This window comes from Papaver somniferum, unplaced genomic scaffold (assembly GCF_003573695.1).
Source record: "Papaver somniferum cultivar HN1 unplaced genomic scaffold, ASM357369v1 unplaced-scaffold_131, whole genome shotgun sequence".
Taxonomy (NCBI): domain Eukaryota; kingdom Viridiplantae; phylum Streptophyta; class Magnoliopsida; order Ranunculales; family Papaveraceae; genus Papaver; species Papaver somniferum.
In genome coordinates, this window is record NW_020622270.1 from 36,139 (window position 1) to 108,227 (window position 72,089).

The window sequence follows — 72,089 nt, forward strand, 5'->3', positions numbered from 1 at the left end:
TCACGAGTAAGTTCTCCGTGACCTGAAGCATACGGAAAGGTGGGTTATCGTCAACAAATTCAGTGTTGGAGAAATCATTTCCCCTCACGGATTCTCTCCCCAAAGGAACCTCAGCATCACTCAAGTTAATGCAAAGACTAGGAGGACCACCTGACGAAATGTCCTCATAATTCTCAGCTTCCATTCCAAAAACCACATCACTGGAGCCAGAATTCGAACTTTCTCTGTTTCCGCCAGAACCAGGGGCAAATCCACCGCCTGAACCATACAAGCTCTCTTCTCGATAAGTATAGTCCTTGTTTAGCAAACGCTTCCTGCGGCGAACAACTTGACATATCTTTCCTGACATAGCATCAGGAACATTCGTAGAATTTAAAGCCTTGTTCACCAGAAAACTTTTCTTACGACGAGTGGTACATGCGAAAGGAAGGGGCTGATCTCTTTTTCGAAGCCTCTTGAGCTTTGTTCTATCGTGTCTTGTTCCAAAGTTATGGGCGTCCAAGGAATTATCTATGGCCGTTTTTGTGCTATAATGTCTTCGGCGAATTCTTAACAAACTGGAAGGAGACGATGATCCTTGACGGTAATTGGTCTCCATTGAATTCATTTCTACAGCGTTAGGAGAACTACATTCGTATGACTCGAATTCAGATAAATGACGGCAACTCCTGGCCTTTGATTAAGAGGAACATCGTTAGTTGGGCCCGAGATTTCATTTGCATTTTAGATCTCTTTCATAACTCCATTGAACATACTCATGGGAAAGTGACACATCAAACAAGCTACTCGGTAGGTCAAAGAATTTCTCTACACGGTCGTTACTGCTGTCATCAACTATGGGACCATCTGTAAGTACACGTTATCTGCCAAGCAACGAAGATTAATTGGATGAAGCCATGAAGATCTCAGATGAATTACAGATTTTCCCCAGCCGACAATTTTCTTTTAGTGGTCATACGGAGATGGACAAAACAAGACTGTTTCATCCGAGGAAACATATCTGCTAGGATAAAAAGGAAATATGATATAGGAAAAGACAGGCTTATCCTTGGAGATAATTTTTAAATGAAGAAAAAGGGACAGTAGAAAATAGGCAGGACCATTAAGTTCGAGGATACAAGCTAAACGCCATGTTCGGTAGTCACAGCACCAAAAGCTCAAAACCTCTGTCGAGCTAATGATCAGAAAAACGATGTGATATACACTAATTTACTTCATGCGCTAAATGCTAGTGGGGACGAAAATTAGGTGCATACCGTAGAACCTGTTTCCAAGTTTCTCGAAGAGCGCTGCATAATATTTAGGAAGTCGTGGAGTAAGTTTGTGGGCGATTCGCAAGACGTTTCAACAAATATAGCTCACGAAGAATCCACATATCTTAATCCCACAATAAATTATGGGTTAAGAGGGGGCGATGATGTTTGTACCATAATATTGGGCGCCAATATCAAGATCAATTTTGGCCCATGCCCAACAGCCCATTTCACCGGTTCGTTTCCGCCAACCCATATCCACAATCCAAGTAGAAGGTTCTAGAACATCCGAATGTAAAGAGGCACAATTGTATAAAGATGGGGAATCCTAACCCTAAGAGGGGGAGGAAAAACCCTAGAAGATAAACCATTGGAATAGAATCAATAAAAAAGAAAGCTCTCCTTATGGATATTCCTCCGTGGATGTAGGCTCATTGTCGAACCACGTTAAATCCTTTGTCTCTTTTGATTTCCTTCAATTTTTTTCTAACCCTAATTCTCAATAATCCTCATCAAATCATCGCGTTTGCGTCTAAAAGTAATTTTGGGTACAAACACAGGGCAAACCGATAGAGAGAAGAACCATTGCAAGATCGGTGCAAGAGAAATTATTAGATATATGGGGTTTATGTGTAGTAGTCTTGTAATATAGAATAAGAGAAGAAGAAGACACAAAATTCAGGGGAAGAGAGAGAAGTTCTTATTCATATGTGTACAATAGACTAACATTAGAGCCTCTATTTATAGGAATAGACACAAGGGCATCCCAGTAATAAACGGGATTTACCCTAGATATTCTTAACATAATTACACATTTATAACACTCCCTCTGATGACATTGTGTCTAAGCTAATTGCCTTGTTAAAACCTTGTCAGGAAATCCCAAATGGACAAAACCTGATCGAAGGGAAAAGAGTACAATTATGAGTAAGCTTAGAACAAAATCGGACATGTAAATGTTGCCTTGTTAAAACCTTGACAAGGAAAAACTCAGTGGGAGAAAATCTTGACAAAGGAAAAAGAGTACAACGTGATAGTCCAGTAAAATACCTATGCTCCTCCCCCTTATAAGTACTTCAGTTAAATCTTGGATTGCAAATCTTCGAGTCGACACTTCCCATTTTCAATAAATGAATTTCTTGAGTGGTGGAGATAGCAATGCATTAGTGCGAAATTTGCCAGTTGATGAAGTCTTCTTTTGTGTTAGTCTTCTAATGGTAGTGTTACCGAGTCTTCACGCTTCTTTAAATACATTGAGGACTTGCTAGCTTCTCAAAGATGATTTGCAGAAGTAGTTGAAGTAGTTACAGTTGCATAGGTGAACAAAAACTGTGATCATACCTTATATGGATTAGAATAATATTCAAATTCATAGGAGACTGTTATGTTGACGTCGTCTAGCAGAATGACCTAGTTAATGGTGGGTATCCACCAAATAACCGAAATTGATACAACTCCCCCTTGGATGACCACCATGTTGAATTTAATTTCCTCACTAAAACCTTTCCAGTAAAAACCCAATGGGAAAAAAATTATGGATGAAGGAAAAAGAGCACAAATATCAACATTTTGAAAGAAAATTAAACGTCAACAAGATGTTGTCTCGTTAAAACCTTGTCAGGAAAACCACACGGGAGAAAACCTGAAACGAAGGAAAATAGTATAACTTTTGACGTAAATATGGATGCGAAACCAATTATATGAGTTTTTCAAAATACAAGCATCAAAATAATAACTCTAGTCTATCTCAAAGACGAGTTTAAGCTAGCATTATTCTAACTGCAGATTCAAGAAAGAAGGAAAAAAAAATAGAATTCATGCTGCTAAAGCGTGGATATTTGTGTTTTTATGGACTCCTCAAGAGACCTATGAAGTTGACATAATCAACTAATTTATCTGGATTTTTTTTGGTCTTGTACCAAATTTCTAAAAACACATAAAGGATTGTTAATTTGACATAATCAAGTCAAGTGGATGCCAGAATATAATTTGAATCCTACAAGGATTACAAGTTTGAATATGTTCTCCGACCACATACGAGTCCTTCAAGGACTACCACGCTAAATGTGTCTTATAACAAGAACAATTGTTGAAGCAATCCTTCAAGGACTACCATTAATTATAGGATGGTATAGTCACAACGAACATATTTCTCGTACAACGCAATATGACTATACCATCCTATAATTAATGGGCTTTGCAATTTTAAGGTGTTAAGTCTTGGATCCAAAATTGCGTTCATCAAGAAATTAATCCAATCTAAATTGGAATGTATGTAAACCAAACACGTATGTTGATATTTCTCTGCAGAGGGGTTTAAAACCATCATAATTTATTATTTCTGTAGCTGCTATAATGAATATTCGACAATTTATAAATTACTACGATCCCACATAATTCTCAAAGATATGCATATATTGAAAAAAATCAGTCAATTACTGGTACTAGCGCCTGCGAGGTTATAATCTCCTCCTCTTCAAATGAGGAGATATTAGTTTTGAGAATGGAATCATATTATGATATACTCTATCAGAGCACTATCCGTAGACTACACTAAAATGCTACATGCTTGCTAGAAGTGATTGGATTTGCCTTAGCAAACGACAAAGCTTGGAAAAGCTAAATGAGACACTTTCACGCCTATTATTTAATGGCAACATTTATCGATTTAATGGGAGAGAAATTGATATAACTTTTAAAGTTAACTAACACAAGTTTTTTTATAGTGTATATAGTCTCCCCCTGATTATAGAGGAAATGTTTGCATCTCATACACGAAATCATGTTTCGTAAAGTATTATCCGATTAATTCGAGAACAAATACTTATAATATTTTCTGGATTATTGACCGGTTGTCAGCCGTGCAAATATAATTCACTTTCTCACTCAACTAGATATAAATATAGTACGTGATAAAAAAGAGTTCGTTCCCACAGAGAGGCTTTTGTTGTTATAAAATTTCAGTTTTTATCTAAGCAATAAAAGTAATTGAAAGCAAAGTTAATAATTGGAATAATCAATAAGGAGAAGATATTGGTCACAGGATAGTATCATTCACAAACATGTATTTTCATCAATGATTAGAATTGAAATTTAATCTCTCATCTATTAGAAGTCCTAGGATATCTTGATCGCAAGAGTATCCTGTTTATTTCCCGATTTTATCACAAATAACATTAAAAGATGCTAATGTGAAATCTACCTAGAAAGCAACCTAAAGTGTAAAAGCACAATTAAGTTTAACTCCCTAAGAGCAATAAGTTCTATGAAATAAGACTAATCAATGCAAACAAAATGTGTAAAAGCACTAATTCGTTTTAAAAAAGGTTATGATTCATATGTGACTAGTAGGATGTATCACTACAAGCACTACCCACAATTATGCTACTTGAAATCAGGGACAAACAACTTTTTCGTATTGAAAACCCTAATCTAGCAATAGAGATGAAGACTAATCTAATTGATTCCGGACTCAAACAAACTAGCATTCAAATCATATGACAATATTAATAATGAAACATAAACAATAAAGTATTGAGACAAAACTAATTCATTGAATCAAATAACATGTTGGAAATCAACTTTTATCCCATAACCAATAATTGAGTTTAGTTACTCATAATAATGGAGTTCATCATAATCATAATCAATAAAATAAAAAAAATAAAGAAGATGAAAGCAAAGCAAACCCTAGAAGTAGTTTCCTCCAAAGCTCCAAGAAGAATACGTGGTTTTCGAAGTACAAACTTTTTCCAAAACTAGGTCAATCCTCCAAAAGTCCATATCCAAAGCGGTCCACCAAGCCCATGTGTGTGAAGAACCCACGTAGAAAATATGTCCAAAAAATTATCGCCGAAAATTGGCAGGAAGTCGGTCGGAAACTCGACGGAAAACATCTCAGGTGACCGGCAAAGTCCACCCGATTACCGGTCAAACAGGTCAAATCGGTCAACTTAGTTAACTCGGGTCAAGCACCGAGTCAAACCGGGTCAGCTCATTGAGTCAGACCTGAGTCAGGGTCTGAGTAGCCTGACTGAGCTGAACCAACTGAGTAAGCTTTGGCCTGAGTCATTGCTTTGGCTTGAGCTTGGTCCACCATCAAGGTGCATCACCAGTGCTGTGAACTAACTTCAAGTCATGTGCAATCACTCAATTCAGCACAATTCAAGCCATTCAAGGCCATTAACTACTACCACTACCACCACTTGAATCGCAGCTGCAAAATCATCCAGCTCTAGCCTTCTCAGCATCACTACATCCTTGGATTTGTTCTCAACTGCACAATCTACTCCATTTATTCACTGCAGCTTCAGCCATAGCATCGCAACCTTCTGTAGCTTCTTTCCAACAGCCGCAACTAACATTTCAGCTCCATACTGCAACACAACTCATGCTAGTTCCTTGCAGTTCAACATTCAAGCATTCTAATTCTTGTCAAACTTCAGTTCACTTACTCCGTATCCAGCAAAACACCAACACTTGCACCTGCAATTTTATTTCAATCCTAACATTCATCTATTCTGCAACTCAACTTCACAACTCAACAGAACAAACTCCATTTGAAGCTTCAGTCATCACAGGCATCTTAATTCATTCTCTACAGCAGCAACACCAACTTCATTTCACAGTTGCCTCAGTTCAACTGCATTATGCTCAACATCCATCCACCTGCAATCACCACTGCAACATTCTCAGAACCACTATCATTAGCAGCTCAGCCTTCAGCTACTACATAACACAGCAGCACCAACACAATCCCAACAGCCATCTCCACACAAGAACACTTGTATCTTCACCATTTAGCTGCCAACATAGATTCAACTGCAAACCAAACCTTACCACCATACTATTCTTCATCTGACTTGCAACCCCATTCTCAGATCACTACACAGGTCGCATCTTACTTTCTCCCACTGCACCACCAGATTCACTTGTAAAATCGTAGTCATACATCTAAGCAGCAACAACAACTCAGAGACATTCTCAGATCAATTCCACCTGCAGTTCAATGAAACCACAGACAGAACCCCTTCCTCGTTTCCTCGGCATCAGAACTTCAGCTGCAACTTGAGCTTACTAGCAGCATCAATTGCAGTTCATAACTCAAGTCATACTACCATTTCCATTGCATCTCAGTATAGCCAACAACACTGCACTATCTGACCCATTGAATCATTATCTCAGCCTACACTGCTTCATATCAACACCATTTCATTCTCATGAGCGGCACCAACCCATGCCAACATAGAAATTCAGTTCCATTGCTTCAATCTGACCTGTACCAACAATTCATACCCATTCTATAGCTTTCACAGCTCCACAACCAATCAATCTCTTCATTTTCTTGACCTAATTACCAACAACAAATAGCCATAAGAATCATCATGTCTCGGCAGTAAAAGCACCTCAAACTCCCCTGCAGTTCAATCCTAGCGTGCACCTAATGTTGTTCCAGTTCAAGCCACAAACTGCAATACCGCTTCCATTTCTCTTGCTTCTCCATTACAGCTCTCACATCAGCTCGGTCTAGGTCCACCAATGCTTCATCTCAGCTGCACTTGAACTGCATCATCTGCAGCTTCAACAGTTCATTGCTCATCTCAGGTCCCCTGCAAAACACCAACAGCATCACCATTCTCTGATGAAATCTCCCTAAATTTCTCACAAATTCACCAGTTCAACCACCAATCTGAACTCCACCATGTTCACTAGCTCTGGCAGAAACACTGCAACCAATGAATTTCATCCTCAACAGCAGATCAATCTCAACTGAACCCATTATTCTCTCCATACTCAGCTTCAGTCGACAACAGCAACACTTTTACCTTGATGTAAACTTGAATCTGAGACATACCCATGTTTCTAATTCATCTCAAAACCCCTTTCTCTTCGGATTCATTCTCGATTTCTCTCATATCTCAACTTCAGGTTCAGAATCACAAAACCCTAATTTCATCTTCTCAAACTCAGAATTTCTTTATGTTCTTCATCCTCCCAGCATAGCTTAAATTCACATCCTCATCTCCTTGAATTCGATCCAGATGCTTACCACTTGCCACCAATTTCTCAGACAGCATCCGCACCATTTTATCTCTCTGAATTTCAGGTGGAGTAAAAGAAAGCTAATGATAAAAAGAAATGAATCTTCTCTTAAATTTAGGTTGTGTGTAGGAGAAGGGATTCATATTGACACCCCACTTTAGTGGTTAAGGGGTAACCAACTCACACATGGCCTGTCGGTCCCAGAAAACCGACACCCTAGTTATCTGTTCGACTATCAGTTATGGGAAACTGACAGTTCATTCTCCACCTCTTCCTTGCGGAACCTAGCCTGCTCCGAGTATGACTCGCCCGTGAATCAACCTTTTTGGCCTTTACGCTCCACATGGACGTTTTCTCCTTCTTTTGCTCCAGATGACTCCACAGTACCTAAATACTCAAAAGTAAACATAAGAGATGCAATTCACAAGGATAATAACAAAGAAAGCATAAATACTATACATAAAATTAGGTGTTTTACAACACCTATCAATTTTAAGAAAAATACCAGTGGACTGTAGATAATGACTTCAAAAGTCATTAAAAAATTGTTCTTAAAATTGTAGTCTACTTGACATACAAATATAACATCAACCATGGATTTTAATGGTTACAACCAAAAGCATAAAAAAATGCTAATAAATCTCCAAAAAAATAAAAAAAAATAGTGACCTTTACGGACAACAGGATAATGATTCAGAATGAGATTTTGAACACTTCTTTTTCAAAAGAAATTAACTTCAAGATCAATTTTGTCGTTACAAGGATTAATAATATGGGCTAACAAGTCGGGTGCGCAATTGATCTTTAAGGTCAAAGTGTAATCCAGCTATAAGTGGAACGGTCCAAATACTTGAGATTATTATGGCGAGGAAAATTAAAAATTGCTAAATATTCTTCGAGAATGCAGCAATTCTGTGTTTCGTCGGCGTTTGCAATTCCATAACGACATTTTATCCCTTTAGGAACGATAGGGAAAAACCAAATCTAGTTGGCTTATATGTTTCTTCTTAAGAAAGATAAAGAAATCATCTTCGTTACTGAATTTAGAAAAATTCATGGTTTCCGGAAAGGAACAGAAACCAACGGTGTTGGTAGAAAGAACCTAGCTATGTTGGCATCTCATATAAGCGATAGAGAAAACCAACACCAGTTCGTTTGTACGATCTATGAAAATCATATTGACGAAGAAAGGAAAAAAAAATCTGTTAGTAATCGCACATGGATAATCCACTTTGTGGTTGGACAAATGGTTTCTTGTAAAGAAAAAAAATATCGAAACCATTTGGATAAATCACATGATCCTTGTATAGAAAACAAGGATACCAAATTTAATAGGTCGTAGGTTTTTCAACCATGCACGTAATTATTACCGTAAAGGTAATCAAATTGCGACAACACCAATTTTTGGTGATTACAGTTTCATTAGGGGATAGAAACTGTAAACCGTGTTTCGTCGAATTTTCTTTTTCTGTAAAAAATAGAGAAGAAAGGAAATTAACTTATTCGGAATAGTTAACCACCGATGTATATATATAAATATGTATACATATATACCTAGCAAACATAGATAGTAATAAAATAATGGTCCGCGAGTTATAACCCAAAGGTGTCACTATCTATACACAAAAACTCCAACAAAAAAAATTGTTCACAAAAATCCCATTTAATATAATTGGTCTATATTACCCTCTTAGTTTAAATCACCCCAACAAAAACAAAAATCAACCCCACTTTAATTCTTATTATATTGTCACCACCCACAAGCAACGCCACGGACCACCACCGCCACCGACCACCGCCGTCGCCGCCGCCACGGACCACCACCGCCACCGACCACCGCCATCGCCGCCAACCACCACCGCCACCACCTCCGACCGCCGCCGCCACCTTCGACCACCACTATCGCCGCCACCACCGCCTCCGACCGCCGCCGCCGCCACCGACCACCACCGCCTCCGACCACCAACGCCGCCACCTCTGACCACCACCGCCACCGCCGCCACCGACCACCACCACTACTGACCAAAATTTAGATGAAACCGATTTTGGTTTCATCATAAAATAAGATGAAACCCTAATTGGTTTCATCATAATTCAACTACAAGAAAAATTCAACAAGGATCTCATGTTGCAGTTGTCTTGGATACAACAACATCACAACAACACAGATCCATGCTCTATGCTACAACACATATTATCAACTGGCAGCACCACCATTGTCGACCACCGCCGACCACCACCGACTAAAACTAGCAACATCGCCAACACCCGCCGACGACCTCCACCACCACTGACCAAAAATTAGATGAAACCAATTTTGGTTCATCATAAATACGATGAAACTTATTATGGTTTCATCATAAATAAGATGAAACCATAATTGGTTTCATCAGAATTCATCAGTAGCTGCACTTCATTTAAGCTTCATTTCTTCTCTAGTTTACAGCATCATCTCCTATAACTCAGCTCTACATAAAAACAACTCTACTTTCATCCTCCGTCTATCCACAACAGCACCATCTGCTTCATTGACCATCCTCTTCTCATCCTTGTAGCCCTAGCCAAGACAGCAACACAGATCCATGCTTTATGCTACATCACAAATCAATATGTTACATACTTAGCTCCTAAATCATCATAACTAAATCTTAAACCTGAACATGACTTTGTTCCTTAGACTGGTGCAACATATTCATTCACCAACAAGAACAACCAACCTTCCACCATGTCTTTCAAAAATAAAAATGTTCCTTATTTATGACCAAAGTCTAGCAATTAACGAGCTAATTGTAACTAAAGGAGACATAAACACAACTCATTCTCCGTGGAACCACCCTCTCCTAGGTTAACATAATAATATTATCTTTCTATATTTTTCTTTATTTCGGGATTACTCTAAGTACCATCACTCCATCGTGAGTGTAAATTGTGTACCCATGCCCATGGTGCTTAGCCTATTTTCTTTACTTCATACCAATTCATATGTTACTGACTATACACAAATTATTAAAACAAAAAAAAACAAGCTATACGGATAAAATAGACACTGTACTTGCACTCCAAGCAGTCCTTCAATGAAATTTTAACTGGTTCTGTGTCCAATTGTTTGACAGAAGGTGCAATCACCACTTGGTTCTGTAAAAAAAAAAACAAGAATTAGTAAAAAAAAATCATTTGATATAACAACTAGAAATCAATAAAATTCTTATTGAAACTAAAGTCACCACCACCCGGGCTGTCTCCTGCTTCTTAGCGGTCATAGTCCCATTTAGAGAGACTATGCAAGCTTGTGATGGTGCAATATAATCATTGAGATCACTGATTTATAAAGTTTGTGAGAATTTTGCCGACATATCTGCAGAAATTGAAGAAATAAACACCAAGTTTCCATGAGAATAGCTGTAAATTGACGATTACTGAATAAGAACCACCTCACAATTATATGACAGGATATACCTTATTTATGTAAACCCCCACCGCCTTACCGTTTGAAAGGATGTGAAGGAGAAAACCAACGAGTGAACCAAAACTCCAGTCTTGTCGTTGCAAACGACTATGGAACTAATTATCTCCATCCGTAACGATTATGGAACTAGCAGAATTCAAATCTAACTCATTCTTCTGAATCCCTATCTCAACTGCATACAGTAAACTTCCTTGCTCTACCATGATCACAACATCCATTTTTTTAATTTTCATACTTATACTCATTTCTATCAACAACTTAAATGTCTATCTCATCTCCATTAACATAACTCATCATCAGTTCACTCCATAACATCTCAAGCCATCACCTTCATCACATTTTTAGCTTCATAATCCCTGTAAATCATCATGACCTAAACTAATAATCAAAACTATCAACTGCAGTTTCAAGAACATCTATAATTCTATCAATTGATATACTACATCTCAGTAAAATATCTTTCTAGGTCGAAAACCCATTTACCAAACAACAACAGCAACTCAATCTTCTAATTTGTTAAGAAACATAACAATCTCTCCCACTATTTCAACTTAAAATCAGATCCCTCTTTTTAACTCATCAGAGATTCAAATTCATCAACATCCTTTTCTCAATCAGATCCTTCTTATTCAAAACCCTCTCCCTAAATTTTGCAGATAGATCAATATCAAAAAGAAGAACCCTAGTTTCTTAATTTAGGGAAGAACATAAACAGTAATTCTCTACGAAATTAAAATTAAACTTCATACTACCATCTCTACTTCAAAATCAGAAAAAACCCACTTTAATTCGAACAAACCGTTGAGATTAATAAAAAAGAATCAATCAAAACAGAAACCGTAAATTTGACCTTCGATATACATTTTCTGTGAAGTCTAATTTCGATAATCGATTCAACAACATCACTCTCAATCAAAACAAGATTAAAATACAGAGATACGAATTAAAATGAAGAATTAAAGAGATTTTGATGCACTAACCCCTTTTTAAAAAACACGATCTGGATTTAACCCTCTTTCTCAACTATTACGGAGAAACCCAAGTTTTGAAGACGAAAATTGATGCTGGTGGTGACGTAGATGTTGTTGCTTGTGGTGACGGAGGTGTTGCTGATGGTGTTCGTGGAGATCTATCGGTGCTGCTAGCGGTGATGATTATGGTGGTGGGGAGAAGGAGATGGGAGAAAGAAGAAGAAGAAAAGCTAAAAGGGTATGCTTGGTTTTTTTAAAGTAACAAAATCTAAATTTGCTTATTATAATTTGACCTGGGGTTTTTGTGTCACTTTTTAATGAAATTGTTTTAATTTGTTAAAAATAATATGGCTGGATTTTTTGTACCACAAAGTTGGTCACCTAGGTGTTTTATCACTAATTTTGATAAAATAATCATCAAATAATTAAAAGTAAAAAAAAAATTAAAATTCACGGAAAAGTGAGACAAACACTTCCTTAAGCCTCCACTATCTATCAACATATGAGTAAAACTTTTGCTCCTTTAGTCTTCTCGGTGATTGAGTTACAGAACAACTTGGTGGAGATACGGATGAGTCACTTCATCCATAAGAAACCAATAATAGTTGGTGATCGTATGGATTTAATCTTCCGAAAACATCCATAAGAAACAAATGTCAATATTAGTTTCCACCCATGATAATGGTTAAATAAAATAACAAGAAAATATCAAATAACATAACAAAATTAGTGACAAAATACCTAGGTGACCAAATTTGTGGTACAAGAAATCCAGCCATATTTTTTTAATGAATTAAAACAATTTCATTAAAAAGTGACACAAAAACCCCGGGTCAAATAATAATGAGTAAATTTAGTTTTTATTACTTAAAAAAAGCCAAACATACCCTTTTTATCTTCTTCTTCTTTTTCTTCTTCTTCCTTTCTTTTTTCTTCTTTCTTCTGTCTCCTTCTCCCCACCACCATCACCACAAGCAGCAACAAATATTTCCACGAACACCAGCAGCAACACCTCTGTTTCCTCCACGAACGCCTCCGTCTCCTCTACGAACACCTCGTTCTCTATTTCTTCTATTTTTATGTTTAGATCTATTACCAACAGTAGCTTCGACACCATCAAACCAGTCGTTATGTCCAAATCCTCCACCAACAGCATCTCCGCCTCCTCCATTGACACGATCATCACCTTCTTCTCTTTCTACGTCCTGATTTTCCATCAACAACACCGCCTCCTCTTACTTTTGTTTTTTCCCACCACTACATATCAGATCCGCCACCAACACTACTTCTTCCTCCTCCTTCTATCATCTAAAACCACCACCAATACATTCAAATCGGCCACCAACAACACCGCCTCCTCATTTTATCATCTACAATCAACACCAGTACTTGCAGATCCTCTCCCAACAGCACCTCCGCCTCCTCATTCAATCCTCTACAATCACCACCACCTTCTAATGTTTCATCACCAGCAAATGATGATACATCTTCATCGTCGAAATCAACATTAATTGTGTTGGGGAAATGACAGATTTATGATTAAACCAAAATTGGTTTCATCAAATTCTGACAGTTGGTGAAAACAGTAAACTTACGATGAAACCAAATTTGGTTTCATCATAAACTTGCCATTTTTCTATCATGAAACCAAAGATTTTAATGATGAAAATTAATTTTATGATGAAACCAAATTTTGGTTTCACCTGATTTTTTTCCTAGTTTATTCGCCTGACTTGGAAGTTAGCGTGTTTGGTTTCATCATTAAAGTTGTGTTGGTGAAATGATAATATGTGGAAAAATGACGAAACCTAATTAGGTTTCATCGTATTTTTTTCATTTTGTTGAATATTGATCTCTATGAAACCAATTTTTGATGGTGAGATACAGGTGGAATGTTTTTTGTTGAAACTAGTTTTAGTTGAGGAGGTAATGGCAGTGGTGGTTGTGGTGCTGGTGGTTGTGGCAGCGATGGGGGTGGTGCAGTTGACGGTGGTGGTAGGTTTCATCATATTGTGTTTCAGTTTTTCTTTCTTCCTTCTCTTTTCTTTTATGATGAAACCAAATTTTGGTTTCATCTAATTTTGGTTTCATCATTTTTTCTGTTTGGTTTCATCATTTATTTTCATATTTTGTTGAATACTGATCAATGAAACTAATTTTTTGTGGAGGTGGCGGCTGGTTGGTGGTGGTGGTGATGGCCAGCGATAATGGTGGTGTTGCTCAGCGACGATGGTTTGTGGTGGTGGTCGGCGGTGGTGGAGCGGTGGTGGTTGTCATCGGCGGTGGTCTGTGGTGGTGGTCGGCGGTGGTGGTGGTGGCGCGGTGGTGGTGGTGAATGGCGGCGGTGGTGGTTGGCGGCGGTGGTGGGTGGCGGATGGTGGTTGGTGATGGTGGTGGTCGGCAGCGACCGGTGGTGGTGGGAGATGGTGTTGCTAGTTGCTGGTGGTGGGTTGTTGTTGTTGGCGATAATATAGTAAAAACTAAAAGCGGGGTTGATATTTGTTTTTGTTGGGTGATTTAAACTAGAAGGGTAATATAGATAGATTATGTTAAATGGGGCTTTTGTGAACATTTTGTTCTGTTGGAGTTTTTGTCCATGAATAGTGACACCTTTGGGGTTGTATCTCGCGGCCCGATAACACAAAGCATGAGACTGAAAACAATTTGTTTCACGCTGCCATGTTACGACCGCTTTAAGAAAAAAAATCTAAAAACATATTTCTTGCTTTATGGAGTTCAAAAGGCGACTTTCTTCTTCTTAAAGCCCAAAAACTGTTAATGGTTGGATCGCTCAGTGTAGAGCGTGTTGATGACGTCTTGTAATATAGAATAAGAGAAGAAGAAGACACAAAATTGAGGGAAAGAGAGAGAAATTCTTATTCATATGTGTACAATAGACTAACATTAGAACCTTTATTTATAGGGCTAGACACAAGGGCATCCAGTAATAAACGGGATTTAGCCAAGATATTCTTAACATAATTACACGTTTATAACAAGTAGTTTATATTTTATTTTATTTTTATTTTTGAAGCAAGTAGTTATATTGAATGGTGATGATTTCCCTTAACTGAAACAATTTGATAATCAGGGCTTGGAAATACAAGAAGAAATCAACAACGGCGAAAATAAATAATCCAGAATTAAAGAGAACTAAATTTATTATTAATAAATATCGTACTCGCTGCCTAGCTCTGTATCCAATAACAAGGGATCAAGCACAGTGTAGGTATAACTTTCACATTCAATAAACTTTGCCGAAGGGAAAACATATTGTTTAGTTTTTATTTTTCGGTCCGCGAGTTATAACCCCAAAGGTGTCACTATACATTCACAAAAAACCCGCCAAAACAAAAGTAACACAAAAACCCCAAAAAACAAAATTTTGATAAAATTTGATGAAACCTTGTAGAATTTTACGAAACCAATTTTTGGTTTCATCATAAAATTTGATGAAACCAATTTTGAAATTTGGGGTTTTTTTATCGATTTTTTAAAATTTGGGATTTTTGTATCACAAGTTTGGTCACCTTGAGTTTTTATGACTAGTTTTGTTTATTTTTATTTATTTTTTATTTATTTATTTTTTTCTAAAGAGGGAAGCTCATATCACTACAAAAAACTTAATATATTACAGCACCCTATAATTATGGCATAAACCCCTACTAATGTCGCGATAACCTGTGTAGCAAGAAGTCTGTTTTGCAGCACCAACCTTATTGCTACAGCAAGAGATTATACTTTTTTACCGTATGGCGTTGCAGGGGCTAAACTCGTTTTCAAACTGATTACAAAAATTGCAAGATCAGCACGTCAAACTACAGATCCATAATTGAAGAGAAAATTTAACCTTCTTATTCACATTTTGTAATGGACATAGGAACGGTTACAAGCACCACGTATTCTAAGATCACTGCAAAAAGGAATAATAATAAATAAATATGTATTGTCTAACATTCTTCCATTGCAAGAATAATTACCAGTAAGATTAGATATTGAGTGACAGAATGAGTGCATGGAAACGAAAGGAGAAAACAAAACCGCAAACGAATATATATGTAACAGATACAGAGTTCAAGAAAAATTATTCTCAAGTTTGTACTTCACCGAAAAGAGGAAGATAGATAATTGTTTATCCAAAACAAGAGATCAAGCAGAACGTATTTCTAAGTTCCACGTACAATAATTGTTTAATGTTCAATAGCGTTGCCATATTGCGGAAGGGGGAAACAACATATTACCTAGCATTCGTTCACTTCTTCTTCGTTTTTGCTTTCTTCCATTGTTTTCAGACCTTGTCTTTTGCAAATAGGGCAAACGTTCTTCCTTACCAACCATTATGTTATGCAGTCTTCATGGTATTCATGTTGGCAATCAAGAGTGGCAATCTTATCCTTGTTCTCATATCCATCCTGACATATGGTGCAAATTTCATTCTTTTCTTCCGTAGAGTCTGCAGATGTTGTGTGAACTCTTGTTTTCAGATGACTTGAGATAGTTTCTTTTGGTAATCCTCTTTGTACCATGCCAATCCTTTCTCCCAGTTCCATTAGTTCCTCATGGCTCATTCCATCTACATCTAATGGACCAACGTTAGGGTTCAGCAAGAGAAGCATGTTAGTACCATATTGACGACGTCTCACTCCATCTTCATTAGGGAAGAAAACTGCAACTGTGTAAGTCCCTTGTTGATTTTGATCGTCCTGGCTATTGGAATTTGATCCTTCAGCGGAAACTAAACTCTCTTCTTCCACAGTCTCATCATCATCACTAACATTATCGTGTAACGCATCCTCCTCTATCTGTCTATCAATCTGCTGGAGAAATAATTGTTCGATTAACCTCTCAAGATTCTCCTGACTAGAACTTGACCCGGAACTGTTGCTGTTGTTGTCGTCTGCTGCAGATGTATCATCTATCCCTTGACGATGATTTGACTGGTTTGAATCCGGCCCTTCCCTTTGCCGACGATATTGTTGATCCAAATCTTGTGATGTAGGACTAGAAGGTTGACTAGGCTGCGCGCCTTCATGACCAACTTTGTTCTCCATGACTAACATATAGTATTAATCTTCTTGTTCTTCAACTGGTTTTCAATCTTCTTGCTATTTCTAGCTGACAATCAAATTTGTCTCTGGTTTTCAATCTTCTCTTGTTTTCTTGTTTTCACGGGTAAAAAAGTGTGTTTTAAGATCACAACCTATGTTGCTCCTTGTATACCTTGGCTAAACCGGCTATGTACTTGGAAAAGAATACCGAAAATATTGAACTTATTTTGATAAACCGACTTAATTAGGGCCTTCCTAATATGGAAACTTGTCCAATAATAATTACTACTACTGATGATACAATCCTGACCCAGATGGAAAAACCTTGAGCTTACCAATACCGCGTTTGGCGATCAGTTCCTTATCTCTGAGTGATGGTAGTTCTGTCTCTGTGAACAATACCATGGCAGGTTTATCCTTTGGCATGTGTGGAAGGCTAGATGCTCTAAATTTTTTGATAATGTACGGGCAAGTGTGATGCAACTAGCGTCACTCAGCATAGTCATGGTTTCAATCAACTAGCCAACTGGAATAGTGGAAAGAAAACCTTCACAGACTTGTTGTGTGGCGGCGGGCAACAGCTTGAGTTAGGAGTTCTTACTGCACATGATTGTTCAATTTCAAATAGAATTGGTGTTGTTTGTAATAGACAATATATTATATTTAGAGATGATATATTTAGAGATATTTAGTTACCATAATATTCTGGGAGAATACCAGATTTTCTGTAATACTCAAACTCTATTTATATGAGTTTATGGAATAATAATAATTAAGGATTGATTAACATCCGACATGGTATCACGAGGCCAACCTCGATCCATCTTCTTCTTTCTCTAAGTTACCAATAATCATCCATGGCAAGTGACAAAAAATCCTTACATCCGGCTTTCGCCGTTTCTAACATCAAAGTTTTGATCCCTATTACTCTAGATATTAAACAAGATGAATATTCTTCATGGGTTTTCCTTTTCCAACTTCATCTACAAGCACACAAACTCCTTTTTCTTATTGACGATTCCGCTCCACCACCAGATCTTGATGCTGCCACCATATTACAACTTGATGCCCTCTGCCGTCAATGGATGTTCTCCACCATGGCCAAAGATTTGATGCTTACAGTTCTCAAAACTGGTAAAACTGCGAAAGAGTTATGGAATCATCTTAAAAATCTTTTCCAAGACAACAAAGGAAGTCGTGCCGCTAACCTAGAAAGTAAGTTCGTGAATCTAAGATTTGTTGATTGTAACAATGTTGATGATTATTGTGATAAGCTACATGCACTTTCGAATCGACTAAGTGATCTTGATTTTCCAATGAATGAGAAACGTTTGGTTATACAACTTGTCAATGGACTTCCGGAGGAATACAATATTGTTGCCTCCTTCATCCAACAATCGATGCCATCTTTTGACACTGCTCGCTCTCAATTACGCACTGAGGAGATTCGTCGTGAACATCAATCAAACTACAACTCCCATACTGCCCTTGCGGCTGCCAACAACCAACGTTCACCTGCTACTTCTTCTTCCGTCACCAGCAGTTTTCACTCAGCGTCTGCCCACCAGTGTTCCGAGCCCAGTTCCCTGATGGGCCACCAAGCTGCTCTTCTGCCAACTCCACCAGGCCCAAGACGTCACCCTACTGCACCCAACTGGGCTCCCCAATGGACGTCTCCCCCAAGCCCATACCCTGTTGTACCTTACTGGAGTCAGCAGCATCATCTCTCTGGTCGTGGCCGAGGTCGTCAGTTCCGTGGGCGTGGCCGTGGTCGCGGACGCACCTTCTCAGCAGCCCGTTCACCACAAGCTTACGTCACTCCTACAACGGAATACCTTCAACCATCGGATATTGCCGAAGCATACAGCTCCATGAGCATTCGAGCGCCTGATGATGACTTCTACATGGACACTGGCGCAACATCACACATCACCTCGGATCCAGGTACTTTACATAATGTTTTTCCTTCGAGCAATGTGCGGTCTATCTTAGTGGGTAATGGCAGCAGCATTCCGGTAACTGCTAGTGGCTCTAGGTTCATAGATCTTCCATCTCACACCCTTCATCTCAAAAATACTCTTGTCGTTCCTTCCATCATCAAAAACTTAATCTCTGTTCGTAAATTTACCACTGATAATCATGTGTCTGTTGAATTTGATCCTTATGGTTTTTCTGTGAAGGATTTGAATTCGAGGAAGACTATTCTCCGATGTGATAGTTCTGGGGAGCTTTATCCCATCACCACTTCTGCCGTGCATTCCTCCCTTTCGCCACTACCTCACCAATTCTCTCTTGCCGTCTGCTCACCTGACGTTTGGCATAATCGCCTCGGCCACCCTGGCGGGGCTATCTTAGATGCTTTACGCACAAAGTCTTTTATTAAATGTAATAAGAATCTTTCCCCCAATCTTTGTCATTCTTGTCAACTTAGCAAACATGTTCCTATTCCCTTTTATGACTCTCATTCTACTAGTGCTGCTCCTTTTGATATTATTCATAGTGATTTATGGACATCTCCGTTGAATTTAGACACGGGTTTTCGTTATTATCTTCTCTTATTGGATGATTTCACTAATTATCTATGGGTTTTTCCACTAAAACTCAAATCCCAAGTCTTCACCAAATTTTTGGAATTCCGTTCTTTTGTTCAAACTCAATTTGAACGCCAAATTAAGTCATTCCAATGCGACATGGGTCGCGAATTTGACAATTCCTCTTTTCATAATTTTGCTAGTCAAAACGGCTTAGTATTTCGCTTCTCTTGTCCTCATACATCCTCTCAAAATGGTAAGGCGGAACGCATGATTCGCCGAATCAATGATATCACCCGTACCCTAATGACCCATGCCTCCGTTCCTCATAAATATTGGGTCTATTCTCTTCTTATGGCCGTCTACTTACACAACATTCTTCCCACTAAAATTCTCCGCTTCCAATCTCCGGTGTCCGTCTTATATAGACGCCAACCCACATATGATCATCTTCGCATCTTTGGTTGTCTTTGCTACCCTAATCTTTCTTCCACAACACCACACAAACTTGCTCCTCGTTCCACTAGGTGTGTCTTTCTTGGTTTTCCATCTAATCATCGTGGTTATCGTTGTCTTGACATTTCCACAAACAAATTCATCATTTCAAGACATGTCACATTTGATGAAACCATCTTCCCTTTTTCAAGTCCCTCTCATCTAGACTCTTCCCTTTCTCAAGACCCACAAATCCATCCTCTTTACTCCTTCCTAGACTCCTCCACATATCCCCCTCCTGTAGCCTCTCCTAATACTCATCCATCTCCATCCTTCTCCGTCCCTGTTGACGGCCCAGTCGTCTCAAACCTACAGCCAAAGCTGTACTCTCCCCCTCATCGACGCCAATCTCGTCCTTCCCAGCCCACTCCCACTGAGCCCACTCTTTCTTCCGAGCCCACTCATCCTTCCAAGCCAACTCGTCCTTCCCAGCCCACTTTTGCTGAGCCCACTACCCATGACTCTCCACCGTCCTCCCTTACCCAGCCCATTACCGTGCATCCCAACACGGTCTCCTCTCCACAGCCCATCAATGCCCCGTCCAACCCCTCCAGCCCACTCCCTCCGACCTCCCCTTCCAGCCCACTTCTTCCAACAGCTACTCGCCCAACTACTAGGGCTTCCCGTGGCATTTTCCGCCCCATTCAGCGACTGAACCTTCATGTCCAGTCCAACTCTCCAATTTCCCCTCTTCCACGTTCTTATCTTTATGCTCTTCGAGACCCTAACTGGAATGCTGCCATGTGGAACGAATACCTTGCTATGATTAAGACCGGCACTTGGGTACTAGTTCCTCGCCCCAGGAACGCCCATATCATTCGGTCGATGTGGCTCTTCCGTCACAAGTTTCACGCTGATGGCACCTTGCAGCGGTACAAGGCTCGTCTAGTAGCCAATGACAAGTCTCAACAGGTTGGAGTTGATTGTTTTGAAACGTTTAGTCTGGTTGTTAAACCAGCGACTATACGTACTGTGCTCAGTATAGCAACATCACGTTCTTGGGGTATTCGTCAGCTGGACGTTAAAAATGCTTTTCTTCATGGTGACCTAGCTGAAACGGTTTATATGCATCAACCACCGGGTTTTGTTGATTCCGCTCATCCCGATTATGTTTGCCGCCTTCGTCGATCTCTTTATGGACTTAAACAAGCACCTCGGGCATGGTTTCAACGTTTTGCACAATTTATTATTGGTTGCGGTTTTCGTGGAAGTGTTTGTGATTCCTCACTATTTGTTTATCACTCTGGTTCGGAAACTGCATACTTATTACTATATGTGGATGATATTGTTTTAACCGCTTCTACTGATGCCCTTCTAGGTCGTTTCATTGAGTTAATGAAACGTGAATTTGCTATGACTGATCTTGGTGCGTTACACCAATTTCTGGGTATCACTGTGACCCGCTCAGATTCAGGATTGTTTCTGTCACAGTCTTCATATGCACAGGATATTATTGCTCGTGCATCGATGACGAACTGCAACCCAGTCGCTACTCCAGTTGATACACAACCGAAGCTCAGTACTACATTTGGCCCTGCACTCAAGGATCCAACATTATACAGAAGTCTGGCCGGAGCTCTTCAATACCTGACTTTCACCCGCCCCGACATTTCTTATGCCGTGCAGCAGGTTTGCTTATTTATGCATGACCCTAGGGAATCACATATGCAGGCTATTAAACGCATTCTCAGGTATCTTCAGGGCACTCTTGATCACGGTTTATTTCTGTACGCTTCCACTGTTACTGGCTTGACTGCGTACTCTGATGCTGACTGGGCGGGTTTTCCGGATTCTCGTCAGTCGACCTCTGGCTACTGCATTTTTCTTGGATACAACCTGATATCTTGGTCATCCAAACGACAAGCTACTGTATCTCGTTCTAGTGCGGAGGCCGAATACAGAGGAGTTGCCAATGCTGTTGCTGAGACTACTTGGTTACGCAATTTACTTCTCGAGCTTCACATCCCGTTACGACGTGCCACTATTGTCTACTGTGATAACATTAGTGCCATTTACATGACTGGGATCCTGTCCAGCACCAACGCACTAAACATGTGGAGATTGATATTCATTTTGTACGTGAGCGTGTACGTATCGGTGACATTCATGTCTTGCACATCCCTTCTGACAGTCAATATGCAGATATCTTCACCAAGGGTCTTCCTCGAGTATTGTTTATTCGTTTCCGTTCTAGTCTTAACGTGTGCTCCTCTCCCGTTACGACTAAGGGGGTGTAATAGACAATATATTATATTTAGAGATATTTAGTTACCATAATATTCTGGGAGAATACCAGATTTTCTGTAATACTCAAACTCTATTTATATGAGTTTATGGAATAATAATAATTAAGGATTGATTAACATCCGACAGTTTGGTACTTAGTTTTTTGATGGTTTCATTGTTTGTCAAAAATCGTGTAGTCATGAGTCAAGAGTCATGTTTCTCTTTGTATGGTGTTAACTGTCAAGTGCATCCGTTCAAAATAAAACAGACTAAACAGTATGTTTCTTTCTTATAAGCTAAGACCCCTATTGTCAGTAAACTAACTTCACCAGACTTCTTTTCTTTCATGAGAAGTGAAAGTTCCATTATTACTATATATGCTGTTAAAATTTTGAATCCGGTTCTTTCCCTTGCCGACGATGTTGATATAAATCTTGGGTTGATGTAGGACTAGAAGGGTGACTAGGCTGTGCACCTTTATGACCAACTTCGTTCCACATAACTCAAAATTTCTTCTTGTTCTTTTAACTGGTTTTCAATCTTCGTAATTCTTCACTAGCTATATGTAAGACTCACGATCAAATTTCTTCTTTCTTTCTCTCACTCTCGACTTTGTTTTCTTGGGTAAAAAAGTGTGTTATTAAAAGTGTGTTATAAAAAAGTATACCTTGGCTAAACCGGCTTTTACAGTTTCTAACTAGACAAGGAAAGGGGAATGATAAACCGGCTTAAGTAGCCTTGCATATATATGTCAATAATCAATCGGGACCTAAATAGGAATATATCAAAAACCCATGATAGAAGAGCTTACTGCTTGAGTTTGGTTTTCTTATTGCTCCTGATTTTTCAACGTGAAATAGAATCGGTGTTGTTTCATACTTCATTTTTCTTCCTTCTTTTTATAAGGTTTTGATGTTGTGAAAGAAGTGTATGCATGACTCATGAGTCATTCTCTGCTCATAGTGTCAACTGTCAAGTGCATCCGATAACAATAAAACATGAGTATACATGTTTCTATCTTGTAAACTAAGACTGGAGTCCGACTTTGTGCACCACCGTTAACCAAGGGTGCACATTCCTCCTTAGTTTATTGGTTGTATCTTTTAACTCTAGTTATCCTTTTTTTTTTTTCACTTTTACGGATTAAGAATAAATGCTCGCATTGGAAATCGTAAACACGGAAGAAACATAAAATAGTGCACAAAAACTCAAGTTTTTTATTTCCCTCCTGTCACTTTGGTCTATTAAAAACTCCATTAGAGGATAAAAGAGGTAAGATGATATACTAGATCTGGTTTGATCTTTTTATGCCACCAAGTAGAAATCTAATCACAACTATCACTATTCTTTTCGGTTTTTTGTTTTACTTAACATTCATCGATCTTCCTCTTGGTCGATCGATCCACCTTATTAGCGAAAAATGATTTCTTCAAAACCATACTGTCTTCTCTTATGTAGTTCATGTTGTTGTTTTCTGAGGTTATAGACTTGATAATTAGACGTGTTACTAATAAGCCATGACCTATCACTCAATCCTTTACAAAGGACCTTGTTCCTTCCATGTCTCTGTTTTCGTAGGTCAATAAATAAATCTGTAATGAATTCTCAAAGTGAAATCGTAACCGTAAATTTCTCTTGTTATAAAACCTTTTCCATCATCAATCTCTTTTCCACCTTCCCCTTCGATAGTGAGTCTGTTTTGATCGACAAAAACATTAACATCTTCTTTACCGCCAAGTCCATGCATGTCAGTTGTTAGATACATTTCTTAATGGACCCCTTCTGATCACTCTTATGGGATTTGTGATTGGAGAATCCATGATGCTATACATCATGTTGTAACAGTGGACGCAAGCTTCTGAAGATTATAGAGAGAGGAGAGAAGTAGGATTACATTTTCAATTTTAAATTAAAAAAAATCATACACAGGATAATAACTAGGGTTAACATTACAACCAATCTGGATGGGAGGAATGTGCACCCCTGGTTTAGTGGGGGTGCACAAAGTTGGACTCCTAACTGACGACACTTCTTCTTTTCAATGAAAAGTGAAAGTTTCATTAAATGCTTTTAACATGTTCTTAAGCAGCGTAAAATGATCATGATTTTGAATAACCAACAGTACTTTTTAAGATGAATCATACCATGACATATATCAAACTTCTGGTTAAGTCGGACACCGTTATGGCCCTATGGCGTTGTCGCAGGGACCAAGACATACTAGTCCGCAAACTGATTGCAAGAATTGCAAGATCAGCACAAGAGAAATTGTTGGTTATTTTAATGTAAGTACGGTGATGGTTCTGCTTTAACTGAAACAAGCTGTTAATTAGTAATCAGTGCCCGGGTACAAAACAAGAAAACAATAACACCAAACTACAGATCCATAGTTGAAGAGAAAACTAATCTTCTTGTTCACATTTTCTACCGTACCCGTGAACGGTCACGTCTTAAAAGTTTCGGTGCAAAAAATAAATAAATAAATAAATAAAAATGTACTATCTACTCCAAAAATAATAAAATTTGTAATAATTTTATTCTTAAAATTTTATTCTCAAGAAGAAGGTATTTTGATGTTCCACGTATTTTTGGAGTAGCACTGCGCGGTGGGGAAAACATATTATCTAGCATTCGTTCACTTCTTCTTCTTTTTTGCTTTCTCCCATGGCTAGACCTTGTCTTTTGCAAATAGGGCAAACGTTCTTCCGTACCAACCATTGGGTTATGCAGTCTTCGTGGTATTCATGTTTGCAATCAAGAGTGGCAATCTTACCCTTGTTCTCATATCCATCCAGACATATGGTGCAAATTTCAGTCTCCTCCTCCATCGAGTCTGTAGATGTTGTGTGAACTCTTGTTTTCAGATGACTCGAGATAGTTTCTTTTGATAACCCTCTTTGTACCATGCCAATCCTTTCTTCCACTGCCGCAGCTATTACCACGCCTCTACGCAACACAAGTATTATGGAAGCCCCTTGTTGATTTTGATGGTCTTCGATATTGGAATTCAGTCCTTCATCAGAAACTAAACTATCTTCTTCCACCGTCTCATCACCATCATTAACACTGTCGTGTAATGCCTCCTCCTCCAGCTGCCTATTAAAAAGGGCCGGGAGAAATAATTGCAGGAATGACCTCGCAAGATTCACATCATGTCGATTAGAACTGTTGTTGTCGTCGTCTGTTGCATATGTATCATCAATCCGACGACGTTGATTTGACTGGTTTGAACCCGGTTCTTGTTGATTTTGATCGTCTTGGATATTGGAATTCAATCCTTCGTCAGAAACTAAACTATGTTCTTCCACCGTCTCATCACCATCATTAACATTGTCGTGTAACGCATCCTCCTCCGGATCCGGATGCGTATTAAGAAGGGTCTGGAGAAGTAATGGCAGGATTCTCGCAAGATTCTCACCCTGTCTACTAGAACTTGACCTGGAACTGTTGTTGTTGTCGTCTGTTGCAGATGTATCATCTATCCGACGACGTTGATCTGACTGGTTTGAATCATGTTCTTCCCTTTGCCGACGAAGTTGTTGTGATGTAGGACTAGAAGGTTGCCTATTATTAAGTGCCTGGAAAATAAATTGCAGGATTGACCTCGGAAGATTCCCATGCTGTCGACTGGACCTAGAACTGTTGTTGTCGTCGTCTGTTGCAGATGTATCATCTATCCGACGACGTTGATTTGACTGGTTTGAATCCGGTTCTTCCCTTCGCCGACGGTTTTGTTGCGATGTAGGACTAGAAGGTTGATTAGGCTGTGCGCCTTCATGATCGTTCTCCATAGCTCACAGATATTAATCTTCTTCTCCACAATCAAATTTCTTCTTTCTTCTTCTACTCTGTTTTCTTGGGTAAAAAATTGTGATTTTAAAAACCCTAACGCTCCCTATATGTATATATACCTTGGCTAAACCGGCTTTGACAATGCGTAATTAGAGAAGGAAACGGAAAATAAGAAAACTTATTTTGATAAACCGACTTATTTAGGGCCTTCCCAAATAGGTAACTTGCCGTGGCAAACTCTATGTTGTGAGGCGAGTTAGGCGCCCAAGGCGCAAGGGAGTGCAGGAGGCGCCTAGCTAATAAAGCGCCCAAGGCACCAAAAACGTGGACAGTTACCTTTTTTATACTCCTATATTTTATTTCTGGTCAGCCTTAGGCGCGCCTAGGCACTAGGCTAGGAGAGGTGAAGGGTTTGGCGCCTCACGCAACATAGATGCAACTAGTGTCCCTCAGCATAGTGAGGGACATTATCAACTATTGACCCTTATATTGAATTTAATTCTGCGCCTCATACATTAAGAACTCTAGTGAAGCTAGACTGATATTGCGTAATGGTGCAGGTACTTGCGATGGAGTTAGATGCATTCCATCAAATGCAGTAGATCTAGAGAAAGCTGAGGCTGCTGCTCTGTTGAATGATATAAAATGGCCAAAGGAGAGGGTATAGGCATGATTTATTTGGAAGGGGATTGTCAGAAATAAATGGACACAAAGGAGCAGTTAAATGTTTCCATGATAGTTTCATTCAAGATAACTTAGAATTGCTTAAAACTTTTGTCTCTAATAGTGCTGCGCATTACAGCATGTTGTTAACTTGACTCGTTTGCAAGATTGGATTGACTCTTTGCCACAATGGTTTGGTGACTGTAATCCATCAAGACCTTGTGTCAGCTTAATTTCTTTAATGAGTTTATTTTCGTAATAACTCATGAGTGATGTTTCTCTTATATTCGACCTCCAGTTGCAGATTCCCTTCTTCAGTTGGTGATGCCATCTGATTGCAGATAGAGATCCCAGAGAGTAGAGTGTACTCTGCAATTGAAAGCCCTTAAATTGTCCCTGGGCATCGCCTTCTTCATCTGTTATAAACTTATAACGATTAGCATAGTTGCAATAATTAGATATGCTGGAAAGTTCTAACTTGGTGGTTGCTGGACTTGGGTTTGGATTACTGTTGGGAATGTGCTTGGTTGAGCTAGTATTGCAGGCTTTGATATGACTATGGATGAGACTAGCTGCAGGTGATGGTGTAATGTCTTGGAAACACTTTCAGCAGCGTGCTTCCCAAATGAACCAAGCTGTTAGTGCACAAAACTCCAATCTAAGTTTTCCAACGGGCTGTTATTTCTATTCTTCACCTACGACTCTATCCAGTGCTTCATGCTCTGATTGGTGTTGTCACGTACTCTGCAGTTTAATCCACACCTGACTGCCTTGCTAGAAGGGAAAAGGAGGAGACTATGCATGTAAGTCTCTACATTGCCATTGCACATGCAACAAATGGGAGATATTGCATGAAGCCAAGTGCTTAATTAGCTTACTGCTAACAGGAAGGATCCCATTGTAGCATTTCCATGCAAAAACTTGTACGCAGGGTAAAACCACCGTTAAAAATATTGAATGGAGTAATATAAGTATGATGATGGTTCTGCTAAACTAAACTGAAACAAGTTGTTAACTATCAGTGCTTGGATAACAGCATAAAGAATAAAGATTCAGAATTTAAGAGAAAAATTATTTTATTCTTATTAATTATTAATATAGTATCCCGAACCAGGGATCAGGCACGAACATATTGTTTTAACATTCGTTCACTTCTTCTCCCTTGCTTTCTTCCATCATCAGAGCTTGTCTTTTGCAGATAGGGCAAACGTTCTTCCGTACCAACCATTGTGTTATACAGTCTTCGTGGTATTCATGTTTGCAATCAAGAGTTGCAATCTTATCCTTGTTCTCATATCCATCCTGGCATACGGTGCAAATTTCAATCTTTTCTTTCGTAGAGTCTGCAGATGTTGTGTGAACTCTTGTTTTTAACTGCTTTGAGATAATTTCTTTTGATAATCTTTGTACCATGACAATGCTTTCGTCCAGTTCCCTTAGTTGTTCATAACTCAAGCCATCTATATCTGAAGTCCCAACGTTGTTGTTCAACGAGATAAGCATCCCAAAATCATATCGCTGACGTCGTCTAACTGATCCATCTTCGTTGGTAACTCGGAATTCTATGTCATGGACAACTTCTGCTGCCAATAATATGTCATGGTCTACTTCTGCTGCCAATGATCTGTAAGTCCATTCTTGATTTTGATCGTCTTGGTTATTTGAATTCCAGCCTTCATCAGAATCTAAACTCTCTTCTTCCACAGTCTCATCGTCGTCGTCGTCATCATCATTATCACTGTCATGTATCGCATCCTCCTCCATCTGCCTATCCCATTGGAGATAAAATTTCTCGCGTAAACTCTCAAGATTCTCCTGACTGATGCTTAAGCTAGAACTATTTCTGTTGTCTTCTGATGCAGATGTATCATCCACCCGACGACGTTGATTCGACTGGTTTGAATCCTGTTCTTCCCTTTGTCGACGATGTTGATTTAAATCTTGTGCCGATGTAGGACAAGAAGGTTGATTAGGCTGTGTGCCTTCATGACCAACTTTGTTCGACATAACTCGCAATTTCTTAAATTTCTCCTTTCTCGTCTTCTTGAACTCTCAACTTTGTTTTCTTGGGTAAAAAAAATTGTGTTAAAGAATGACAACCTATGCTGATCCTTTTATACCTTGGCGAAACCGGATTTAGCAATATGTAATCTGATAAGGAAAAGGAAAAACTTATTCTGATAAACCCGACTTAATTAATTAGGGCCTTCCTAAATAAGAAACTTAATTAATTAGGGCCTTCCTATGTTAGGGAACTGGAGGTGTAGTTTACTAGTTTACTTGGTATTCAGGTTCGTGAACTTTCATTCTTTCCTCACTACCATATACAAGTAGCGCAACGCAACACTGCCTGTACTAAACCTAAATTTTATTTTCCACCTCCACTGTTGCATAAAAATAGTGTTTTCTCATCCTTTGTTCTGTACTCACCATTAATGAAACAATGAACAAAATCATAAAAGAAAAAGATAGATTAAGTAGCATGATTCAGTCATTGGGTGTTATGAGAAATATCTAATAATCTGTCTTGTTATTTGGCAGCCAGTGTCGAGTGATGGATGCTGGTTCACGCCACTCATCTGCCTATGAAACATGGAAGACAGCATATTGTTCTATTTTTTTCAAAAAAAAAGTACTTAATATATTTGAGAAATTATGTACACAGTTACAAAAGAATGGTAGATGAAGAAGAACAGTCACACTTTAAACAGTAGCTAGGCTCCAACGGTCGAGCTAAATCAGCAATCATTTTTGCTTCAGTCAGCTATACCATGGCTTCAGTGAGGAGTTATTTTTGTCTTCCATTTAAACATTGAGCCAATACAGTTGACTGAAGTGCAGAGATCACTCACCTCATCATCGCGAAGAGTCCTTGTGAATTGAAAATCCACACTTTTATGAAATATCAGTCATATGTGAGGAAAGAGATTCAAATATATCATCCGCAGCTTGTATAATGAGAGATTCGAATTTTTCATCTGCAGCTTGTACAATCCAAGAAAGTTCTTGCCAAAGGGTAATTAGTAGTCCTCTGGTTATGCCAAAACGAAATGTTAACTCCATGTCCAGTTATCAACCCAGCATTCCCATGAAGACACATCTAGTTATCAGTACTCAATAGCTTGATCCTGTAATGTACCGAGCGAATAGTGTTGAATGATTTAGACCGTATTTAGAACAAATTACTTCAACCCATAAGGCTTATTTTCAGTATAAAGTCTCTGCACCTACTTGCATAGGTAAAGCCTCTTATTCGCATATAAGTATTTCAATATCCACATATATGTATTTGAAAATTAAGTGTACAATTCTAGCTATAGACTACTAATGAAAGTACTTACACCAATGGTGGAATTGGCATTTCATGTATTTTTTTTAAAGTATCAAGTTAATCCTGGTGTTCATGTGTCTGTAGAAAAACAGGCCTCATATGTACAAATAAGTATGTAAATCTTGCAAGTTTTGAATTAGAATTAGTAACCACCGTTACCTGGTGTGTTCATGACACTCCAATTAGGCATCAAGACATTCCAATTAGGAAGATCTTTATTGTTGGGGACATTACATTAAAGATTTGTTGTGTGGCGGCGAGCAAGAGATTGAGCTGGGTTTTCTTACTGCACATGATTTTCCAGCATGATGGATTGGCTATATTCATTCCTGACTTTTATTCTAGTTGTCCTTTTTGTGATAGAGGAGTGGATATTATGCAACATATATATTTTTGAATGTCATCTTGTTAGGCGTATTTGGTCTGCTGTATGTAGTATCTTGAAAATATTGAAAATACCGCGTTTGTCAATATCCTTTGGCATAGATGCTCTAAATTATTCGATAATGTACAGGCGACTGTGATGCATCTAGTGTCAGTCAGCTTAGGCAGGGACTTTATTATATAATACGACTATTGACCCTTATTTTAAACTCAATTTGATGATGTGTACCTTAAGAACTCTTGAAAAGCTGGACTCAGCCTGATATTGCGTAATGGTGCGTATGCAGTAGATCCAGAGCAACCTGAGGCTGCCGCTGTAATGGAGGTTATAAGCGTGATTTATTTAAAAGGGGATTGTCAGAATGTAGTGTCAGCGATAAATGGACGGCACGCAGAGGAGCAGTTAAATACAAGATAGCTTAAAACTTTGCGCACAATATAGCAAAGCATGCTGTTAATTTGACTCGTTTGCGAGATCGAATTGTGTCGTTAATGAATTTAGTTTCGCAAAAACAACAAAAACTCATGAGTCATGCTTCTCTTTCAAACTGATTGCAAGTAAAAGAACAACAATAACACCAAAAACACAGATCCACGAAAAATAATCTTTAAATTATCACTTTGTACTGGACCCACGAACATACCCAAAACAAGAAATCTAGCACGATGTAGTACAGTAAGGGAATAAAATAAATCAAGCCTTCAGAGCTTGTCTATTGCAGATAGGGCAAACGTTCTTCCGTACCAACCATTTTGTTATGCAGTCATCATGGTATTCATGTTTGCAATCAAGAGTTGCAATCTTATCCTTGTTCCCATACCCATCCAGACATATGGTGCAAATTTCATTCTTTTCTCCCGCAGAGTCTGCAGATGTTGTGTGAACTCTTGTTCTAACATTCGTTCATTTCTTCTCCCTTGCTTTCTTCCATCAGAGCTTGTCTATTGCAGATAGGGCAAACGTTCTTCCGTACCAACCATTTTGTTATGCAGTCTTGGTGGTATTCATGTTTGCAATCCAGAGTTGCAATCTTATCCTGGTTCTCATATTTATCCTGACATACGATGCAAATTTCAGTCTCATCCTCTGTCGAGTCTGCAGATGTGGTGTGAACTCTTGATTTCAGCTGCTTTAAGATAATTTCTTCTGATATTCCTCTTTTTGCCATGCCAATCCTTTCTTCCAATTCCGTCAATTCTTCATAACTCATGCCATCTATATCTAGAAACCCAACGTTGCTGTTCAACAACGCAAGTGTCACAACATATGGAGTAGTTCTAACTGATCCATCTTCATTATCGATTCGGAATTCACCTACTACAAATATCTGAACCCTCCCTTGTTGATTTTGCATCGCATCCTCTGCCCGCCTAACATTCTGGAAAGCTCGCTCGACGAGCCTCTCAAATTCCTCCTGACTGAAACTTCTCAAGCTGGAACTATTGCTGTTGTTGTTGTTGTTGTTGTTGTTGCCGTCTTCTGTCGCTGATGTCTCATCTACCCGACGACGTTGATTTGACTGGTTTAAATTCCAGCCTTCATTAGAAACTGAACTCTCTTCTTCGTCCATCTGATTTTGCATCACATCCATCTGCCCAGCTATCTGGAGAGCTTCCTCGACATAACTCTCAGTTTCCTCAAGACTGAAACTTGTGCTGGAACTGTTGTTGCCGTTAGAAACTGAACTCTCTTCTTCCTCGGACTCATCATCATCATCATCATCATCGTTATCACTTTTATGTATCGCATCCTCCCCCATCTGCCTAGCCCACCGGAGAAAAGCTTGCGCGATTATCTCACGATTCTCCTGACCGATACCTGAGCTGGAACCGTTGTCTTCTGTTGTTGATGTCTCATCTACCGGACGACGTTGATTTGACTGGATTGAACCCTCTTCTTCCCTTCGCCGACGTCCTGATGTCGGACTAGATGGTTGATTAGCCTGTGCACCTTCATGACCATCTTGGTTCTCCATGACTCTGAATCTCTTCTTGTTCTTCACCTAGTTTTCAATCTGCTCTCTATATATATACCTTGGCTAAACCGGCTTTAGCTTTCTCTAATTAGAGAAGGAAACGGAAAATTATTTATGAACTTGTGCAATAATCATAACTAATTGAGGATACAATCCTCACCCAGATGGGAAAGCTGTTATTTTAGGGAATATCCCTATATGTTACAGGTAATTGAAGGGTGTAGTCACTGAGGCAACCGAGTGAGTGGCAGGAATAACCTTGTGCCATTAGTGTTTGATCTTTGGTCCGAAAAACAAAACAAATTTTGCAACTAAAAAGAAAACATTTGATTTTTACATAGCTGAATGAGTAATTTTAAAATTCTCAAGGAATTTTAAAACTCCATAATAATGGCTTTCTCTTTTGTCATCCATAACTAGTATTAGAGTTCCCCTGTTTACAACATATGGAGCCTCTGTTCAAAATGTAGGGTTAGATTAGTTACTAATACCAATCCATTCCCTTTGTGACTGTAAATTTGAGGTTTTCAGAGTTACCATTGCTTTTTTCCCTTCCTCTTCTTCTTGTTATTGCCGCTACTACTGCTACCACCTGCGCCACTTCCTGGAGTTTTGTTGAAGTTTTTTGCACCAGAGAAGGGGCTATCTGGCTGAGGTGGATTACCAGCAGCAGCTTCAAACATGCCAGACTGCATTGCGTTTTGCAACCACTCCACAAATTCATCCTCTGTCATGTTCTCGTCCATGTTAGGTGGAATGCCACCAGCCCACTTTTGTCCTGAACCACCATTTCCCTTTGTCGGTCCATGCTTAGACGATGTCACACTAGTGTTCACGTGGAAGCTTGGTTTGTGAGTGTTGGCTGGACATCTCATCCCCTGTATAATAAAAATAAGATTTGGTATATGAATACATGAATGAGATATAAATTAAGTTTGAATGCGACCATTAGGCTTTTCAAGACAGTTTGGCCTACAGCTATAACATGCTTGTATTTCCACGAAGAATATCATGCTGAATACAATCTGCAGAATTATGTAACGAGATCGAATTTCATTACCTGACAACTAAACCATGCTGTTGCATTATAAATCCTGCTTTCAGCGCAAACATATGCCAAGGGTGCATCCACCTGTTTAAAAGATGTTGTCAAATTCGGGAATCGGTATATTAGAAGATGCAGGTCTGACAAATGGAATCAGAAAGTAGATACTGTGTAGCATTGCTAGCTTTTCCATTCTTTTCTCTTTTGGTCCTCTTCCATAAAAGGGACTGTTTCTTGTGAAATTACAAACACGATTCTATGAAAATGAATTGCTGTAATAGCCATATTATACTATGTACTGATCAATACCTTCTGCAGCATTCCGAAGAAAAAGGGTTTAGAGGACTGTTCAACCCATCCATCTCCATCTTTAGCTGGATGACAATCATTACATTCCTTTGAAAGAAAAAGTAGAAGTTCAGGATCTATATCGCATTATTCAATGCAAAGAAATCTACTCATTCTTCAAATATATATATATAAGCCAACGACAGAACATACCTGGCACCATCTTGCTTGAGATTTTGGTCTATTGACAAGAACCCATACGTGAAACTGACGGCACTTTCTGCAGGCTATTCGTCTGAAATCTCCAAGGGGCTCGCCATCATCACCCTCAAATTGTGTGAATCCAGAAGCAAAGTGATCATGTCTCCCACTCTGGAAGTTCATGAAATTCAAAGTTCAAGCAAGTAGTGAGTGAACAGCATGCAGTTGAGAACAACATCTTGACAGACATGCAAGCATTACAAATAAACGACGGACATAACGAAAGTCATCAGACTGCAACAAGCTAACACATGAATAGGAGAGTGAAGCTTGTCTCTGACCATCTATCTTGGTCAATAAAAGGCTGGGTGGCTTTTGTATCCATAACCAGAAGACAACAATTACATTCTTAACATACAAGAAAACCCCATATATGTGTCTTCTCAGAATAGCGGCTCTATCATGTGACAAAACCAGACACAAACTTTAAATTAGAATAACCAATAATCCTATGGTTCTACCAATGGTCCAATTTCAAGCTCAGGCCTAAGTGGAGCCGAATTCATGCATTTTTGGTCCAGTTTCATACTCTTTCTAATCAAACAAGAACACTGCATTTAAAGTTCTCCCGATATTACATAAGACTAGCACTACAAAACTGCAAAGCGGGCTAACTCAAAGAATTTTACTGGTCAGTTAAATCTTTACGAGTTATTACACTGAAGAATTCCGCTGAACTAAGTTACTACACTGAAGAATTTTACTGGTCAGTTAACTCAAAGAATTCCGCTGAACTAAGTTACTACACTGAAGTTTATTCTTAGATCTACATATATAAACAATACGGGAAAAATCCAACTTCTTATACATTGAATTCAAAAAAGCTGAGAATTATGAGAGAAAACATACCATCTGAGATGAACTTTGGGATCTCCGGAACCAGTTTAGTAGCTCCTCTTTCCTCAATTCATCATTATATGCTTCACGCTTCAAAGAGTCGAGTAAAACCTGGAGACAGCCAGTTATAAACTTAACTACGCGAGGATGGTTAGATTCTTACTATAATACTAACTGAAGACCAAATGTACCTCATATGCATTCTGAAGTTTCTTGAAGGCTTCTACAGCCTTTTCATCCCCCATATTTTTATCAGGGTGGACAAGCATTGCCTGGATACAAAGCAGACAGTTACTTTTTGCGTTTTCAATAAATATACTTATTCACTGACCTTTACATGAACCAAATAACCCAAAGTTCCTTCTTTTGAAGGCTCGGTCCATAGTAGCTTAGAAAACTTTTGGTACCAATTTGACAAAAATCATCTTAGGCACATGCCCCATGAGTTTCAAATCGCATACAGTAAATTGTTTGACAAATAGATAACGTCATGGTGATTACCTTTTTTCTGTATTCACGTTTAAGTAACGTCATATCCATGTTCTCATAACGAGCCAATCCCAGAGCTGAATAGTGATCGGGTGAATTTAACAACCGGATAACTTCTTCCTCAGATGTCAGCTCAGCCTCAGACCCACTAGTTGAAGGTTCTCCTGCATTTCTATCTGCTGGTTTCCCGAAACCAGCTTCAAAAGGAGAAGAATTCATGGGCGCCGCAGAGAAGGAACCAGGTGGGCCTTGCATATTGGGATTTCGTTCGTAGGACCTTCCATGCTCGCTTACGTTGTTTTTGAGAAAGTGTATCAGAACATCACTCGAGATAAAAGATACATTCAAGGCAGCAAACAAACCAAACCAACCCACGTATATCCAGGCACAATACACAGAATATGTAGTTGTTATTAAGAGAGCAAAGCGTTCACTTTTTAATAAAAATCCGCCTCCTGCATTTAAAACATCCCAGGTTTTAGCAAGTTACAAGCTTAAGAAAAATTAACCAAATAATATCAGCAAAAGAGAATTCAGATAGACCAACCTCCAACAACAATGACAAGACCTGTTGTCCAAAAGCTCCCACATATCCATAGAGAAACAGCTGCAGAAATGGCAAGTACCAAAATTCCAGGTATGAAGCCAACAAAAAGTGCTAAGGCAATAGCAACTCCCTGTGCATCATGAATTTGCATAGAAACAACAGTTTCCTTAGAGTAGACCCACCATAATTATAGATAATGACCAAGGGGAAGGAAGCTTACATAAGAGATAACCAATGAAAGGATACATTGTTCTAAAATCAAGATTCATTCATTTGTTTTACAGGTTTCAATTAAAACCAACAAACGGACAAGAAAGACTCTGTCACATGGCCCAAGGAGCATAGCTTACCATGATCATAAGAAACTTCCATAACCCAATCATTGCAAATACCGAGAAAATGCCACACCAAATGACGGCAAAAAAGGATGTTGTACCCAAACGCAAAAACGAACCAAGGCCCCGAAGACTACAATCCAGCCATACCAGAGATACAAGCATAACTAGATTACCCAAATGCATGAGCCACCTGCAAACAATAGGGTATGCTTGCAAAATCTTGAGACGAACATAATCGCGGGTATCCATCAAGATGGTTGTTATGCTAGTAAGCAATGGCTTCTTCCTTTCAAGCCATCCATTGACTACCTTCAAAAGGGATACAACTAACTCTCCCAAATTTCTACCAAGTATGGTATCTGAAGACCCTGGACTTTCCCTCATATTTGCTGAGTGAAATCCATGCCTTATGCTGTCCACTGGAGTTCTCAATCTCTGGTCACCAATAACTGATGGTCCATTCTCTCCAGAAAAATCAGAAGCGTCAGACCTGTCCACATGTCCATCAACTTCTCTTGGTCCACTAGAGATAGATGCCGATTGCAGAATATCCACCTTTGTATCAACCCTCTGCTTATCTTCCACGAATGTTTCTTTGGGTCTCTGTTTGTTATCTTTTCCTTCTCCCACACTTCTTTTCTTATTCCGTCTCTTAGCATTTGAACCACCATTTGGAAGTTGCTCACTACCAACTGCTTTGCCATCACTTAGTTCCACTGTTTCCTTTTTATCCACTTTTACAGAATCCGCATATGTCTCTGGATCCCTACTTTTCTGATTTGATGTATTCCTATCCAACCCATTCTTGTGTTGATTTCCCTTACGTGCCATGATGTTATAAATTCCTGACGGGAGTTTTCCGTTAAGACCTAGTTATTCTATCGAAGATGCCATTCACTAAGATAAAATCTTATAGATCAACTGAATACCTGTTGTGCAAAGTTGGAGTCAGTTTAGAACTCAGACCATGATATACTAATCAGAAGAATTTTAACAATAATTTCCCAATTGTACCATACATAAATTTAAATTGTCCACATCATGGGTATTGTTCAACAAATTCTATTCGTTCTCAATGTCTACTTAAAGAAAGAATATGAAGAAACAAAAGTACAACCTAGAAATAAACAATCAATTGTGATGATAAATTTCAAAGAAAATCAAAAACAGACTACTCAACTGGGGAAAAACAAAGACCCTCATGTAAAACAAATTAACCAGATAACTATGACATATTTTAAAGCATCCGTGTTCATGTCGGAAGCTTGCCATCCTCTAACTAAGAGTTTAAGGGAAAATAGGTGACAATGTAGGAGTGTGTGTATTTTGTCTAGACAGTGATGAGACTATTCTTCCTGTGTTTTTACATTGTAAAACGTCAACAAGACTTGAAATGCAGGGGCGCAGAAATGTAACAAGAGACATTGCAGAGTTTGAGAGCACCTTCCTTGGGCAATTTGCTGGACTTTATGGCTCGGGAAGTGAATTAACAGTGTTCTTAACACGACAATCTACTTATCAATTGCTCATGGCAGTTTTACCACAAATTTTAAAGTTTCAATTGAGTGTTTGGCTTATCATTCTCATGTAATAAAAATTTCATTACTCCATTAAACAAAACTTACGAAATTAAATCAATAAAACTCGCAAATTACTGTAAAACCCCATATCAAATACAAAATGATAACAAATGAACCCTATCAAGAAAGTTTTGTAATTGCTTTTATTAGTGTTTTCTAGGGTTCATTTGTTATCATTTTGTATTTGATATGTGGTTTTACAGTAATTTACGAGTTTTATTGATTTAATTTCGTAAGTTTTGTTTAATGGAGAATGAAATTTTTATTACATGAGAATGATAAGCCAAACCCCATTTCAAGAAAGTTTGTAAGTAGACATTATTATTAGAGAATTGCTAACAGTGAGGGGAAAACACAAACAAAAACCCCCAAATTCGTATACTCAGTCAAAATAGAGATACGAAATTAGGGCACAAGATTGATAAACGTATAGAGAAATTCGTACCTTTTGGAATTAGGGATTTTTGGATAAGCAGCCACAGAGAGAGATAGAGAGACTGATTGATTGATTCGATTCGATTCGATTTTTGTCTGAGATTTTTGAAAAAGAAGAAGTTGTATGCTGTGGAGAGTGATGGTGGTGGAGGAGGAATACAGATATGTCCGTCCAAGAAGAAGATTTGGGCCCAAAAACAATCAATCCACACCACACCATCGGATTCTTTTATTTTTCTCAACGAGGAGTCAACGGCATTAAATGTGAGTGAGTTTCGGTTAGCCTAACTGCGGCGAATTCGTTTAACTTCGATAGTCGGAGGAAAAACTCTATTACTACTATTTTTTTTTGACAAGGAAGATCCCCTCACACTTTTATTATCACCGTATCTCACACACTTTTATTATCACAGTATCTCACACGTTAGACGATATTTTTGTGAATAAAAGTCAAATTGTAACGGAACGGACTTGAAGCTAATATTTGGAGAATATGTTCCTTTTACCAAGTTTTACATTCCTACCAAAAATGAGCACATTCCGAAATATAAAACCTCCCAATCTACCGGTCTTAATTTCGACGGCTAGAAATCCGTTGATTCGCTCGTTTTCAAAGTAGTAGATGGTGGTGTTATACGTCTTAGAATATGCTCATTTTCGGTAAGAACGTAGAGCTTTGTAATAGTAACATATCCCCAAAATATTAGCTTAAAATCCATTACGGTTTGATTTTTATTCGCAAAAATGGCGTCCAACGTGTGAGATAGTGTGATAATAAAGGTGTGAGGGGATCCCTCCTCTTTTTTGATATCACTATTTTAGCTAAGCGATACCTCACGCAAATCCAAAACACTATTGACAAAAATGAGTATCTGTTTTGTCACACTCTTCTCACACCTGATGGTAACCGTCCATAATACTAGACGATTTTATTTTCTCCAACGTGGATCCCAACGGATGCATTTCCAAAATTTTGGCAAAAATGCGTATAGATAGGAAACTATTTTCCTAAAACTTGATTTTTCCACTCAAATCTCTTCAATTATCTTCTTCTTAACTTAAAAATTTCTTCACTGTTTTCTTCTTGTCCATCTCTTTTGTTTGTAGGAAACAATGTCTTAACCTTAAACGTCGCAACCTAAATCGTAAAAGAGATGCAATATTTTAGAAGACAAGCATTTTGTTAATACGTATTATGCTATAGTGAATGAAGGAAGTTGTGTGAATGGGAGTATGCTTTATGAAAAACTTTTTGAAAGATTTGAGCAAGCTTTTGATGAAAATCCATATAATCGTACTATCACTAGAATTCGAAGTAGAATTAGTATTAACAAAAGGGGGTGAAATTTCTAAATGTCTTGACGCAATTAAGCCGGACTTGGATTATAATAGCCAGGTATGTTATCTGAACATGTTGACATCATTTGTTAAACTTAATCCCTGTCTATATTTTAATTTTTATGTATCTTATGCATCGTTTACATTAATTTAATATAGGTTATAAAGGAGAGAACAAGATATTTCAAGGCATACTCGAAATATTCGATGGCGGACAAGATTTGAGATGCTTAAAGACATTCGAAATGTATTAGAGGATGAAGATATGTGTCCTTTGTCAAGTCAATACCCTAGTAATATCAATCCATCTTCAAGCCAATTCCCCAAACCTCATTTGCAAATCAATTTCTAAACATGTTTAGGTATCCCTGTGGCATCCCTTTTCAATAAGGATATCCAACCATTATTTACTAATATACAACGCCTGGATCGTCGTTTGATGGAGTAAGCAATACCAATAATATATCTGATAAACGCAAGTCAAGAGTTGCGCTTAGGAAGACCATAGTCAATAAAAGGGTCTGTCAAACAAGCACACCCACTACACCCTCATTGCAAGAATCCCAAATAAGAGATACGGGCACTAAAGTTGTTGAATTTCTTAAAGAATCCTGAAAGGAAATTGGACCTCTTCGACAATAACAAAACAAAATTATGAAAAATTTGCTACAAACAACATCACAACAATTTGTTGTCAATTTAGAGAGGGATGAAAGGCTTATAATGGAAAATGATCTTAATATGTTGGCTCCAAATGAATGAATATGCTTTGAATTAAAACAAAAAGGCATTTCGAATAAGCTAGGTTTTAGCTGACTAAACCTTATTAGTATACCAAGTAATCCTGTGCATTACGACCTAAAATGAATCTCCCCCATCATCAGCACAATATCACCATACAAGTTATAACTATAAGTTGTTAGTTTTAAGTTATTGAGGTTAGGTTTGAATTATTAGATGATGTTTGAGAGTGTACCAAAGACAGTATCAGATGTTGGGAAAAGTTTGCACTTTAAAGCAGTATTTTCTTTTCTCAAGGATCTAAATTGCTTCTGAACTATGAAGAGATCATACTCGGCCTTTTTTTTAGCAAGCGAAGGTCCTCCATCTCAGAGGAATGAATCTTAACTATATGTTTTTCTCGTGAAGTGATATTTCCAACTATATCCTCAAGAATATCGACATTTTCTCTTCTTAGGTTTAGTTCTTGAACAAGTTTATTGATGTTGTCAGAAAAGGATTCAACAGCTTCACAAAGATCACGTTCCATGTTAAGATATTGGTTGAATTCGCCAGCATACCGAGCGTACTTCTCCTGAAGGGTTTTTTTCGCGGAGGCTTGATGTTCAATGATCTTAGATGAGTCATTGCAACTCCTAGGAAGATATTCTTCAGATTCATATTTTGAATATTTACGAGGCTTGGTGAACATATCTTCAGGTACTAAGAACATAACAAATTATTTACCTCTATATTCGGAAGAATCAACTAAATATGTATCTTTTATGGTAATTCCCAGGCACTTGGTATAATAAAAACCATTAGTAGCCGTTAAAGCATGTAGGCACGGTTTTAGAATGTAATACAAACACGGACTAGTTAGGTTAATGGTGTTTTCCTGCTCCGATACCAATTGAAAAGGAAATGATACCAAGTAAATCACCAATTTTTTCTTTCGACAACTTGTATGGACAAAACTAAATATAATTGATACTAGACCTATTTAATGATCCTTGAAAAATATGTATATAGAGTTTATATCTCTATCTCTTCACAATTGGAAAGCCAAGAAAACTAAGTCTATGAACCTGATTGTTTTATAAGAGTGTACTTGTAGTATCTCAAAAATCAATATCCAAGATCAATCTAGTCCTATTCAAATAACCGAATAGGAATTCCTCCAAGTATGAAACTTGTTATATATCTTTAAAGATGAGAAATCTACAAGAACGAGTCTCATAATCAATCACAATTAATAAGGATTTATCAACTAGAATCGATTACGTACTACTTATATTATTCCTATCATAAAGATAAAACAATATAATGCAGAATAGGAAAACACACAAGACACTAGAAGTTTTGTTAACTAGGAAAACTGCACCTGCGGAAAAACTACGATACCTAGTCCTGAAAAAACGGGGGTCTAACAACCACACCCAATATTTCGTTTAGGAAATTTGGATGGACTAACTACAATATATTTCCAAGAGAATCAACTAGACAGTCTGACTCAATCATGGATAATATATCCAAGAGTTATATATCAATTTCTCAAATCAGTCTGCAATCGAACAGATAAAAATCTGTGAGACGGATTAATATAAGAAATAACTTGGATGGTACCAAACACCAATATCCAAGCATCAATCAATTCCAATCAACTACCAAAGGTTAGATTCACCAATTGATTGAACTACGCACAGCCTGTGATGTTTCAATTATATAAAAATATAATGCGGAAAAGAAATAACACAAACACCAGAAATTTTGTTAACGAGGAAACTGCAAATGCAGAAAAACCCCGGGACCTAATCCGGATTTGAACACCACATTGTATTAAGCCGCTACAAAATCTAGCCTACTACAACTTAACTTCGGACTGGAATGTAGTTGATCCCTAACCAATCTCACATTGATTAAGGTACAGTCGCATTCCTTACGCCTCTCCACGCCAGATTCTGCGCACTTGACTCCCTTAGCTGATCTCACCCACAACTAAGAGTTGCTACGACCCAAAGTCGAAGACTTGATAAACAAATATGTCTCACACAGAAAAGTCTATTGAACAGATGAACCTGTCTCCCACAGAAATACCTAAGAGTTTTTGTTCCGTCTTTTGATAAATCAAGGTGAACATGAACCAATTGATACACCGGTCTTATATTCCCGAAGAACATCCTAGTAATATCAATCACCTCACAATAATCTTAATCGTATGGAAGTGAAACAAGATATTGTGGAATCGCAAACGATGAGACGAAGATGTTTGTGACTACTTTTTATCTTACCTATCGGAGATTAAATCTCGATTAAATCTTAGAGAAGATAGTACTCAACACGATAGAACAAAGTAAAATCAGAACGCGCGACTACAGAGAAAATAGTTAGGTATGGCTTCAGAATCCCAATGAAGTATTTAAGTCGTTAACCTATAATGGTTTTAGGAAAAACCTAGGTTAAACGAGAATTGACTCTAGTCGCAACTAGTATCACACAAGAGGTGTGGGGATTAGGTTTCCCAGTTGCTAGAGTTCTCCCTTATATAGTCTTCAAATCAGGGTTTGCAATCAATGCTACCTTGGTAACAAAGCATTCAATATTCATCGTTAGATGGAAACGTTATTAGAGTCAAGCTAATATCATTCAACCGTAAGATCAAACTTAGATTGTTATACACAAATGAAATGTGACTTCATTTAGGTATGAGTAACCGTACCCAAACGTGTGCACATGGTTGGCTCAACAATAGTTAACCGAAGTTAGCCATATGAACACTTTCATATCAACCTTGTTCATCTTAATCACAACTAGTTCAAATGACTCAAATGAAACTAGTTATGGAGTTGTTCAATTTTTTATATTCTCATAGAAGTATATAAGACGCAATTGAAGCAAAATCGATTTTAATTCGCTTGAATCAATTCATGAACATTATAGCCATGGTTTGCAAAAGATTGCATTCCTTAATATATAAATGTATTTGTTCATGAAAAAACCGATTTTAGAACTTAACCAACTCAAGTATGCAAACAGGTACGCATACTTAGAGTTCCGGACTCGGTATGGGTTCGCCAGTATGCGAACGGGTACGGATACTGTCGTACGTGACCAAACTCGTTGAATTCCGTCATGACTTGAACTGTTAATCCGGTACGCATACGGGTATGTATACTAAATTCTCGAACTTCAACTATCAAGCAAGTATGCATACGGGTATTCGTACTATGGTTCTCGGACTTTGATTAACTTGCAACAGTTAGCATACAAGTACGCATACTGTGCTAATCACTAGTTAATTGTTCTAAACTCCACATTAATCATTGAAACATTCTTGTAAGACGGGAAATACTGTCTCACACAAACTATTAGCTTCAAAGAAATTTTCAAGTGATCAATAGATCAAAACGAAATATTCCGAGTCTACATCAAATGACTGTCTCACACAAATCATGTAAGATGTTACCAGGCGATTTTCACATGATCATCTTTTGACTTTCGTCAAGAATAAATATGAAATTGCTTAAAGCGAAAGCTTACTAACACATATTTCGAGAAATATGTAAGAGAGTTAAGTCATCTCGAAATATCAAATGTGTATAATATAAAGTCTATATAGTTATACAACTTTTGACTCAATATGAGATAGAATAGAAATAGACTTCTGAGTGATAGATGAGTTCAAGTATCCACATACCTTTTGTTGATGAAGTTCCACAAGATCCCTTTAGTAGTTCTTTGTCTTCAATCGATGAAACACTGTGAAGTCTAAATCTCAACTACACATTCTATCCTAATCCGAGACATACCTATAAGTAGACTAGAAGTCAAGACTTATAGTTTTGGAAACTAAACCTCACAAACAAGCTTGAGATATTAACGCTTGTGAGTTCGGCCGAGCAGTGATCTAACAATCTTCCCCTTTAACAATTTTAGTGACTAAACTATCAATACATATGGATATTACAAAATAAATAAAATTTGTAGCTTCTCATCCAAATGCTTGATTTCCTTGGTTCTTCAACATTACTCGAAATCTTCGTCACTTCCAAGTACTCCGGTGATTCTGAACGTGTTCAACTCAGCATCATAGTTGTTGAAGATCCGTAGACATAACAATAAGAAACCTATTGTTCTCAATTAGTGTTATACAATGTCATAGTATTATTACACAACATCAAAGTTCAATTGTATCACAACTTTGACAATAATACTATGGTGATATGTATCACTCCCCCTTAGTCAATACTTCATATCACAATGAAAACCACTCCCCCTTACATAATGATCCCTAAACCATATGTATTTATAGTGTGAATTACACAATAATTCTCCCCCTTTTGTCAATATAAATTGGCAAAGGTACGAAAACTAGTGGGATCATAATGAAAATTCTCATTGAGATACTTCATGACTAAAAGAGAACATATCAACTTTTTTCGATGATTTCACATAGTCGAAACTTAATGTATTCATAAAGAAGTTTATAAAGATACAAGATAACCTCTACAATATTCCACAACCGCACTCCCCATAAAGATTTGGCAATTAAGCACAAGTTCAATTAAGAACTCTCCCCCATAAAATGTCATTCCCGAAAGACAAGACGGACCTTGCTTTTACAAGAAAAGAAGGATTTTTTTGGACATTTAACAAATCACATAAGAATATGAATTTGTATCCAAAAATCTCAATTGAATTAACCACAAGGAAACACATGATTAATTTAATCGGAAATGCTCAACATAAGAGAACTTATGGAGCCATACAATACTTTCACATACAAGTGGATCACGGAAACATCAATACTCCGGAATATTCAAAGATTCATTCTATATTTCATCAATATTTGCATAATGACACAATAGACTTGATCTTTGACATCAAAAGTTAATTCTATTTTCCATCACAATTTGCATAATGACACAATAGACTTAACTTTTGACATATATGGGCCAATCATAGTTCACGGACGCAAACACACACATATCCCGTAACATAATTTGCAATATATAAAATCAATAAAGATTAATACTGCAAAATCATCTTCCAAATATACTTTAGAATTTAAATAAATAAATCTAAAAATATTGCAAGATGAAAAACGTTGGCAATATAGCAATATGTAATCACAATATAGGCTATTCCAAACCCTAGTTATCCTTCTTAAAACACAAGAATGAATTGTCATAAGAAGTTTCCTAGACAAAATAAAAACAACAAGAGATAAGGAATTTAATCTTCATCTTCATCATCGGAAACCATCCAAGAGGCTTGAACAATATCCATATCTTCCTTGATTTCGGGAAACTTAGTGGCCATTACACGTAATTGTTCTTGCACACAATTTAACTTCGAATTGATCTCACACACACCCTTGTGTATTTGATGAAGAAGACTCAAGGTGGTAGGATCAAAAGAACCGTCAAGGGAATCACATCTTTGTCTTTTGCAAGCATTCTCATTCATACGTTTAAAAGTACAAGGACGAACAAGTTTAGGAGTCCCAATGGGATTTCCAATAGGAGCAATAGAAAATGCTTGAAAATGTTGCTCAATTAAGCAAGCAAAGCCTAACTTCTTATTGGATTGAAGGGAAATTTCCTACTAATTATCTTAGTCTGGACTTGATGTCTTTCATCAAATTTGGTATTTCTTCTTGTTGAATCCACAAATATCAAGACTTCGAGAACCCAATTCAAGGAAATAGAGTAACTCCGCAAACTCACGACTCCACCGAGAGTTCTCAATTATGGAGGTACAAAGATTAGAAATACTAAATTTTATGAAAGACATCAAGTCCAGACTAAGAAAATTAGTAGGAAATTTCCCTTCAATCCAATCAACACTCTTGCAACAAAGACCATTAGAAATGGTTTCGTAAGATGGTCTTTCTTCCCTTGGCCTAGAAAGGAGAAAATTACCTTAAGGAATTTTGGTAATCCTTGAAATCAACTCTCTATTAACAATAATCCTTTTTCTATTTATCATGGTCTTCAATTCCATGTCATCAAGATCAACATCATGGATGTTAGCATAGAAGATTCTTGTTAGAGTGTCAAAACCTTCACCAATACCATTAAAGATGTTTCCAAGATTAAATTTCTCAAAACAAACCAAATCTTCTTTATGACCACTAACCATATCCAATTTCTTTTCTAGAATGAAACCACTAGAAGAAATCCTTTCAAATATCTTACTACTAGAATCATTTAAAAATCTAATTCTAATATAGAATCTTGATTTTTAAGTAAGATCATGTTAGAAGAGGATGAATCCAAGTTTTTTGAAACCTTCTTTGAAACCTTGAAATTTCCCATGGGATCTAAAAAATTAGATCAAAAAGAAGGAAGAAACTTACTTGAAAAACTTCTTGAGGATAAAAACAACCCTTTTCCTCCATTGGACCTCCAAGAACAAATTTTAATGGAGATGAAAACGTGAACCCTAGAAGAGATTAGTTCACGTACGCGGACAAGGGAAGAAGGGTACGCGTACCACAGCTCTTATATACCCATTGATGGGCTTGGACCCGTTCATGTACCGCGACCCCTAGAAGGAAATTAGGATTTTAAAAAACCTTTCACCAACCAAAGTTCGCACACTGTGAAGAAAAATCAACATAGTGCAGAAAAAGGATAGTAGAAAAACAACATCACTTTATTTAACCTCGGATAGACATATAGTGAAAAAATCTGTCAAGGAGTTTTTTTCAGAACAAAATTAAAAGTAAATTAACTCAAACACAAACTTAATCAAACCGTTACTTTCCCCATTTCAAGTTATATACAAATGGGGTAGAGCCAAGCTTATTACCAAGAGGCTACATATGCAGGGAGAACCTCATGCAACATCTCCGGTTGATATTTGTGAAAAGTACCATAGGTATAATCATAGTAATGATGATACGCAGGGTTAATGGAACTTTTTAACTCCTTTTTGTTATGACCAAGGAAAGACGTTTTCCGACAATTGGAACCTACGCCAAACTCATCAGAAATCTTTTTATCAATTCCACATGAGTTGGTAGCAATCTTAGTTCATACATCATGAATACATGATTTGACAGGTACAGACTTTTATCAGAACGATTCTGCTCCTCAATCGAATTAAGTCTCTCTAAGAATTTAAAGACGTCTTCAAAAGCTTTAAATAGATCCTTGTCAATTGATCCATCATGATAATATTACTCAAAGATATCAAGAAATAATCTAGTGAGGTTCCATATCCTTGAGCTTTGACCACGTTTTTTCAAACAATTTTTCTTAGAAGGACTTTTATTTTTTCCTTTAGACTGTATTTAATCATTTAAGTTTTACAATGTCTTAGATGGCATGAGATTATCTTGAGAGACCAGAGGTCTTGCAGATAATAAGATCTAAACAATCTTTAAGGAATTCTAGCATGCGTTACAGATGCCCAGAACAAGTTTCCCAAAGTAATTTCCCATAAGGACAGACTTTAGGGATCAGCCAAACACAACTTATTAGGTTTATAGTGTTTGCCTGATCTGATACCAATTGGAAAACCGGGGGCCTAACAACCACACCGACTATTTCGTTTAGGAAATCTGTATGGACTAACTCCAATATATTTCCAAGAGAATCAACTAGACAGTCAGACTCTATCAAGGAAAATACATACAAGAGTTATATCTTAATTTTTCAAATCAATCTGCAATCGAACATATAGAACTATGTGAGCCGGATTAATATGAGAAATAGCTTGGATGGTACCAAAGACCAATATCCAAGCGTTAATCAATTTCAATCAACAACCAAAGGTTGGATTCACCAATTGATTGAAATACACACAACCTGTGATATTTCAATTATATAAAAATATAATGTGGAAAAGAAATAACACAGACACCAGAAATTTTGTTAACGAGGAAACTTAAAATGCAGAAAAACCCCGGGACCTAGTCCAAATTTGAACACCACACTGTATTAAGCCGCTACAGACTCTAGCCTACTACAAGTTAACTTCAGACTCGAATGTAATTGATCCCTAACCAATCTCACAATGATTAAGGTACAGTCGCGTTCCTTACGCCTCTTGAACCACGCCAAATTTTGTGCACTTGATTCCCTTAGTTGATCTCACCCACATCTAAGAGTTTCTACGGCCCAAAGTCAAAGACTTGATAAACAAGTCTGTCTCACACAGAAAAGTCTATTGAATAGATAAATATGTCTCCCACGGAAATACCTACGAATTTTTGTTCCGTCTTTTGATAAATCAAGGTGAACATGAACCAATTGATACACCGGTCTTATATTCCCGAAGAACAGCCTAGTAATATCAATCACCTCACAATAATCTTAATCATATCGAAGCAAAACAAGATATTGTGGAATCACAAACGATGAGACGAAGATGTTTGTGACTACTTTTTATCTTACCTATCGGAGATTTGATCTCGAGCAAATCTTAGAGAAGATAGTACTCAACACGATAGAACAAAGTAAGATTAGAACACGCAACTACATAGAAAATAGTTGGGTCTGGCTTCAGATTCCCAATGAAGTCTTTAAGTCGTTAACCTATAATGGTTTTAGGAAAACCTAGGTTATAGGATAATCGACTCTAGTCGCAACTAGTATCACACAGGAGGTGTGGGGATTAAGTTTCCCAGTTGCTAGAGTTATCCCTTATATAGTCTTTAAACCAAGGTTTTTGCAATCAATGCTTCCTTGGTAACAAAGCATTCAATATTCACCGTTAGATGAAAATCTGATTAAAGTCAAGCTAATATATTTCAACCGTTAGATCGAACTTAGCTTGTTATACACGAATGAAATGTGACTTCATTTACGTATGAGTAACCGTACCAAACGTAAGCACATGGTTGGCTCAACAATAGTTAACCGAAGTTAGCCATATGAACACTTTCATATCAACCTTGTTCATCTTAATCACAACTAGTTCAAATGACTCAAATAAAACTAGTTATGTGCGTAGTTGTTCAATTGTTTATATTCTCATAGAAGTATACAAGACACAATTGAAGCAAAATTGATTTTGATTCGCTTGGATCAATTCATGAACATTATAGCCACGGTTTTCAAAAGATTCCATTCCTTAATATATAAATATATTTGTTCATGAACAAACGGATTTTAGAACTTAACCAACTCAAGTATGCAAACGGGTACGCATACTTAGAGTTCCGGACTTGGGCTGGGTTCGGCAGTATGTGAACGGGTACGCATACTGTCGTACATAACCAAACTCAGTTGAATTCCCGGAATTGAACTGTTAAGCCGGTACGCATACGGGTATGCATACTAAGTTCCCGGATTTCAACTATCAAACTAGTACACATACGGGTATGCATACTATGGTTCTCGGACTTTGAATAACTTGCAACGGTTAGCATACAAGTACGCATATTGTGCTATATCTAATCACTGGTTAGTCGTTTCAAACTCCATATTAATCATTGAAATATTCTTGGAAGACGGGAATAACTGTCTCACACAAACTATTAGCTTCAAAGCAATTTTAAAATGATCAATAGATCAATACGAAACATTACGAGTCTATATCAAATGACTGTCTCACAAAAATCATGTAAGATGTTACCAGGTGATTTTCACATGATCATCTTTTGACTTTCGTCAAGAATAAAGATGAACTTGGTTAAAGCGAAAGCTTATACCCCCAAACTTATTATTTGCTAGTCCTCGAGCAAATTTATTCTAGAAAGGAAAATCATTTGAACCCCTAGGTGGCCCTAGTGGCGGAGTGTTGTCTCCGGAGGGTTTACCATAGTGTACCCACAAAACCAATACTCCAGACCCTAGCTATCTACGCAGAACCTTGGAAAGCACTAAAGAACCTCCTTGGTTGGCATACAATTATTGACTCTAAGAGGAAGAACCCTGATGCGAAATTCCAATTGATGTAACGAGTTTGCACTCAAGCATACGAAAATTCATATAAGTGACAGAGCTCTACTAAGATAGTTTCAGGATGGACATCATACTCGGAGTCAGACTAATCACATGAAAAGATTAAGAAGATGGAAAAAGAAAAATGTAGATGGTTGAAAAGTGAACGGTGTTTCCCATATCTGTCTGAAGGCCTCTGCCAAGATGAACCTAACCTAAATGACTGAGATACCGGTCTGACTAATATTAACACACTGGCATATACAAGGGAACCAGTGGTCAATAACTTAAATCTAGATCAACAAACTGGAAAATACAAGGGAACCAGCAGTTGACTACACATAACAATAACCATTTTTTTTTAACTTAACGGCATGAATAAATCTTTTTGATCCAAGCGCATGCTTCTTGTCAGCAGATTACACGATAGTTCCCACGGGTCCTGCATTCCACGCTTGCTTAGGCGACGGAAACAGGGAGAACACACGCATATTGCTATCCAAGTGTTAATACTTATTCCGATAGGTCTAACTGGTCAGATCTTTTTTTTTTATTTTGGTAACTCAGTCACTCTAATTCACCCTAGCAGTGGTAACAACTTGAATCGTGTGCCCCACCAAATCACTTGAAATAAAAGAAAACTGAAAATAGAAAGTGAAAAGGACTCGACGAGATATGGCGAAACTATCATGTTATTTCTAACACCCGAGCTCTGTGCTTTTATGAATAGACTCTATAGATGTTTCCATCTAGTCAGATTGGTTCCTCAACTCCTATAACCAAAATGCTTCCATCCACTTAGATTGGTTAGTTCCATCTTAAATACGCATAAATTTCTAGGCTCTGGAGTTTATTTATTCATACTGCAACTAAAAAGTTTCTCCGATACCCCCAAACTTAAATCTAACATTGTCCTCAATGTTCTAAAGATGAAATTAAAAGCATGAACAAGGAGAAACTGTTACCATTTGAAGCAAAAGAGATAAGGAAATATATTACCGTGTCGCAAAAATATTGGGTTACCTCCCAAGAAGTGCTAAGTTTAAAGTCTTCAGCCAGACGTAGGAAAGGTTTAGTCAACTCGAACCGTATAACAGTAGCCGGAATAACTGTGGGTCTTTAAAACCAAAAAGAGCTGACAAAAGGAAACTGCAGTGATCCAACGAAATGAACAACACTAGCATGCCCTTACCTAGTTTCCTGATAACTATCGCTAATTGTCGTTCAGGTTCAGGTTCTATGAAAGGGTCTAAATAGAATATTTTCATTGGCTGCGTTTCTTCATAGGTTGGATCCAAATTATTAGGTCCTAGAGTCTGGAAAAACTCAAATAAGAACTTAGAATCACAAAATAATAATAACCTAAATAACTGAGGATCCTCTAAGTCAATCAGGTTTGACTTACATAATTGACCACAGTGAGAGTAGTGGTCATTCTTAAGCAAATGTGTCGATTCTAATTTCCTAAGGCATTTAGGTCTAGTCTCACAACTTAATATTCGACACATTTGGAATATAAACGTTCCCACAGTTGGAAGAAAACTATTTGGTGGGAAAACAAAGTCAATCTGGGGATCATAGCCTGGGAAAACCACATCAACCAGAGGATGGGTTTCTAACGACTGAACTCCTTCATGGACATCATTAGGCTCGGGAAAACGAGTATGAAGGTAATCTTGTAAAATGGTCGAGGCACAGATATCAAGTCCTAAGTGTAGGTACTTTCTGAGAGTTAAAGGTAAGGCACTAGGGAAGTGATAATCACCCCCAAACTTAGAGTTTTCAGTGTCTCTAGATAGACCTCTAATTATTTCTTGAATTTCCGTATCTTCAGAGTCCTTAAAATATTCAAGAGATTCTTCTAAGTTATTATCAGGTAGTGCATCTTTACTCATCTCTACGGGTCTATCTTCTTCTTCCAAGACTATTGCTTCTAAGTCGTTAGACTCTAAACAAATGAACTCGTTCCTCTAAACCACTATCGTCTTCGTAATCAAAAGGAAAATCTACATCGTCTAAAACGGTGGTATCCCTAATAAAATCCTCGTCCTTTTAAATATGTGAATAATCATAAAAATTATTTGGATTTGAACTAGAAATAATATAATCACTATACAGCTCAATTGGATTACTAGACTCCTGATCACTATGCCTACATATTTCAGATTCTTCATTACTGCTATCCTCATCATCATAGTACGAAGATGATTGAACCTTATCTAAATAAGTAGTGTCTTTTATTCTAACCTCGTCCTCTAAATTAGGCAAATATTCACTATTTACATCAAGGGTAAAATTGGAAACACTATTTTGGAAATTTAGATCTTTTAGAGAAGTTCTATTCTGGGTCTCTAACAAAAGATTTTGGGCCGACTCACATGAATTCCTTATGGTATCGTGTATAGAAGGTTCACTCATGGGTGCATTTTGTTTATTCATTTCTAACACAAACCTATTTCTATTCTCAGTTAATTGTTTGAGAGACTCTTCTAGAGGAAGAACAGGTACAGAAGGATCATAATAGGGACTAGTTTTCAATAGTTTGATTGTATCCTCTAGAGACGAAGAACTAGTACTATAATCTTCTTTCTCGTAAGACTGATGCATGTGTGGATAGTAATTGGGCTCACCAGGGTATGACCCATATCCTTCCAAAGGATGGCGTTCCCAACCACTATTCCCAACATGGTCATAAAAAAGATGATGTCCATATTCAAATTCAGGTCGATACTCATTGTATTGGCTTCTATCATACCAGTTCGACATTCTTAATTGCAAAGGAAATTACACAATCACAAACAAGGATGACTCAACCAAATCAAACCTATAGAATCTAGCAAACAAAAAGCATGATGGCTCCACTTAGATTGTTTTCTAGACCAGCTTCTATTCCTTCGAAAAGGAATTCGTTACAATTTGAGCACACCCCTCTGGAATCAATCCGAGCTAATGTAAGTTGAATCGAGGCGAGGGAAGCTCAGTGGAGCTTTGATACCCAAGGCCTCACCGCTATCACAAGGCGGCGCAGTCACGCATTCAACTCACAGAAACCATCATGAACTTTGAGGTGTTCTTAAAGAGCAACCAATATTTTTCGAACGAGTTTCATATTAAGCTCGTTACCCTATCGGTCTCGTTCTATTCCAAATTTTAAAGCTTAGGTTCGCGTTTGGTTTCGTTTGCCTAAGGCGGGTAAGAAGGGAGCGGTGATGAAATCCGAACCCTTATCTTGTATTGGCCAGGCCTTGCCCTTTACTAGGAATTTAAAACAGTCCAAATTCGTCCTCAATCAATGAATCACCTTAAGGAATACAGTAACTCGCTTACAGGAGATTCGCGAGTTTTTCGATGGACTTACCTCCCGTACCATACGGGGGATGAACCATTGAAGTCGACTCGGGCCACGACTCCGATGTCATGTACGAACCCGAGGGGACGAGACGATATAGTAATCGTCGTCCTTCCCTGCACACAGTTTATATAAATATTTTTTTTTTTTAATAATACCCTTCCGTAGGGTTAAAAAAAGAATAAAGTCTAATTGTCCAGAATAAAGTCCAAATAAAAAGTCCAAAAAAATACAAAAATTATGAAAAATAAAGCCTATTTATAAATTCTAAAAAAAATAAATAAAAGCTATATACAAAAAATAAATAATAATAAAAATTAAATCCTAAAAAAGAATTATGTCTTTTTTTTTCTTCTCCTTTAGCTTTTAGCTTTTAGCTTTAAGCTTTTTGTTCCCAAGTCCTTAGTATTCCACTTCGAACCTGTAAATCAAAGACAAAAAAAAGAAACGTAAAAAGGAACAAATAAAATAATAAAAACCTAAAAATTCTACCTCAGCACAAATCCGCGTCGACGGCGCCAAAATGATTAAAGATTTTTCGTGGGGTTGTAGTAATGAGGTTCAAACTCTCGAACTTGTGAAGGATAATTTTTTTAGAAAATATATATATATACAAATATATTGACAAATTGGTAGAGAGTTACTGGGACTAAGGACTTGGCTAATTCTCATGCATATGGTACATTTTATTTATCCTTAACAATTATCGCTCAAAACATAAAATGTACGGACTCTTATTTTGCCAATATAGATTCTCAGAATATTAGTTATAAATCGTAAGCATGTGACATCAAACATTTAAGCAAGCATGCCGCATCAAATAAAATGATAACTAATTAATCAAAATCATTTTTTCAATTTTAAATCAATGCAAAAGTCATAAAAAGAATAAATTAAATTTACCAGGCTGATGAAAATCGCCTCCTCCGTTGTCCCAATGTTGGGTTTAGCTCATCATGGTGAAATACCTCTCAAAATATTTTATTAAGCTCAATTCGTATTTACAAGAAGAGAAAACAATGAAACAGGAAATCTGCAACAGCGCATATGCGTTACAGACCGACTGTTTCAAGACTCAGCTGTTATGCTGAAGATAATCGTTACAAATCTGAAGATAAATGTTGCAAACGAGGATGAAGAAACTGTTACAATGAACATAAACGTTGCAATCCAGTTGAAGAAACTATTACGACGGATGAATAAACCGTCGTTGTTTCCCTGTTCTTCACGAGCAGCAGGAGCAGCAGCAACAGAGTTCTGAAAACTCTTGATTCACGCCTCCTGAGCTCTCCTCTCGACCCCAAACTCTCGACAACCCTTCCAGGACTCATGTAGCTACTATTTATACATTTAGGCGCATCAAATCTCTCCATTAATTCCTCAAAATCTTCACAGTAAAGGAAAATTATTCTTGGGAATAATTTCCTATTTTCTTTCTATGCATGCGTTAATTGTCTTGAAAATTTCCACAATATGTTGATACGCAACCTAGGAGAATATCTGCACTTAATTTCCACAACCCATGCAGCATCTTCACGTAATTTTCTTTCCAAGTTTAACCGATATCTCTTCTTTCCTGTTTTAATCGAGAATCGATTATCTGGCCAAATTTGATAGATCCCAACCACCAAAATATCTTCTTATATACATATCACATATACCCATTAAGTTTCAGCGATGTAATCACCTTAAAACACCTTCAAAAATCGATTGGCAAATCTGCCAGTACATGAAGAAATTTTCCCGCCAAATATTATTTTCAAATTCTGGGAAGAAAGTGACCTCCCCCTAATCCATCCCTGGGGTCCCTTTAGCAATTGGGGTGGAAATAGTAATTTTTCTGGATTCCTCGGGCACATTTCTGGGACACTTCCGGTGCATTTATGGGGTGCCTTTAGTACTCTATCCTGGGGTATAAAACACCACTTTTTGAGCCAATATCGCCGCAAGAGATTATTTCTCTAAAAACATCTACAAGAACACAAAATAACACAATAAGTACTTAATCGAGTCTAACAATAAAGAAAATTGAGAACAAAATAGACACATAAATGCGTCTATCAGCTAACTAACACATATTTCAAGAAATATGTAAGCGAGTTAAACTCAGCTCGAAATATCAAATGTGTATAATATAAAGTCTATATAGCTATACAACTTTTGTCTCAATATGAAATAGAATAGAAATAGACTTCTGAGTGAAAGATGAGTTCAAGTATCCACATACCTTTTGTTGATGAAGTTCCACAAGATCCCTTTAGTAGTTCTCCGTCTTCAATCGATGAACACCGTGAACTCTAAAGCTCAACTACACATTCTATCCTAATCCAAGACATAACTATAAGTAGACTAGAAATCAAGACTTATAGTTTTTTCAACTAAACTTCACAAACAAGCTTGAAATAACAACGCTTGCGAGTTCGGCCGAGCAGTGCTCTAACAATCTTCCCCTTTAACAATTTTATTTACTAAACTATCAATACATATGGATATTACAAAATAAATAAACTTTATAGCTTCTCATCCAAATGCTTGATTTCCTTGGTTCTTCAACATTACTCGAAATCTTTGTCACTTCCAAGTACTCCAGTGATTCTGAACGTGTTCAACTCAGCATCATAGTTGTTGAAGATCCGTAGCCATAACAATAAGAAAACCATTGTTCTCAATTATTGTTATACAATGTTATAGTATTATTACACAGCATCAAAGTTCAATTCACTACACAATTTTAGGGGATTAGCAACGGCTGCCTGTCGTTGCAAAATGGACTTGCAACAGCAGCCAACCGTTGCGAAATGTGGCGTTGCATTTGTTTTGCAACAACTCTTAAGCTGTTGCGAAAAAATTTTTCGCAACGGTTTTTGGTTCACCCAATTGTTTTTCCTTGACTTTGCAACGGCTTCAGAAGTTAATAATTTGCAACTGCCCAGCAAGCGTTGCAAATTTTGGAACCAAATTTTTTAGCACGGTTCCGTTTATCCGGACCGAATTTTATTTTTCTGGTTCAAAAATTAGTAACAGTTAGAAAGCGTTGCTAAGTATTTAGCAACAGAAAAGAAAGTCTATTCAATCTGCTGCTGACCTAGTCAACAGTTCCCTGTAACATTTTCAGGCTAAATTCAGGCCAAAGCACTTAAAACATATCAACAAATCTTTACATATACAAGAATGAAAAAACTAGTCTTACTAATTATACAACATACCAAAGCATAGACAGTTTAATTCTTTTAGATTAAACACTGTTACAAGTTCAATCATGTAGATTTCTATGTTTTAGATTACTTTCATTATTCTAAATTGAACATTAAGAATTTACTTACTCTCACTTTTTGTCGTATCATCACCACACTGCACCCTCCAAAAATGGACGCCAAGGTTATGTCGTATTTATATAACGATTGTGCCACATCCAGAAGAAAGCAGGGTTCGTATAAACAGGAAAGGAAGATGAAGAGAAAAACACAACTGAATGATATAAAATAAAACGAATCACACAGTATTAAAGTACAGACGTGATACTACAATGTGTCAACAATAAGTACCTGCAGATGGTTTTTCAAATGGTATAATGTCAATTCTTTGAGTCTCATCTCTCAACACTGATTTGGGTGTTGCTTCTGTTAAATTCCAATAAATAAGCAAGGTGAATAAGGTTAGATTTCAACTCAAACTGTGGAGATCCAAATTATGCTAAGTGTCATAGACCTAGTTATCAGGGATAACATATTAAATCCGGGAGATAACTATGGTTTAGATTATAGTTGGCTGACCTCATAATACCCACCAGAAGCCCTCTTCCATAATCTAATGAATTCACCATCCACTGCTTGTCCATATGTAAAACAGAAATCAGAAGCAGTTGAGTTGATAACAAGACATGAAACGTAAAACACTCTCTCGACAAAACAATCATGAACATGGTAGCTAATCGGATTATAAATATGACAAATATAGTTTTCATGAGGAAACCCCACTATATGGCTTAACAAAAAAAATCATTGATAGCTTAATAATCATAATCAAGTTTTTTTACCCATTCCAATTAACCACGTTAGATGCAAAAAGTATAAGATACTTAGATAAATGAAAGAGCGCTCTTTAATGAATATCCTTAAAATGCATAGGGAAAGCATATCTATCGTACAAGTTCTTATGCCAAAATACACTCATGCCTCTTGGTCAAAATAGAATAGCTACACATAACAGAAACCCATTAAAAAAGAAAATTTATTGATTAAGTGGAGTAGCCACTTCGGGCAGAAACCTCCGATAGAAAGAGTAACAACTTATACTAGACATATTAATGCAGGACACCATACGGCTACTAGGTGAATAAGTAGCTAATTGCTTGCACTGATCATAAAAAATAAGCAGATATATTGATTGACTAACCAAACTGATACTTTGAAATCAATGAATCTAGGCAAAGAAATTGTCAGAAGCAGGGGTTAGCCATGAACTCCATAAACAGTGTACAGGCTATTTGAAGCCCATTATCGAATCAATTAAAAATTTAATATGAATAACAGACTTCACAATGGCATGCTTCATCACTTCTAGTGTATTTGCACATGGCATGCTCAGATGGCCTAACTCCTAAGTTAACTAGATGCACCTTCTGGTATACATCACTATAAAACCTATTCGCCAAGAGAATGTTGTATTCAAAATATTATCAAATCAAAACAAAAACTGTTGTGAAATATTTGGAAGCAATTACTAATTTAACATTTGAGCATCTCCATAATTTGTAGACTGGCGAAAGATTACTATGCCTTACCCACAGGCCTGCTGAATTCACTCGTCCTCGGTTGCTAGTTGCATCATTAAAATATTGTTTGTGAACTGAATATATGAGATTCCAGCGGCAGCTAAAGAGACAGTAGGGAAAAAAAAGGTTACAAAGAGCGAGTCACTTCTCTGCTTCTTAGAACTGCTGAAGAAACCTTTATGCATTTCAGCAATTACTTGCACGAACTTGCATATGTGACCGAAGAGAACACAGTGAATAGCTGCAAAAATAAGGATCGGAATTAAAGCGAAGAATGCACCATACTTAATTTCCTGCAAAATTTTAACAAGAGCAACAAAAACAAAACATTTCTTAGTTGTTGGAATAAGATGGTTTTTTACTGAATATAAGATGTTGTGTTATTGTACAAACCAAATATTGAAAACAAAATCATGAAAATGGTAGATATCTGCACCTTCCGGAAAGTTTCTATTCCGGTCCTAATCTGTCTGAGCCTGACAATAGGTAAAATCCATAATTAATTTCTCCTTGTCGAGCAACATACTAACCATAATATACTTGAGCAAAGCAATTTCAGTTGAGTGCAAACAAAAATTGAATCCCTAGCAAATAAACCAATTTTACGCTCTAAAAAACATCCAACATCCAAAACCCAGTTCTAAAATCAATCAAAACTAACCAAAATTTAGTAAACCCCTGATTTTTGCCGTCATTTCCCCCCAAATTCCATAAAACACAACCTGTAACATGACTAACTATCAATTCAAATCGAAAAAGAGACCTCATAATCACTTACCTCATCAACAAAATCGACAAACCATGATATTTATCAACACCAGAATCACCTCACTCTCCTGAACAAAATCTTTCTTTATTACCCACTGCAAACTTTGGTAAAACTGAAAAAACAAAACAAATATTAAGAGAGTGAAGAAATTGAGGGATGGCGATGAAACCCCCCAACACATAAATCAAAATCCGAACTACTAAACTAACAGAAACCTTAAGTCTGATAAAATTACCTTTAGATGTTGGAGACATTGTTAGCTACTGAATCTTTTTACAAACTGAAATTAAAACAACAAAATAAAATAAATCTGAAACCTTAATACAAACGAGCAGAAGGAGATCCTGATTTGAAGAAACCCTAACCTTGGTTTGTTTTTTTTTGTTGAGGAAGAACATAAGTCATCATCATCTGAAAACTCTAAAACCCAAATTTAAGAAGCAAAAACACAAATTAAATAAAACCCATATGCAAAGTCTCTCTATTATAGCAAAATACCCTCACGAAACAAAGAAAATTTTCTAGGAACCCTAGATTCAGCAAATACAGACACAGTAATCTTCGTCACCTAAAACGAAATGGTTTTCTTCACTCGATCGAGATTTTGAATGAAGATTGAGTTGTAAATCGAGTTTTCAGCTTGAGAGAGAATGAGAACTTCAGATATTTTAGTCTGAAAAACAAAAGTCGGCTAGAGAAAGAAGAAGAGTGAAGTGAAGAGAGGAAGATGAAGAGAGGTAAGTGTATATGAGGTTAGAGTAAACTGAATGGTAAAGATTTATTCTAACAACTATATCTACGGCGGAGATTTACACACGTAAATACAGGTGTAAGGTTGTAGGTGTTACCAGGCACACAGCCGAGTCGCACAGGTGAAGTGCTGGTGTTACCTCGCAGACAAACAGGCAGCACATTTGGTTTTCTCAGCAGTTGCGAATTGCAACAGATGATGAGTAGTTGCGAATTTCGTAATTGCGAAAATCTGTTGCGAATTTTAAAGCTGTTGCGAATTTTAAAGCCGTTGCAAAACCAGTTGCGAATTCGCAACTGCGCTGGAGTTGTTGCAACATTTAGTTGCTAATCGGGAAAAATGGTGTAGTGATTGTATCAGAACTTTGAAAATAATACTATAGTGATATGTAGCACTCCCCCTTAGTCAATACTTCATCTTACAATGAAAACCGCTCCCCCTTACATAATGATCCCTAAACCATGTGAATTTGTAGTGTGAACTACACAATAATTCTCCCCCTTTTTTTCAATATAAATTGGCAAAGGTACGAAAACTAGTGGGATCATAATGAAAATTCTCATAGAGATACTTCATGACTAAAAGAAAACATATCAACTTTTTTTCGATGATTTCACATAGTCGAAACTTAGTGTATTCATCAAGGAATTTATAAAGATACAAGATAACCTCTACAATATTCCATAGCCGCACTCCCCATAAAGATTTGGCAATTAAGCACAAGTTCAATTAAGAACTCTCCCCTATAAAATGCCACGAGCGACCTTGCTTTTACAAGAAAAGAAGGATTTCTTTGGACATTTAACAAATCACATAAAAATATAAATTTATATCCAAAAATCTCAATCGAATTAACCACAAGGAAACACATGATTAATTTAATCGGAAATGCTCAACATAAGAGAACTTATGGAGCCATACAATACTTTCACATAGAAGTGGATCAGGGAAACATCAATACTCCAGAATATTCAAAGATTCATTCTATATTTCATCAATATTTGCATAATGACACAATAGACTTGATCTTTGACATCAAAAGTTCATTCTATTTTCCATCACTATTTGCATAATGACACAATAGACTTAACTTTTGACATATATGGGACAATCATAGTTCACGGACGCAAACACACACATTCCCGTAACATAATTTGCAATATATAAAATCAATAAAGATTAATACTGGTAAATCATCTTCCAAATAAACTTTATAATTTAAATAAATAAATCTAAAAACATTGCAAGATGAAAAACGTTGGCAATATAGCAATGTGTAATCACAATATAGGCTATTCCAAACCCTAGTTATCCTTCTTAAAACAAAAGAATAAATTCTCATAAGAAGTTTCCTATACAAAATAAAAACAACAAGAGATAAGGAATTTAATCTTCATCTTCATCATCGGAAACCATCCAAGAGGCTTGAACAATATTCATATCTTCCTTGATTTCGGGAAACTTAGTGGAAATTACACTAATTGTTCTTGCACACATTTTACCTTCGAATTGATCTTACATACACCCTTGTGAATTTGATGAAGAAGACTCAAGGTGGTAGGATCACAAGAACCGTCAAGGGAATCACATCTTTGTGTTTTGCAAGCATTCTCCTTCATACGTTTGAAAGTACAAGGACGAACAAGTTTAGGAGTCCCAATGGGATTTCCAATAGGAGCAATATAATATGCTTGAAAAATTTGCTCAAATAAGCAAGCAAAGCCTAACTTCTTGTTGGATGACGTCATTGAGAGCATTTGAAGAATGACGAATCCACAAATATCAAGACTTCGAGAACCCAATTCAATAAAATAGACTAACTCCACAAACTCACGACTCCACCGAGAGTTCTCAATTGTGGAGGGACAAAGATTAGAAATACCAAATTTTATGAAAGACATCAAGGAAAGACTAAGATAATTAGTAGGAAATTTCCCTTCAGTCCAATCAACACTCTTGCCACAAAAACCATTAGAAATGGTTTCATAAGATGGTCTTTCTTCCCTTGGCCTAGGAAGGAGAAAATTACCCAAAGGAATTTTGGTAATACTTGAAATCAACTTTCTATTAACAATAATCCTTTTTCTATTTATCATGGTCTTGAATTCCATGTCATCAAGATCAACATCATGGATGTTAGCATAGAAGATTCTTGTTAGAGTGTCAAAACCTTCAGCAATACCATTAAAGATGTTTCCAAGATTAAATTTCTCAAAACAAACCAAATCTTCTTTATGACCACTAACCATATCCAATTTCTTTTCTAGAATGAAACCACTAGAAGAAATCCTTTCAAAGATCTTACTACTAGAATCATTGACAAATCTAATTCTAATATAGAATCTTGATTTTAGGTAAGATCATGCTAGAAGAGAATGAATCCAAGTTTTTTGAAACCTTCTTTGAAACCTTGAAATTTCTCATGAGATCTAAAAAATAAGATCAAAAAGAAGGAAGAAACTTACTTGAAAAACTTCTTGAGGATGAAAACAACCCTTTGCCTCCCTTGGACCTCCAAGAACAAATTTTAATGGAGATGAAAACGTGAACCCTAGAAGACATTAATTCACGTACGCGGACAAGGAAAGAAGGAATAAGGGTACGCGTACGACAACTCTTATATACCCACACAAGGAAATTAGGATTTCAAAAAACCGTTCACCAACCAAGGTTCGCATACTGGGAAGAAAAATCAACATAGTGCAGAAAAAGGATAGTAGAAAAACTACATCACTTTATTTAACCTCGGCTAGACATATAGCGAAAAAATCTGTAAAGGAGATTTTTCCAGAAAAAAATCAAAAGTAAATTAACTCAAACACAAACTTAATCAAACCGTTACTTGCCCCATTTTAAGTTATATACAAATGGGCTAGAGCCAAGCTTGTTACCAAGAGGATAGATATGCAGGGAGAACCTCATGCAACATCTCTGGTTTATATTTGTAAAAAGTACCAGAAGTATAATCATAGTAATGATGATACTCAGGTTTAATAGAACTTTTTAACTCCTTTTTCTTATGACCAAGGAAAGACGTTTTCTGACAATTGGAACCTACACCAAACTCATCAGAAATCTTTTTATCAATTCCACATGATTTGGTAGCAATCTTAGTTCATACATCATGAATACATGATTTGACAGGTATGGACTTTTATCAGAACGATTCTTCTCCTCAATTGAATTAAGTCTCTCTAAGAATTTAAAGACGTCTTCAAATAGATCTTTGTCAATTGATCCATCATGATAATATTCCTCAAAGAGATTAAGAAATAATCTAGTGAGATTCCATATCCTTGAGCTTTGACCACGTTTTTTCAAACTATTTTTCTTATAAGGACTTTATTTTTTCCTTTAGACTGTTTTTCATCATTTGAGTTTTAAAATGTCTTAGATGACACGAGATTATCTTGAGAGACCAGAGGTCTTGCAGATAATAAGCTCTAAACAATCTTTAAGGAATTCTAGCGTGCGTTACAGATGACCAGAACAAGTTTCCCAAAGTAATTTCCCATAAGTTCAGACCTTAGGGATCATCCAGACACAAACTTATTAGGTTTATAGTGTTTGGCTGCTCTGATACCAATTGAAAAACCGGGGGTCTAACACCACACCCAATATTTCGTTTAGGAAATCTGTATGGACTAACTCCAATATATTTCCAAGAGAACCAACTAGACAGCCAGACTCAATCAAGGAAAATACATCCAAGAGTTATATCTCAATTTCTCAAATCAATCTGCAATCGAACAGATAGAAATACGTGAGACGGATTAATATGAGAAATAGCTTGGATGGTACCAAAGACCAATATCAAAGCGTCAATCAATTTCAATCAACAACCAAAGATTGGATTCACCAATTGATTGAACTATGCACAACCTGTGATATTTCAATTATATAAAAATATAATGCGGAAAAGAAATAACACAGACACCAGAAAATTTGTTAACGAGGAAACTTCAAATGCAGAAAAACCCCGGGACCTAGTCCAAATTTGAACACCATATTGTATTAAGCTGCCACAGACTCTAGCCTACTACAAGTTAACTTCAGACTGGAATGTAGTTGAGCCCTAACCAATCTCACACTAATTAAGGTACAGTCACGTTCCTTACGCCTCTTCAACCACGCCAAATTTTGCACACTTGATTCCCTTAGCTGATCTCACCCACATCTAAGAGTTACTACGGCCCAAAGTCGAAGACTTGATAAACAAGTCTGTCTCACACAGAAAAGTCTATTGAATAGATAAATCTGTCTCCCACAGAAATACCTAAGAGTTTTTGTTCCGTCTTTTGATAAATCAAGGTGAACAAGAACCAATTGATACACCGGTCTCATATTCCCGAAGAGCAGCCTAGTAATATCAATCACCTCACAATAATCTTAATCGTATCGAAGCAAAACAAGATATTGTGGAATCAAAAACGATGAGTCGAAGATGTTTGTGATTACTTTTTATCTTACCTATCGGAGATTTAATCTCGAGAAAATCTTAGAGAAGATAGTAATCAACACGATAGAACAAAGTAAGATCAGAACACGCAACTACAGAGAAAATAGTTGGCTCTGGCTTCAGAATCCCAATGAAGTCTTTAAGTCGTTAACCTATAATGGTTTTAGGAAAAATCTAGGTTATGGGAGAATTGACTCTAGTCGCAACTAGTATCACATAGGAGGTGTGGGGATTAAGTTTCCCAGTTGCTAGAGTCCCTTATATAGTCTTCAAACCAGGGTTTTTGCAATCAATGATTCCTTGGTAACGAAGCATTCAATATTCACCGTTAGATTAAAATCTGATTAGAGTCAAGATAATATCTTTCAACCGTTAAATCGAACTTAACTTGTTATACACGAATGAAATGTGACTTCATTTATGCATGAGTAACCGTACCAAACGTGTGCACATGGTTGGCTCAACAATAGTTAACCGAAATTAGCCATATGAACACTTTCATATCAACCTTGTTTATCTCAATCACAACTAGTTCAAAACTTCAAATGACTCAAATAAAACTAGTTATGTAGTTTTCAATTGTTTATATTCTCATAGAAGTATACAAGACATAACTGAAGCAAAATCAATTTTGATTCGCTTGAATCAATTCATCAACATTATAGCCACGGTTTTCAAAAGATTGCATTCCTTAATATATAAATGTATTTGTTCATGAACAAACTGATTTTAGAACTTAACTAACTCAAGTATGCAAACGGGTGCACATACTTAGAGTTCCTTACTTGGTCTGGGTTCTCCAGTATGCCAACAGGTACGCATACTGTCGTACGTAACCAAACTCAGTTGAATTCCCGGACTTGAACTGTTAAGCCGGTACGCTTACGGATATGCATCATAAGTTCCCGGATTTCAACTATCAAACCAGTACGCATACGGGTATGGATACTATGGTTCACGGACTTTGAATAATTTGCAGCGGTTAGCATACAAGTACGCATATTGTGCTATCAAATGTGTATAATTTACCATTTGCCTCCCTTGGACCTCCAAGAACAAATTTTAATGGTGATGAAAACGTGAACCCTAGAAGAGATTAATTCACGTACGCGGACAAGGGAAGAAGGAAGAAGGGTACGCGTACCACATCTCTTATATACCCATTGATGGGCTTGGACCCGTTCATGTACCGCGACCCACACAAGGAAATTAGGATTTCAAAAAACCGTTCACGTACCAAGGTTCGCACACTTTGAAGAAAAATCAACATAGTGCAGAAAAAGGATAATAGAAAAACTACATCACTTTATTTAACCTCGGATAGACATATAGCGAAAAACTTTGTCAAGGAGTTTTTTCCATAAGAAAATTAAAAGTAAATTAACTCAAACACAAACTTAATCAAACCGTTACTTTCCCCATTTCAAGTTATATACAAATGGGGTAGAGCTAGGCTTGCTACCAAGAGGCTAGATATGCATGGAGAACCTCATGCAACATCTCCAGTTGATATTTGTGAAAAGTACCAGAAGTATAATCATAGTAATGATGACACTCAGGGTTAATAGAACTTTTTAACTCCTTTTTCTTATGACCAAGGAAAGACGTTTTCCTACAATTGGAACCTACACCAAACTCATCAGAATTTTTTCTTATCAATTCCACATGAGTTGGTAGCAATCTTAGTTCGTACATCATGAATGCATGATTTGACAGGTACAGACTTTTATCATAATGATTCTTCTCCTCAATCGAATTAAGTCTCTCTAAGAATTTAAAGACGTCTTCAAAAGATTTAAATAGATCTTTGTTAATTGATCTATCATGATAGTATTCCTCAAAGAGATTAAGAAATAATGTAGTGAGATTCCATATCCTTGAGCTTTGACCACGTTTTTTCATACAAATTTTCTTAGAAGGACTTTTATTTTTACCTTTAGACTGTATTTCATCATTTAAGTTTTCCAATCTCTTAGATGGAACGAGATTATCTTGAGAGACCAGAGGTCTTGCAGATAATAAGCTCTAAACAATCTTTAAGGAATTCTAGCGTGCATTACAGATGCCCAGAACAAGTTTCCCAAAGTAATTTCCCATAAGGACATACTTTAGGGATCAACCAAACACAAACTTATTAGGTTTATAGTGTTTCCCTACTGTAATACCAATTGAAAAACCGGGGGTCAAACAACCACACCCAATATTTCGTTTAGGAAATCTGTATGGACTAACTCCAATATATTTCCAAGAGAATCAACTAGACAGTCAGACTCAATCAAGGAAAATATATCCAAGAGTTATATGTCAATTTCTCAAATCAATCTTCAATCGAACATATAGAAATATGTGAGTCCGATTAATATGACAAATATCTTGGATGGTACCAAAGACTAATATCCAAGCGTCAATCAATTTCAATGAAAAACCAAAGGTTGGATTCACCAATTGATTGAACTACGCACAACCTGTAATATTTCAATTATATAAAAATATAATGCGGAAAATAAATAACACAAACACCAACAAATTTGTTAACGAGGGAACTTCAAATGCAGAATAACCCCGGAACCTAGTCCAAATTTGAACACCACACTGTATTAAGCCACTACAGAGTCTAGCCTACTACAAGTTAACTTCAGACTGGAATCTAGATGAGCCTTAACCAATATCATACTTATTAAGGTACAGTCGCTTTCCTTACGCCTCTTCAACCATGCTAAATTTCGCACTTGATTCCCTTAGCTTATATCACCCACATCTAAGAGTCGCTACGGCCCAAAGTCAAAGACTTGATAAACCAGTCTGTCTCACACAGAAAAGTCTATTGAATAGATAAATCTGTCTCCCACGGAAATACCTAAGAGTTTTTGTTCTGTCTTTTGATAAATCAAGGTGAACAGGAACCAATTGATACACCGGTCTTATATTCCCGAAGAACAGCCTAGTAATATCAATCACCTCACAATAATCTTAATCGTATTGAAGAAAAACAAGATATTGTGGAATCAGAAACGATGAGACGAAGATGTTTGTGACTACTTTTTATTTTACCTATCGGAGATTTAATCTCGAGCAAATCTTAGAGAAGATAGTACTCAACACGATAGAACAAAGTAAGATCAGAACACACAACTACATAGAAAATAGTTGGGCCTGACTTCAGATTCCCAATGAAGTCTTTAAGTCGTTAACCTATAATGGTTTTAGGAAAACCTAGGTTAAAGGAGAATCGACTCTAGTCACAACTAGTATCACACATGAGGTGTGGGATTAAGTTTCCCAGTTGCTATAGTTATCCCTTATATAGTCTTCAAACCAAGGTTTTTGCAATCAATGATTCCTTGGTAACAAAGCATTCAATATTCACCGTTAGATGAAAACCTGATTAGAGTCAATCTAATATATTTCAACCGTAGATCGAACTTAGCTTGTTATACACAAATGAAATGTGACTTCATTTACGTATGAGTAACCGTACTCAAACATGTGCACATGTTCGGCTCAACAATAGTTAACCAAAGTTATCCATATGAACACTTTCATATCAACCTTGTTTATCTTAATCACAACTAGTTCAAATGACTCAAATAAAACTAGTTATGGAGTTGTTCAATTGTTTATATTCTCATAGAATTATACAAGACACAATTGAAGAAAAATCAATTTTGATTCGCTTGAATCGATTCATGAACATTATAGCCACGTTTTTCAAAAGATTGCATTCCTTAATATATAAATGTATTTGTTCATGAACAAACCGATTTAGAACTTAACCAACTCAAGTATGCAAACGGGTACGCATACTTAGAGTTCCGGACTTGGTATGGGTTCGCATGTATGCGAACGGGTACGCATTCTTTCGTACATAACCAAACTCAGTTGAATCCCCGGACTTGAACCGTTAAGACGGTACGCATACGGGTATGCATACTAAGTTCCCGGATTTCAACTATCAAACCAGTACGCATAGGGGTATGCATACTATGGTTCCGGGACTTTGAATAACTTGCAACGGCTAGCAAAGTATGCATACTGTGCTATATCCAATCACTGGTTAATCGTTCTAAACTCCAAAACGGGAATAGATGTCTCACACAAACTATTAGTTTCAAAGCAGTTTTCAAGTATCAATAGATCAATGCGAAACATTTTGAGTCTACATCAAATGACTGTCTCACACGGATCATGTAAGATGTTACCAGGCGATTTTCACATCATCATATTTTGACTTTCGTCAAGAATAAAGATGAACTTGGTTAAAGTGAAAGCTTACCAACATATATTTCGAGAAATATGTAAGCAAGTTAAATTCAACTTGGAATATCAAATGTGTATAATATAAAGTCTATATAGTTATACGACTTTTGTCTCAGTAGGAGATAGAATAGAAATAAACTTCTGAGTGATATATGAGTTCAAGTATCCACATACCTTTTGTTGATGAAGTTCCACAAGCTCCCCTTAGTAGTTCTTCGTCTTAAATCTGTGAAAGTCGTAAAGTCTAAATCTCAACTACACATTTTATCCTAATCCGAGACATAGCTATAAGTAGACTAGAAATCAAGACTTATAGTTTTGGCAACTAAACTTGACAAAAAATCTTGAGATAGCAACGCTTGCGAGTTCGACCGAGCAGTGCTCTAACAAGTCCAAAATTAAACCATGAACTGTATTAAGCCGCTACAGACACTAGACTACTATTAGACTTAGGACTGTAATGTATTTTAGACCGAATTTACCATATAATAAATACAGATGCAATCGTGTTCCTTACGTCTCTTGAACCTCGCAAGGCTCTATATAATTGGTTCCCTTAACTTACGTCCTTTATAGCCTAAGTGAAAACTTTTGATACCAATCTTTCTCTAACATATAATCCTATTTGATTTCCCTTTAGATTGAATAGATCAAGGCTTGGAAATCTGTTTGCAATAGAAAAAGCTAACAAACGTTACAAATCCTAAACTGACCTGTTGTAGGTGCAATCAAATTAGTGATCTTTAATCTACTCAACTAATAAATAATGTAATAGAAATCAAGCTCGTTCTCCCGAAGAGCTTGGAGTTTTAGTTGTCAAAAGTGCCACAAAAAGGGTTTTGTTTTTATATTACAATAAAGTGAACAAAGCAGTTAAAATTGAGTTGTAAACGATAAAGAGAGAAAGATAATCGAGGAATCCTCCTTAGTAAACCGTCAATGAGTAATAATATATTTATTCATTTGTAATTAGTTATAGATTATCATCAACCATATGAAAGAATCTAGATCAGTGTTATCCTTTAAAGTGCTTTAGTCATTGGATACTAAAGCTCTCGATTATCAAATTGTATTCGTCCAAACCACCAAGTAGCGCACTCAAGGTGTAACTTGATCGAATGCTTTATGTTATGACATTGGTCAATCTTAGTAGTTAGACTCTTAGCGCAAGGTCCACTTTCATTAAATGTATCTCCTTTATCACAATTAGAAGCATCATATGTAATAAAATCCTCACGTACAAGACTGACTCTTATGTTGTTTCTACACGCGATTGCTCCATAAAATCCCTGTGCAAGGTCACACATTTTCTATTTTTGTTCAAAAATTACACGGATATCCTAACCCTTTACGAGCTATAAATCTATTAAGAAACTGATATAGTTGGCCACCTAGAACAATTAATCAATCAAAAAATATTCATCATAGTAGAAGCAAGCGATAATAAATATGATAAAAATTATTTTTTTTATATATTAAATAAAATCAAGTCTAGAACTTAAAATCATCCTCAACCAAGTATGGGTTTAGGTACTCATGGATATAGAAGCATCTATGATATACATATGATAAACTAGAGAAGAAGTTACTACGATTTGTTAGAGCATTGCTCGGTCGAACTCTCATGCGTTTCTATCTCAAGCATGTTTGTCAAGTTTAGTTGTCAAAACTATATGTCTTGATTTGTAGACTACTTATAGCTAAGTCTCGGTTTAGGACAGATTAGTGTAGTTGAGCTCCAGACTCCATGGAGATCATCTTACGAAGACGAAGAACTACTCAAGGAACCAATGGAACTTCATACGACTAAAATGTATGTGGAGAATTGAACTTATCTATCACTCAAAAGTCTATCTACTCTATCTCCTACTCTTGAGACAAAGTCGTATAAGTATGACAGTTTTCATACATACACATTTGCAATTTCGAGCCGAGTTTACTCGCCTATATTTTTCTCGAAATATGTGTTGGTAAGCTTTTGCTTTAACCACTTTTCATCTTAACCCGAGACGAAAAGTCATGATGACGTTTCAATCTTGAAAATAGCTTTGATGACGATAGTTGTGAATAACGGCTGTTATAACATTATAGAAGACTGTTTCAATGATTGAAATGTAGAGTTGAGATTACGTAACCAATTATGGATATAAGCATATATAGTGTGTTCGCACATTAGTGTATAAATTCATGTTCCGGAAACCAAGTGTGTGCATATGTGTGCGTAAGGTATTGGTGAAGGAGACAGGTTGAGTACGCGTACCCGTACGCATACCCACGGAAGTTTTCGAACCGAAAATTTCTGCTGAGTTTGTAAGTTTGCAAACTGTAAAACCAGTCACCTTAGGTACGCATACCCGTACGCCTACCCACTGAAGTTTTCGAACCGAAAATTTCTGCTGAGTTTGTAAACTCAAATCCGGTAGCTATGTTACACGTACCAATACTCGTACCCAAGCTAGTTATATTTCTCAAAACGGTAGTTTCATGAGCTTAAACAATAAATCAACAAGGAATGCAATCTTTGAAAACCGTGGCTATATTGTTCATGAATTGATTCAAATGAATCAAAACGATTTTGTTTCAATTGTGTCTATTCATAAATACTTAAGCAATTGAACAACTCTTCAACTAGTTCTTATGAGTCATTTGAACTAGTTGTGAAGAAGATGAATATGGTTAATATGAAAGTGCTCATATGGCTAACCATTGGTTAACTATTTGTGAACCAACTAAGTGTACACGTTTAGGTACGTTTAATCAAACCTAAATGAAATAAATTTCATTTGTGTATGACAAGATAAGTTTCGATCTAATGGTTGAAAGATATTAGCTTGGTTAAGTCAGGTTTTTCATCTAACAGTGAATATTGAATGCTTTGTTACCAAGGTAACTTGGATTGCAAACCCTGATTTGAAAACTATATAAAGGAGACATCTAGCAACTGGAAAAACTAATCCCCACACCTCCTGTTTGATACTAGTTGGTTTTCCTAGAGTTGATTCTCCTTTAACCTTAGGTTTCTTCTCGAGACCCTGTAGGTTAACGACTGAAAGACTTCATTGGGATTGTGAAGCCAGACGAAACTACTTATCTTGTAGTTGAACGTCTGATCTTTCCATTTTCTATCGTACGAGTTCAATTGTAATATTGGCTTGAGATTATATCTCCGATAGGACAAGATAAAAAGAAATCACAAACATCTTCGTCTCATCGTTTGTGATTCCACAATATCTAGTTTCGCTACCATACAATTTAGATTATTGTGAGGTGACTGATAATTCTAGGATGTTCTTCAGGAATGTAAGTCCGGGTTATTTGGTTCCTGTTCACCTTGATTTTATCAAAAGACATAACAAAACTCATAGGTTTATCTGTGGGAGACAGATTTATCTATTATCGTAGACTTTTCTGTGTGATACGGATTTGTTTATTAAAGTATTCGACTTTGGTTCGTAGCAACTCTTGATTGTGGGTGACATCAGCTAAGGGAATTAAGTGCGTAGTATCCTGCTGGGATCAGAGACGTAAGGAGCGCAACTGTACCTTGAATCAGTGTGATAATGATTAGGGTTCGACTACAGTCCAGACCGAAGTTAGTTTGTAGTAGGCTAATGTCTGTAGCGGCTTAATACAGTGTGGTGTTCAATCTGGACTAGGTCCCTGGGTTTTTCTGCATTTGCGGTTTCCTCGTTAACAAAATTTCTAGTGTCTGTGTTATTTCTATTCTGCATTATCATTTGTTATATAATTGAAATATCACAGGTTGTGCGTTAAGATC

General features: G+C 37.1%; 6 protein-coding genes across 7 annotated transcripts; 1 reads left to right on the top strand and 5 right to left on the bottom strand.

Moving 5' to 3' along the window:
• Positions 1–16,069: 16,069 nt before the first annotated feature.
• On the bottom strand, positions 16,070–16,783 carry LOC113332298. The gene has a single exon (XM_026578858.1). It carries the CDS (start codon positions 16,781–16,783, stop codon positions 16,070–16,072), a length of 714 nt encoding a protein of 237 aa, XP_026434643.1.
• Positions 16,784–17,637: 854 nt separating this feature from the next.
• Positions 17,638–18,995, top strand: LOC113332299. Its single transcript, XM_026578859.1, has 2 exons — positions 17,638–18,724; positions 18,961–18,995. Exons 1-2 carry the CDS (start codon positions 17,638–17,640, stop codon positions 18,993–18,995), a joined length of 1,122 nt encoding a protein of 373 aa, XP_026434644.1.
• A 5,661-nt stretch (positions 18,996–24,656) lies between these two features.
• Positions 24,657–25,823, bottom strand: LOC113332300 (E3 ubiquitin-protein ligase RNF6-like). Its single transcript, XM_026578860.1, has one exon. The coding sequence runs from the start codon at positions 25,821–25,823 to the stop codon at positions 24,657–24,659; it is 1,167 nt and encodes a 388-aa protein (XP_026434645.1).
• Positions 25,824–27,624: 1,801 nt separating this feature from the next.
• Positions 27,625–28,494, bottom strand: LOC113332301 (E3 ubiquitin ligase BIG BROTHER-related-like). The gene has a single exon (XM_026578861.1). It carries the CDS (start codon positions 28,492–28,494, stop codon positions 27,625–27,627), a length of 870 nt encoding a protein of 289 aa, XP_026434646.1.
• Positions 28,495–30,808: 2,314 nt separating this feature from the next.
• LOC113332401 (E3 ubiquitin-protein ligase CIP8-like) lies at positions 30,809–32,213 on the bottom strand. Its single transcript, XM_026578949.1, has one exon. The coding sequence runs from the start codon at positions 32,176–32,178 to the stop codon at positions 31,096–31,098; it is 1,083 nt and encodes a 360-aa protein (XP_026434734.1). The 5' UTR covers positions 32,179–32,213; the 3' UTR covers positions 30,809–31,095.
• A 210-nt stretch (positions 32,214–32,423) lies between these two features.
• On the bottom strand, positions 32,424–38,281 carry LOC113332399. 2 transcript variants are annotated; one of them, XM_026578948.1, is made up of 10 exons: positions 38,009–38,281; positions 35,996–36,912; positions 35,646–35,775; positions 35,111–35,553; positions 34,801–34,881; positions 34,625–34,720; positions 33,725–33,883; positions 33,533–33,619; positions 33,239–33,310; positions 32,424–33,056 (listed from the first exon to the last, which is right to left on the bottom strand). In XM_026578948.1, the coding sequence occupies exons 2-10, from the start codon at positions 36,812–36,814 to the stop codon at positions 32,712–32,714; spliced, it is 2,232 nt and encodes a 743-aa protein (XP_026434733.1). In that variant the 5' UTR covers positions 36,815–36,912; positions 38,009–38,281; the 3' UTR covers positions 32,424–32,711. The 2 variants fall into 2 exon arrangements, with proteins under 2 accessions (XP_026434733.1, XP_026434732.1); XM_026578947.1 differs by having other exon boundaries at positions 34,622–34,720.
• Between the last annotated feature and the right edge of the window lie 33,808 nt (positions 38,282–72,089).

What these genes read in the sequence shown, in the direction of transcription:
- LOC113332298 (XM_026578858.1), bottom strand. Translation starts at nt 16,783, where the DNA reads ATGGAGAACAAAGTTGGTCATGAAGGCGCGCAGCCTAGTCAACCTTCT.
- LOC113332300 (XM_026578860.1), bottom strand. Translation starts at nt 25,823, where the DNA reads ATGGAGAACGATCATGAAGGCGCACAGCCTAATCAACCTTCTAGTCCT.
- LOC113332301 (XM_026578861.1), bottom strand. Translation starts at nt 28,494, where the DNA reads ATGTCGAACAAAGTTGGTCATGAAGGCACACAGCCTAATCAACCTTCT.
- LOC113332399 (XM_026578947.1), bottom strand. Translation starts at nt 36,814, where the DNA reads ATGGCACGTAAGGGAAATCAACACAAGAATGGGTTGGATAGGAATACA. An exon ending in CTCAAGCAAGATGGTGCCAG is followed by an intron (nt 33,620 to 33,724) that starts GTATGTTCTGTC and finishes TTTCTTTCAAAG; the next exon opens with GAATGTAATGATTGTCATCC. An exon ending in TCTTCGGAATGCTGCAGAAG is followed by an intron (nt 33,311 to 33,532) that starts GTATTGATCAGT and finishes TCTTTTAAACAG; the next exon opens with GTGGATGCACCCTTGGCATA.
- LOC113332401 (XM_026578949.1), bottom strand. Translation starts at nt 32,178, where the DNA reads ATGGAGAACCAAGATGGTCATGAAGGTGCACAGGCTAATCAACCATCT.
- LOC113332299 (XM_026578859.1), top strand. Translation starts at nt 17,638, where the DNA reads ATGGCAAGTGACAAAAAATCCTTACATCCGGCTTTCGCCGTTTCTAAC. An exon ending in ACACATCACCTCGGATCCAG is followed by an intron (nt 18,725 to 18,960) that starts GTACTTTACATA and finishes TTTTCTGTGAAG; the next exon opens with GATTTGAATTCGAGGAAGAC.